Here is a 72,089-nt window from a genome sequence, read left to right as displayed (position 1 = left end):
ACAAGGCCTGTCTAGGATTCAAGCGTTTGGCCGACTCCAGATAAATCAGATTCTTGTGATCGGTGAGGACCACAAATTGATGTCTAGCTCCCTCCAACCAATGTATCCACTCCTCAAATGCCCATTTCATGGCCAACAATTCCCGATTCCCCACGTCATAGTTGTGTTCAGATGGGGAGAACTTTTGAGAAAAGAAGGCACAGGGATTGATCTTAGAAGTCACAGGTGCTTTTTGGGACAAAACAGTTCCTGCACCAATCTCAGAAGCGTCTACCTCCACTTGAAATGGAAGTGAGACATCAGGTTGCCGTAAAACTGGAGCTGAAGTAAACCTCCGCTTAAGCTCCTGAAATACTGAGACAGCCTCAGGAGACCAATTCAACACATCAGCTCCCTTCTTGGTCAGATCAGTCAGTGGTTTGACAATACTAGAAAAATTACCTATAAATTTACGATAGAAATTAGCAAAACCCAAAAACTTCTGAAGAGCCTTCAAAGAAGTAGGCTTAACCCAATCATAAATGGCCTGTACCTTGGCTGGGTCCATTTCAATAGTCGATGGAGATAAGATAAATCCCAAAAATGAAATCCTCTGTACACCAATGAGACATTTCGATCCCTTAACAAACAGGGAATTCTCCCTCAAAATACGAAACACAGTCAGGACATGTTCCACAAGGGAATCCCAATCACTAGAAAAGATCAAAATATCGTCGAGATAGATGATCAAAAACTTATCCACAAAGTCTCGGAAAATATCATTCAAAAAGGACTGGAAGACAGAAGGGGCATTGGAGAGCCCAAAAGGCATCACCAGGTACTCAAAATGTCCCTCCGGAGTATTAAACGCCATCTTCCATTCATCCCCATGCTTGATGCGAATAAGATTATACGCCCCCATGAGGTCAAGCTTAGTAAACCAGCAGGCACTCTTAACTCTGGAGAATAAATCAGACATCAGAGGTAACGGGTACTGATATTTAACCGTCATCTTGTTAAGGGAACGATAATCAATACACGGTCTTAATGAACCATCTTTCTTGGCCACAAAAAAACCCAGCACCTAAAGGTGACGAGGATAATCTAATATGACCCTTCTCCAACGACTCCTTAATATAGGATCGCATAGCATCATGTTCGGGTACAGATAAGTTAAAAAGCCGACCCTTGGGAAATTTACACCCAGGCATCAACTCAATTGCACAGTCACAACACATGAGGGGGCAAAGACGCAGACGTACTCTCACTAAATATATCAGAGAATTCAGCCAGGTAATCAGGAGTATCATGAGACTGAGGAGAGGTGGAGAAAACAGGAGCGTCCCTAAGAACACACTGACAACCCCAACTCACCACAGACACAGATTTCCAATCCAAAACTGGGTTATGAGTTTGCAACCAGGGGAACTCCAGAACAATAGTATCATGCAAATTATGCAGCACCAAAAATTTGCAATTTTCCTGGTGGTCTGGGGCAACTCGCATTATCACCTGGGTCCAAAACTGAGGTTTATTCTCTGCCGAAGGAGTGGCATCAATACCCCTCAAAGGAATAGGCGTCTGCAGAGGAGTCATGGACAAACCACAACGTTTAGCAAAGTCCAAATCCATCACATTCAGAGCTGCTCCTAAATCCACAAAAGCCTAAGTGGAAAATGTGGGCAAGGAGCAGATCAGAGTAATTGCCAAAAGGAACTTAGGTTGTATACTACCCACAGCAAATGTGTGTGCAAAACGTTTCTCTCACTTAGGGCAGACAGAAATAGTATGAGAGGCGTCTCCACAGAAAAAAAACAGCATATTACGCCTTCTAAACTCCCGACGTTGCGCCCTAGACAAAACCCCATCACATTGCATAGGTTCAGACATTTGTTGAAAAGGTGGCAGCACCTCCCGTGTAGTTTTACGTTCACGTAAACGCCGATCAACTTGAATGGCTAATGACATAGAGCCATCCAGACCAGAGGAAACAGGAAATCCCACCATAACATCTTTTACGGTCTCTGACAAACCTTTCCGAAAGAGAGCTGCCAATGCACTATCATTCTATGTAGTAAGGACCGCCCACTTTTGGAATTTTTGACAGTACAACGCTGCAGGATCTTGACCCTGGTTTAATGCCAACAGGGTTCTCTCAGCTTGATCAACGGCATTAGGTTCATCATACAACAACCCCAAGGCCTGAAAAAATGCATCCACATTAGTCAGAATAGCATGGAAAGCATGTATTTGGAAGTCGCCTTGCTACACTTGTAAGGAGAGCTTTAAACTAGAACAACATGGGAAGGGAAGCAAAAGACCAGAAAAAGCCATGCATCTGACAAATGCTATTGAGAACTCTGCTATTAGAAGTGGAAAGGAAGAACAAAGACGAAAGAATCTAATTAATAAAAATATTGGAGAAAGAGAAACCAATCACAAACTAAAATGTTTCTATACTAATGCACAAAGCATGGGCAACAAACAAGGAGAATTGGAACTACTAACACAGGAAAAGAAATATGATGTAATTGGAATCACTGAAACTTGGTGGGACAATACACATGATTGGAATACAAGACTAGAAGGATACAACTTATTTGCAAGAAACAGACTTGATAAACGAGGAGGGGGTGTCGCATTGTATGTTCGAAACGCGTATATCTGCACAGAGATTGAAGCTTCAGAGACTGGGAGTTCTGTGGAAACTGTTTGGGTAAGAATACAAGGACAGAACAATGGAAAGGACACCATTGTAGGCATTTACTACAGGCCGCCTGTGCAAGCCGAAGATATAGATGAACTCTTTATGCATCAGATGGCCAAGTTCTCCAAAAAATATGACATAGTTGTCATGGGAGATTTCAACTATCCAGACATTTGTTGGGAATCTCTCTCAGGCAAAACTAACAGGTCAAGGAAATTCTTATCCTCTCTTGCTGACAACTTTATCTTCCAAAAGGTAAGGGAGAAAACAAGGGGAACTGCTACCTTGGATCTAATCCTTATAAACAGGGAGGAAATGGTTGAGGAGGTAAAAGTGGCTGGGACCCTAGGAGGTAGCGACCATGCTATTTTAGAATTTTGGATAACTAGAGGTGGAAGACCTGTGAAGACTCAGACGTCAAGGTTAGATTTCAGAAAGGCAGATTTTAAGGGATTCAGAAAGAGAATTGGAGGGATCCAATGGCTGGATATCCTTAAAGACAAAAATGTCCAGGAAGGATGGGAAATCTTGAAAAATGAAATTCTCAAAGCACAGTTGTTAACAATTCCGAAAAGAGGGAAGAATAGGAAGCATTTAAGGAAACCAGGATGGATGAACACAGAACTTAAGCACATGCTAAAAAGGAAGAAAAAAATGTTTATAAAATGGAAAGAGGGAGGCATATCTAAAGAAGAATATAATGCTGTCTGCAGAACCTGCAGGGCACAAATCAGATTATCTAAAGCTGAAAATGAACTGAGGCTTGCAAGAGATGTCAAAAGCAATAATAAAGGATTTTGGGGATATGTCAAAAGTAAAAGAAAAGTCAAAGATGCTATAGGATTTTTACAGGATGAAAATGATGAAATGGTAAGACAGGATGTTGAGAAGGCTGAACTTTTAAATTCCTATTTTGCATCTGTTTTCTCTCAGAAAGGAAATGCAACATCAACTGTTATTCACTGTCCTATTAAGGGAATAGAAGAATCCAGGATATCTATAAACAGAAAGATAGTGAGGAAACACTTAGCTAACCTAAATGAATTCAAGTCTCCAGGTCCAGATGAATTACACCCCAGAGTACTGAAGGAGATAGCAGAAGAAATTTTTGAACCCCTCTCCATAATCTTTGAAAATTCTTGGAGAACAGGAGAAGTGCCAGAAGACTGGAGAAGAGCAAATGTTGTTCCTATCTTCAAAAAGGGGAAGAAGGTGGACCCAGGCAACTATAGGCCGGTGAGTCTGACTTCTATACCAGGAAAGATCTTTGAACAAATTATTAAACAACATGTATGTCGATACCTGGATAAGAATGAAGTGATTAAACAGAGTCAGCATGGGTTTCTAACTAATAAGTCATGTCAGACTAACTTAATTTCCTTCTATGACGGTATCACTGATTGGGTGGATCAAGGAAATGCTGTAGATATAGTATATCTTGACTTCAGCAAAGCATTTGACAAAGTCTCTCATACAATCCTTATTGAAAAAATGACTAAGTATGGAATGGACAAGGCAACTGTTAGGTGGATTCATAACTGGCTTAGTGATCGGACCCAAAGAGTGGTCGTAAATGGCTGCACATCCAGTTGGAAGAATGTCTCAAGTGGGGTACCACAGGGCTCTGTCCTGGGCCCTGTATTGTTCAACATCTTTATCAACGATTTAGATGAAGGAATTGAGGGTAAACTGATTAAATTTGCTGATGACACAAAGCTAGGAGGGATAGCTAATACTAGAGAAGAGAGAGAGAGGATTCAAAAAGATTTAAATAAACTGGAGAAGTGGGCAGCAACTAACAGAATGGTTTTTAACAGGGAGAAATGCAAAGTACTACATCTGGGCAATAAAAATGAAAAAAGCATATATAGAATGGGAGGAATAGGGCTAAGTGACAGCACATGTGAAAAAGACTTGGGTATACTAATAGATCACAGACTGAATATGAGTCAACAGTGTGATGCAGCAGCAAAAAAGGCAAATGCAATTCTAGGATGTATTAACAGAAGCATACAGTCTAGATCACGTGAAGTCATTATTTCCCTCTACTCCTCTTTGGTCAGACCTCATCTGGAATATTGTGTCCAGTTTTGGGCACCACATTTTAAAAAAGACATCAACAAACTGGAGCAAGTTCAGAAAAGAGCGACCAGAATGGTGACCGGTCTGCAAACCCTGTCTTATGAGGAAAGGTTGCAGGATTTGGGAATGTTTAGTTTGCAAAAGAGAAGACTGAGAGGAGACTTAATAGCTGTCTACAAATATCTAAAGGGCTGTCACTTTGTAGAAGGATCAACTTTATTCTCATTTGCACAAGGAAAGACTAGAAGCAATGGGATGAAACTGAATGGGAAGAGACACAGATTAGATATTAGAAAAAACTTTTTGACAGTTAGAGTGATCAATGAGTGGAACAGGCTGCCACGAGAAGTGGTGAGTTCTCCTTCAATGGAAGTCTTCAAACAGAGGCTGGACAGACATCTGACTGGGATGATTTAGCGAATCCTGCTTTGAGCAGGGGGTTGGACCAGATGGCCCAGGAGGTCCCTTCCAACTCTACGATTCTATGATTCTATGATTCTATGATAAAAATAGGATTTTCAGGTTTCAGAGAAAAAGCCCAATCTTGGGGATCACCGCGCAGCAAGCAGATGACAATTTTAACCTGCTGCACAGAGCTCCCCGATGAGTTAGGCTTCAAAGCAAGAAATAATTTACAATTATTCTGAAAATTCAGAAATGGTGTAGGCTGAGGCCTATTTGAAGCAAATTTAATATCTGATGTTGGGATGAATGTGGAGTGAACAGGAGATATTGCCGTACACACAGCAGGGGAGCAGTTGGCGTTACTGAACCCAACTAACACAGGAGCTAGTGTTTTTCCCTGTGCAGACGGCACTTCTGAGCAACAACTGGCGGTGTTGGAACACAGGGTCAATCATGGTGTAGGGTGAGGCCTATTTGGAGCAAGTTTTAAATCAGTTGTTGTGTGAATGTGGAGGGAGCAGGAGATATTGCCTGACACACAGCAGGGGAGCAGCTGGCGTTACTGAATCCCACTAACACAGGAGCTAGTGTTTTTCTCTGTGCAGATGGCACTTCTGAGCAGCAACTGGCGGTGTTGGAGCACAGGGTCAATCATGGAGTAGGCTGAGGCCTAATTGGAGCAAGTTTAATATCTGATGTTGGTATGAATGTGGAGGGAGCAGGAGCTGTTGCCGGACACACAGCAGGGGAGCAGCTTGCGTTACTGAACCCCACTAACACAGGAGCTAGTGTTTTTCTCTGTGCAGATGGCACTTCTGAGCAGCAACTGGTGGTGTTGGAGCACAGGGATAACAATTCAGGTGGTAGAAACATGAACACAACAGGAGACCTGGATACTGTTGCCAACCAATTATTTCATCTGGAAGAGGACTGGCAAATTCCGGTGAGATCCAGGCCTTGTTCAATTTCAGAAAAGTAAGCCGGTCAACGTTATCGGAGGATAGTCGCATGAAACGGTCTGTTAGTACACCACCTGCGGCACTAAAGACGCATTCCGATAATACACTAGCAGCAGGGCAAGCCAGCACCTCCAATGCATATTGGCTAAGCTCTGGCCATGTATCCAGCTTAGAGACCCAAAACTTGAAGGGGGAAGAGCTGTCTGGGAGTACACTGAGAGGGCAAGACATGTAGTCTGTCACCATTTGACGGAAACGTTGCCTCCTGCTGACTGGAGCCATCTGTGATGGTGTAGACATTTGTGGCGGGCACACAAAACTTTGCCACATTTGGGCCATACTTGTCTTGCCTTGTGCTGAGGCACTGCCTCTGCTCCCTCTTTGTGCAGAGCTTCCTCCACTGCCGCAACGCACAGAGCTGCTTTGTAAAGCACTAGCAGCACTGCTCTCGGGTGGAATGGAGAACATGATGGAATGCACCAGTGAGTCTTGGTACTCCCGCATTTTACGCTCCTGGTTCAACGGTGTTATGAGGCTTTGTAAGTTGTCCCGGTAGCGAGGATCTAGGAGGGTGTACACCCAAAAATCAGCCATGTTGAGAATGTGGGCGATGTGGCAGTCGTTTCTCAGGCACTGCAGCATGAAGTTAACCATGTGCTGCAGACTCCCAATAACCGCTGTCCCCTGCTTGAGGCGTGATCTCTGCCTGCTCTGCATCACCCCACCCTTGCTGTACATACTGACTAGAGCTTTGTGTACCTCCCTCCTCTGGAGAGATGTCTTCCTCCTCCATTGACTCCTCTTCATCCTCCTCACAAAGTGTCCCCTGCCTAGGCCTTTGTGAAGAACCATGTTGCGCAGACTGTCCAGAAGCAGATGGCATTTGTGACTCCTCATCCTGCACCTCTTCCAAAACCTCCTCCCTTAGTGCTTGCAGTGGTTTTTGAAGCAGGCAGACAAGGGGGACAGTCATGCTGACTAGTGCATCATCTGCACTCGCCATCAGTGTGGAATCATTGAAGGCACGCAAAACGTGGCAGATGTCCTTGATAGAGGCGCACTCAGTGGTGGTGAAGTGTGAACGGCGCGCAATGCGACTTGTTTGCGCCTTATGCAGCTGGTACTCCATTACTGCTGCCTGCTGCTCACACAACCGCTCCAACATATGTAACGTTGAGTTCCACCTGGTGGGTAGGTCACATGTGGTGTGATGTTCCGGAAAGCAGAATCGGCGCTGCAGAGCTGCAATGCGCGATCTTGCCATGCTGGAACGCCACAAGTGAGCGCACTCTATGCAGACCTTGTGCAACAGTGCATCAAGATCCTGATAGTCCCTCAAAAAACTCTGCATGACCAAGTTGAGCACAAGTGCCAGACATGGGATGTGAGTGAGGTTGCCTAGGCCCAGAGCTGCCACCAGATTTTGGCCATTGTCAAACACTACCAAGCCTGGCTGGAGATTCGCTGGCACAAACCACACGTCGCTCTCCTGCTTGATGGCATTCCAGAGCTCCTGCGCTGTGTGGCTTCGATTCCCCAAAGAAATTAATTTCAGTACGGCCTGTTGACGTTTGGCCATGGCTGGTCTCATATCGGTCGTAACAGGTAAGCGTTCACGGGTCCATGTGGAGGTAGACCGTGACGGCTCCTGCAGCGCTGATTCTGAGGAACTGGAGTATGAGGAGGAGTCAATGTGTACAGACTGGATTCTTGCAATCCTTGGAGTTGGCAGAACACGTACAGTGCCACTCTCAAGATCTATACCAAGCTCCACAACATTTACCCAATGGGCAGCAAGGGAAAGGTATCGTCCCTGTTCATGATTACTGGTCCACGCATCGGTGGTCAGGTGGACCTTGCTACTGACGGCGTTTAGTAGTGCATTTTTCCCTCCACATGCTTTTGCAGGGCAGGGACGGTTTGCCTGCTGAAATAAAAGTGGCTGGGCACATTGTATTGTGGGACTGCCAATACCATGAAGTTATGGAAGGTGTCAGTCTCCATCAGCCTGAATGAGAGCATTTCAAGGGCCAGTAGTTTTGCAATGCCAGCATTCAGAGCCTGTGCTCGGGGATGGTTTGCCGAGTATGGCCGCTTTTTCTCCCATGCCTGTGCTACCGATGGCTGTAGAGTGGTCTGGGAGTGTCAGGATGACAGGGAACATGGTGCTCTGGGTGGAATTACACTGGGTCTCTGAACAACAGTGCCAGAGGTTCTTCCATGGCGATCCTGTGAGGAAGCTGAACCCTACATCTCCTCCCTTGTTTCAGTATACCACCCTACCCGCGCCCTCCGTTCTGCTGATGACCTGAGGTTAGTATCCTCAATAGTCAGAACCTCCCACTCCCGTCTCCAAGACTTTACACGTGCCGCGCCAATTCTTTGGAATGCACTTCCCAGGTCAATACGATTAGTCCCCAATCCCCACAATTTTAAGCGTGTCCTGAAAACGCATTTATTCAGACTGGCCTATCGCCTCAACACATTAACCTAACCTATCCCTGTGTGGCAGAGCCAAAAGTTTTACCATAACCAGGTTCCCAGCATCATGTTCCCACATGCTTTATGCATCCATTAGCCCTCTGTGTCTGTACTGTTACACACTTAACATTATGGCTGGTCCATACAATCAGGGCAACTGTTACCACCCACCTTTCGTGTCTACCTCTTTCCTCATAGACTGTAAGCTTGCGAGCAGGGCCCTCACTCCTCTTGGTATTTGTTATAATCTACTGTATGTGATTATTGTTATGCTGTAATGTCTATTGTCTGTACAAATCCCCTCTGAAATGTAAAGTGCTGCGGAATATGTCGGCGCTATAAAAATAAAATTTATTATTATTATTATTATTACCTGATGTGTGTGAGCTGGAGGAAGAGGCTACAACACGAGCTGAAGAGGTGGTAGGTGATGCTGTAGGTTGGTCTACGTCTTCAGTGTGTCTTTGTAACTCCACCACGTGCTTGGTCCGCACATGTTTCCACATATTTGTGGTATTGAGGTTGCTGACACTTTTCCCTCTTTTGACTTTCTGATTACACAGCTTGCATTTGACAAAGCAAATGTCATCTGCAACTGTGTCAAAAAAGGACAACGCACTGCAAGTTCTGGGAGCGCCCGTTTTGGGTTTTGGAAGAGGAATGCTCCTAATGGGTGCCGAAGTGGAGGCTACAGGCAACCAAGTCTGCCCCCTCCCTCTCCCTCCTGTCTTGGCCATTTGGGAAATCTCTTCCTCAGAGCTGCTCCCACCACCTTCCTGTTCCTCACGCCATGATGGGTCAAGGACCTCAACATCTACACTACCCTCTTCAAACACCTGCTTCTCCTGGGTAGTCTCGCCAGCACAGTATGCACCAGAAAGTGGCACCTGAGTCTCATCATCAGATGCGTACTGAGGTGTGCTGACCATAGGCACTGGGCCACCCGCCTCTTCAGATATAGAGAGACAAAGCTGTTGCGCATCACTATCACTACTCCCTATTCTTCACATTCTAGAATGCTGCTTGGCTAGCCCCCTCTTTCCAAGCCAAGAGATTCAGAGAACAGAAGTAGAGAATGAGATGGCTCCTGTCCAGGGCTCTCTGACTGCCTGGGCAATTTGGCAGGTGGTGAAGAGACAGATGGTTGCTCTTCAGTGCTCTGGACCTGAGAGGATGTGGAAGTAATTGAAGTCGATGCGTTAGCTGCCATCCATCCGACAACGACTTCAACATGACCCTCTTCCCATTGGAAAAAATAAAATTGAATCCAAAATGGCCAGCTTCAAAATGGACGCCATAGTCACCACCCTTCTTGGAAAGTATTCCCCCTCCCATATACTAATAGGCCACAAACAGGAAGTTGATATCACCAACCATTCCCATTTTATTTAGGTTTATCCATATACATGGCACACCATTTACTATACTGACTGTTCCTCTTTAGGCTCGTTTTGCTGATGGCAGTACATCTGATGTTTCATATGCTTCATTGTCTTTCATGTCTATATCTACTTCATCAGATGATGAGTGCAACACCACCCATTCCTCTCTAGCACTTCTTTATTTTCTCTTTTTCTCAATTCTTTCCTTGTAATTTGCCTCTCTTTCATCAAAATTTCTTTGTTTTTTCTCAATCTCATCGTAAACACCTCACATTTTTCCATGGCATCCAGTTTGTCTCTGAGCTAGCAAAAACTTCTTGTCTACTAGTGTTCTTGACATATCCATAGCCCTAGCTCAATATCAAGCAAGTTGTCTAAACCTGTATTACATTCTTTCTCCTTCTTCTTCACACCCTCAGAACGTTTAGTTTTTATTCCTTTGTTTTTCTTCAGCTTGACGTATTCTTTGAAGAGATCGTCTACTTTTTCAACCACATGTTTTTTCAGTCACTTAGGGATGCCTGCCTTTGCCCCAACATCAAAAACATCATTAGCTGTTAAATGCATCAAAAACTGTCTTTTTAGCCATTTTCTTGTAGTAGTAGAACAATGACGTAATCTGTTTCTCATATGGCAGTTTAGTTGAAGATAAACTACTATCAGACATTTGTTCAATAAGCCACAAGTCTGTTTCGCCTCTGGTTGTTGGCTTTGACATACTGCAGTGCTAGCTGCAATGTTTGATGTTTAATTTTTGTAATTCCTGTAAAAGGAGTATGGTGTGCAGTAACTGATACAAAGAAAAGCGGACAAAGCTTCTCAGTAAGAGACATTAATGCTCTCTGTCAGCATAATAGGACAGGACTGATAGTCAGAGCAAGCTGGAGAAGGAGGGTGTTATTAATTTTCAGGCTATATTGAGCAAAATTCACAAATCAGTTTTTTTTAGTTGAGGTGCAGATGGGATTTGGCCATGGCAAAAATCCAGAAAGTTTGATAGTAGTTAGGGACTAGTAATGAGCGAGTATACTTGTTGCACGGGTCTCCCTGAGCATGCTTGGGTGATTTCCAAGTATTTTGGCGTGCTCGGAGATTTAGTGTTTGTCGACGCAGCTGCATTATTTGTGGCTGCTGGCCAGCCTGAATACATGTGTTGAATGCCTGTTTGTTAGGGAGTTCCCACATGTATTCAGCCTGTCTAGCAGCCGCAAATCATGCAGCTGTGTCAACAAACACTAAATTTCCGAGCACGCCAAAATACTCGGAAATCACCCGAGAAACAATGCTACTCGCTCATCACTAGTAGGGACCTCTAAATCTATGTGCATCTGGCTGAATTATTTTCTGCATTTTTAGTTTACATATAGAAACAGATTCAAGTGGTGCCTACTGAAGAAAACACATTTTTGAAAGTAGGGATCACTCTAGTGAACATTAGAAATATGTCGGTAAAAATCTGATGTTTTGTGTAATTTTTTTTACCGCATCTGTAGATTTGAATGAGTGAGTTTCATCAGATATAAACAAGAAAGTAGTACATGCTGCAATTTTTTGTTGTCATGGACAGTTGTTCATCTGATCAGACCTATTGAATAACATGGCTCAATGTACTGTCCTTGTGCTATCCAATTAAATATTGGACAGCAGATTTCTGATTTACTTGCTTGTCTTCATGAGCCTTTACACAGATTTCTTGTAGTACTACTTGTATTGCTACTACTGCTGCTATTACTGCTTATGATAATAATAATAATAATAATAATAATAATAATGTACTGTACTGTATGTTGCATTAATCCATGCAAAAATTCACAATTTTATATTTTGTCATATGTTTCACCGATATCTGTTTTGTAGGAAAATTTTTTATTAATGTTGATGATACACAATGGTTTAATGAAACAAGGTGGCGTTATTAGCTTGAGCATATTATTAAATAATAACAATATGCCTTCATTAAGCATTTTTCATTACATTTTAGCTGTGAAATTCTGCTTATATAATAACTGAATGCATAAATAATCTGTTCATGTTTTTAAAATAAGAAAGGCATTTGAAGTAACTGTAGAACCTGGGTGCAAACAGATTTTCAATGAAAAATGTTTGCAATTAAATACTAACACAAGAGACTCATTTTGCTTTTGGAATAAATGAAAATATGAAATGTAACACCTAGAATTTTTTAAGAGTGGAAAGTGTTATTAAGGACATAATTTTGTCATTAAAGTACTCCATTAAAGCATGTATATATCAATACCCACTAGTAAAGGAAATTTCAAATGGAGAACAAATGATAAAATATAGTACGGACTTAATTTTAAAATGTTTAATTCATGATTGAAAGCTGATTAATTAAAATGTTTAAATGTTCTGGTTCAGAATATAACATCTGTATTTAAATTTTGAGCAAGGCAGATTACTTATTTATAATTAAAAAATGACTGTTGAAACGTTATTATCCCATTTGTTTTTAGACTGTGTGTAGAAAGAGATCATTGGAATGTAGAAGTTATATGCAATATCATTCAACCCAAATTTTAACACTACCAAGTAAGAAGACAATGAATCTGACTGATGTATTTCCCTTATTGCTAATTAATATTTTATTAATGTTGCCTCTTTGACGGCTCAAATACTTACAAACACAAAGGACTTTTAAATCTCTAAGGGCATAGTCAGTCGGCCTTATATCATGGATGAGGATCGCATGGATGTGCATCGACTGGCCTTTGACTCTCCTCATCCAAATGCGACAGCTGCAAAGAAATACATGCTGTCACCCTTGAGTCAGGAGACCCAATGGCCATACTGAGCATTGTGATGCAACCAGGTTTAATTCCAAAGATGACTTTTTTCCACAGCGCTCTTTCAATGTAAAAAAAAAAGAACACCTCACAGTCCCAACAAAATGAATAGGATTTATAGAAATCTCATGACCACTGTGCATTTGTTTTATGCAATGTAAACTGACCTCATGTACGTTTTTGAAATCTGCAACATATCAATCCCTCTTGCAGTATATATGTGTCTTATTTGCAAAATTTTCCGTTGACTTTAATGAAATGTGGAGAATACACAAGTAAAAAATGCATTTGTGTTTTTAGTGCATTTCCTGAGTGAAAAACTCTAAAAAATGCATGAAATATGCACATAACTTTATCAATAAAATTTTAACAAATATGTAAAAAAAATACAATAAAAAATAAATACATATAAAAATGCACTAAAAATGCACTGAAAAAAGCAAGTAACCTAATTTAGCAAATGCAGAATTGCTGCAATTACTTACCAATTACTTATGGTGGGAATAAGAATAAGTCTATCTTGATATGATCAAGAAAGTACTTTCCATTTTCATAACCTTTTCTACTGAAAGTGTACCTACTGTTTTTTTAACCCTTTTATTTCCAAGGTGGTTTACACGTTAATGACCAGGCCAATTTCTACAATTCTGACTAGTGTCACTTTTTGAGGTAATAATTCTAGAAAACTTAAATGAATCCCACTGATTCTGAGATGTTTTTTTTCGTGACATATTTTACTTCCTGATAGTGGTAACATTTCTTCAATGTGACTTGTTTATTTGTGGGAAAAAAAACAGAAATTTGTCAAAAATGTTAAAACTTTTAATTCTTATGCCCTTAAATCTCAGAGACATGTCACACAAAATAGTTAATAAATAACAGTTCTCATATGTATACTTTACGTCAGCACAAATTTTGAAGCAATTTTTTTTCTTAGGAATTTATAAGGGTTAAAATTTGACCAGAGATTTCTAATATTTCCAACAAAATTTACAAGTTTTTTTAGGGATCACATTACAATAGAACAGACTTTGAGTGGGCTATATGACAGAAAATACCCAAAAGTGACACCATTCAAAAAACTGCACCGCTCAACATTGCTAAAATTACATTCAAGAAGTTTAATAACCCTTCAGGTGCTACACTGGATTTTTGTAATCTGGAAACAAAAAAATGAACATTTGACTTTTTTCTCAAAAAAAATTTAAATTTGGACCCAATTTTTTTATTTTTTTCAAGGGTAACAGGAAAAAAAATGGATTGCAAACTTTGTTGTGCAATTTCTCCTGAGCATGCTGATACCCTATATGTGGGGGAAAACCACTGTTTGTGCAGATGGCATAACTCGGGACTGAAGGAGCGCCATTTGAGGTTTTGAATGCAAAATTTGCTGGAACAATTAGCAAACGCCATGTCGTGTTTGGAGAGCCCCTGATGTGCTTAACAGTAAAAATCCACCACATGTGACAGCATTTTGGAAATATGAAAATAAAAAAATCGCATTTTTTTCTCAAAAATGTTATATTTTCCCCATAAAAAATGTTTTTTATTCCCAAATTTTGCATTTTCATAAGGGTAGAAGGAGAAATTGCACCATATAATTTGTAGTGCTATTTCTCCTGAGAATGGTGGCACCCCATACATTGGAGAAAACTTCCATTTGGACGCATGGCCAGGAAGGAGCGTCATTTACTTTTTGAATGTAAAATTTGCTGGAATCATTAGTGGATGCCATGACCCATTTAGAGAGCCCCTGATGTGCTTAAACAGTGTTAACCCTCCATAAGTGACTCCACTTTGGAAACTAGACCCCTCCAGGAATGTGTGGTGAGTGCTTTGAAACTCCAGGTGCATCACAGAATTTATAACATTTGTTAGGCACCAGGATTCTCCTGCTGCACGGGATGGACCTCAAGCCTTGTCTGGTGCTGTGGTTTCCCATTCAGGCTCAGCCGCTGGGATGATTGCTCCGCACAGATTTCGGTCCCAGCACCTTGCCCAGGCTCATGCTGCATGTGTAGTTACTGATGTCTCTCCTGCTAAGCCTATGGTGACTACTAGTTTACACGTGCAGCGCTGTGCTCAGGAGCCTAAGTCCAGATTTCACCCTACTGAGCATGTCCATAATATGTTGCCTTCCCATTGGTGCTCGGAAGTCAGGTGCTCTGGTGATGTGGCAGCTTCAGATTGGTCCACAGGAAAGGTCTTACTTGTCTGGACTTGAGGAAGGTATAAAAAGCTCTCAATGGCTCATGCCTGTGCACTAGCATCATGTGTGTTTTGTGTGTTGGTGGCTACCTTACCACGCCGTGTGCATGTGTGCCACTAATAGCACTGCGAGTGTTGGTCTAGACAGGCAGTGTAGTGTGGGAACTTCCGCTTGAGCTTCCTTAGTTATAGGGACCCCAATTTGTATTTTTCTATATGCCTGTGCAGTCTAACAGGGTATAGTCCTTTTTGCTTTGCTTCATAGTACTGCTCTGTGGTGCAACAGAGCTTGTTAGTTTGCACTCTGTGCATACTGAGCAACGTTTAACTCAGCGTGCTTTAAGTGTTTTCTTGCAGCCTTGTTCCGCCATAGTGCTAGCTGCGGTTTCTCCATCACCGCATGGTGGACCCCGGGTTGCGAACGCACCTTATCATAGTTTCTTATTTGGTGCGTTCCACCAATCCTAAAAATGCTGAGCTGTGAAAATAAAAAAATCACCTTTTTTTTCACAAAAATGTTATATTAGACCCAAATTTTTTATTTTCGTAAGGGTAACAGAAGACGTTGCACCATACAGTTTGTTGTACAATTTATCTTCAAAATACTGATACCCCATATTTGAGGAAAACTACTTTTGAGGCACAGTGAAAAGCTCAGAAGGGAAGAAGCGCCATATTACTCCATTACTAAAGAAACCCACTCTCGATACATCCTGCACAAACAACTACAGACCAGTCTCCAATCTCCCCTTCTTCTCCAAACTTTTGGAGCACCTAGTTTACTCCCGCCTTACTCACTACCTCTCCACTCACTCCCTCCTAGACCCTTCACAGTCTGGCTTCCACCCCCTACATTTGACTGAAACTGCACTCATCAAAGTGACCAATGACCTTCTGACAGCAAAGCGCAACGGTGACCACTCTCTGCTCATTCTTCTTGACCTATCTGCAGCTTTCGACACTGTTGACCACCATCTCCTACTCTCTAGGCTCCAGTCACTAGGCATTAAGGACACTGCTCTCTCCTGGTTCTCTTCCTATCTTTCTGACTGCTCCTTCAGTGTTTTGTTCTCTGGCTCCACGTCATCTCCTCTTCCTCTCGCTGTCGGGGTACCTCAGGGCTCAGTCCTTGGTCCCCTTCTCTTCTCTCTCTACACAGCCCCAATTGGACAGACTATAAGCAGATTTGGCTTTCAGTACCATCTTTATGCTGATGACACACAACTATATACCCGACCTTACCCCCGCTGTACTACAGAACGCCAGTGACTGTCTGTCCGCAGTCTCCAACAACATGTCCGCTCTCTATCTGAAACTCAACCTCTCCAAAACTGAGCTTCTTCTGCTCCTCCCTAAATCTGACATTTCCCTCTCTGTGGGTGGCAATATAATAACACCCCGGCAGCAGGCGCGCTGACTGGGTGTTATGTTTGACACCAATCTCTCCTTCACATCCCATATACAATCTCTTGCCCGTTCTTGCCGCCTACACCTAAAGAACATCTCTAGAATCCACCCTTTTCTCACCATGGAAACAACAAAAACCCTCACTGTCGCATTGATCCACTCCCGCCTGGATTACTGCAATGCTCTATTAATTGGCATCCCCGTTACTCGACTATCCGCTCTCCAGTCAATACTTAATGCAGCAGCCAGGGTCATATATCTGGCTAATCGGTACTCGGACGCATCTGCTCTTCGCCAGTTCTTACATTGGCTGCCCATTCAGTATAGGATCCAATTCAAAGTACTTGTTCTCACCCACAAAGCTCTCCACAGTGCAGAACCCCCTACATCTCCTCCCTCATTTCTGTCTATCAGCCTAACCGACCGCTGCGCTCTGAAAACGATTTTCGACTAACCTCTGCACTAATCTGTACCTCCCACTTCTGACTCCAAGACTTCTCCCGCACTGCGCCAATCCTCTGGAATGCTCTACCCCAAGAAATTAGGACTATCCACAATTTGCATAGTTTTAGGCGCTCCCTCAAAACACATTTGTTCAGACCGGCCTATCACGTTCATTAATTAAAATCATTCTATGTGTAAGTGTACATGAGTAGACCATTCACTATCTCCATCCATCCCTCACTCCCTCAAGATGGCTGGACCATCATTGCAAATACATCACTGTAAATACACACCAGTACTTTGTATCTCCCCCACCTCATTGTATATTGTAAGCTCTCATGAGCAGGGTCATCTTATTTTGCTTTAGTTATTGTATTTTTAACGTTGTGTGAATAAGATCCTGGGAAAGAGAGGAAGAGGGGAAAAAAGCGGGAGAGCACCATCTAAGCGTAGTGGATGAGTCAATTCAGTTTGGTGAGAAGAATAATACAACTTCAAACTTGCTCACCTTGTGTGATTGTGCAAAGATGCACAACACTGGGAAAAGTTTGCAAACAAGGGTGATCCTTCCACCGGTGTGCTGCCCATCTGTAATAGCATGGAGATAATTTTCCTTTCCCAGAAAGAAATTTTCCTCCACGTGATATTGCGAATAAAGAAGTTTCAGGGCGCTTCCTTCAGAGGATCTTTAACCCAATTTGGAGCAAGAAGGTTATAAAGCCAAATAACTGAGTATCTCTGATGTTAAATCAGATATTTTATTGGCTAAGTAAAATGCAAAATTTTTTATAAAACAATAAAAACATTAAAACATTTTTTGTTATAAAAAAACACAATGCGTTTCGGCCATGTAGGTCTTCATCAGGTGTATAAAAAATGATTTTGTTGTAAGCTATTTATTCCCCATTTTCCTTGCTAATGGGTGTGGTTACAATAACTGAGGAACCAATCACTAATTATCAAACTCTTTAGCAGTTAAAGTACATATATTGTAACTTCATCCCCAATAAAAGAATGTTGTGCACGCATATTAAATAACATCATCCCTCCTTCAGGGTTAAAACAGTATATCTGTAAATTATAGGGAATCAGATATGTCGCTGTATATGTTCCACAAAAAAAAAAAAACCTGTTCATATGCCTGATTAAACACCTTACTTCTCTTGGTGCAAGCGGTCAGATGGTAAACTAGAAGCACTGCAGGTACTAAAGATCATAAATAAATAGCAAAAAAATATATTTAAAAAAAATCATCAAAAAAAGTTTAAAAAAAAAAGTTTAAAAGTTTTTTTTTTCCCCACCCTTCCAAAGAAATTAATAAAAGGAAAAACAAGACAAAAGGGGAATCTATTGATTGATCTATACGAGATCAGAGTTCTCATTCAGTCCATCAGGGTACAGACTGCCAAGTCTGTATATCCAATAGGACTCTTTGGCATTAAGAGCTGATTTTCTGTTTCTCATTGCTGCAGGTATTTGTTCTATTGGCGTGACCTTTATACATTCAAAGTTTTTGTTATGTATAAGGCCGGCGTCACACTAAAGAGGAATACGGACGAGTGAGAGGAGTTAAAAAAACGCATTGCACACGGACACGGATTCTCTATGGGGTAGCTCCCATCAGCCGTATTTTTCTCACGTATTTTCTACGGTCTGTGCCAATCGCAGCATGCTGAGATTGTCAGCATATTACGAACGTAGTACGCCAATGCAAGTCTGTGGGTACGCAAAAAGAAAGAATTACACACGGACCACCCGTGTGACTTGCGAGAAATACGCAAGACTTCTCCTGGTGACAGGAAATAGGCCAATCCATCATCAGGAAGCTTAGACATGCAAATTAGCTCAAAAAGTGTTCCAGACATCCAGGAAGTTCGCCTCCACGGAGTACAGCATCATGGCACCCTAGCAGAATCTGAATGTGGAACTGCTAATTGTTCTTGTGCAGGATTGCCTGGAATTATGGGACCAACGGGATGCACATTATGCCAACCGGGCAAGAAAGGAGGCTGCATGGAGGCGCATATGTCGCAAAATGTTCCCTGATTTTGGTGATTGGCCACGTGAGGAGCAGCAGCACATAAGTACGTGCACATAAATTATGTATGTCAAATTACCTGCCATCAAAAAAATATTTTACAAGTAGGCCCCCACATCCTGTGCTTGTGATATTGGGCTCTTATGGCTTGTAAATTATTTTTGGACCCACTGTTTGACCCTGAGAGAATGTTACCCTGTCCCCAAGCTCCTCATAATGCCTATCAAAAACAGTTTAAAGAGTTGCTAATTGCCACATGAGCTACTGTGACCCTGTGCATCTGGCCTGGCTGCACCAATGCTATATGCCACCCTGGTTAGACCTCACACCCTAGTAGGCCACATGACTTTGATACTAGTTCAAAAACTTGTTTTAGGCAAATTGTAATTTTTCATTCTTTTATGTCACATTGCAGTCGAAGATGTGATGAGACGCTGGCGCAGCATCCGTGACCAGTATCGCCGTGAGCTCCAGCAGTGGGCAAGAAGTGGTTCTGCCGCCCACACAAAGCAGAAATATGTTTATTTCGACCGCCTCTCATTCCTTGCTCCAATTATGGATCTCAGACCATAAATATACCAAAAACACCACATGACACAAATGCTTTATTCTACATTTTATATTTGATCACAGAACTCAGTCTAACATTTCTGAAAGGGAGACAGGGTCTGATTTAGAGGCCATCATCGATCCTGTAGGTGGAGGGATTGAGGTGTCTGGCACATCTTGTGACCTTCCACGGAGCCAGGCCCAAGTGACTTCTCCTGCTCGACCTGATCCTGCCCTAGAACCTGGCCCACCACCAGAAACACCACCACCAGGAGCAGAGCCGCTACAAGGACCGTCAGCTGCATCACCACCCGACATCCAGGATGAACATGGCAACAGCAGCAGCCCAACTGTTCGGCTAGAGGGCTCCCCCTAGCCTGCTGTGCCATCCAGGCGACGTAGACAAAGGTGCCATATCCCTGCCACTGATACCAAGACCAATGTGGATACAGGGGACCAAAATTCTCTTACCAGAGTTGCCACTGATGATGGGGAGGAGGAGAACTCATGCAGCCTTCCCCTTATCTTCGCTCCCTTCCCCGTGAGGTTCGGCTATGTGTGCGGGGATCCATTCAGATCCTAATTGACACAACCACACCCCCCAATACCCCTTATGAGGTGTTTGAGTTTCTGGAGAGGTGGCAGCTGTCACCCAGGAATCTCATGCGTCTTAACTAGTGTTGAGCATTCCGATACCGCAAGTATCGGGTATCGGCCGATACTTGCTGTATCGGAATTCCGATACCGACTTCCGATATTTTTTCAATATCGGAATTCGGCATCGGAATCGGAAGTTCAAAGTTGATTGACAGCCTGACGTCATCATGATGCGCGGTGTGTGCGCATCATGATGCGCCGTCATTTCGGGCCTTCCGGGGGTCTCTGCCGGCCTGCCGGGGGGCTGTGCCGGCCTGCCGGGGGGCTGTACCGGCCTGCCGGGGGGCTGTGCCGGCCTGCCGGGGGTCTGTACCGGCCTGCCGGGGGGCTGTGCCGGCCTGCCGGGGGGCTGTGCTGATGTCCGGGGGTCTGTGCAAGCATCGTCCGATGGGACTACAAGTCCCATCTGGCGATGCCTGCTACCATGACAGTGATTGACACATTAGCCAATGATGGGACAGTAGTAGTCCCATCATCCGGCTAATGTGTTAAATGTTAAAAAAAAAAAAAAAATACTACATACATACTACATGCATGCTACATACATACTACATGCTACATACATACTACATATATACTACATACATACTACATACATGCTACATACATACTACATGCATGCTACATACATACTACATACATACTACATACATACTGCATGCTACATACATACTACATACATACTACATACATACTACATGCATGCTACATACATACTACATATATACTACATGCATGCTACATACATACTACATACTACATACATACTACATATATACTACATACATACTACATACTACATACATACTACATACATGCTACATACATACTACATGCATGCTACATACATACTACATGCTACATACATACTACATATATACTACATGCATGCTACATACATACTACATGCTACATACATACTACATATATACTACATGCATGCTACATACTACATGCTACATACATACTACATATATACTACATGCATGCTACATACATACTACATGCTACATACATACCACATACATACTACATATATACTACATGCATGCTACATACATACTACATATATACTACATGCATGCTACATGCATACTACATGCATGCTACATACATACCACATACATGCTACATATATACTACATGCATGCTACATACATACTACATATATACTACATGCATGCTACATACATACTGCATGCTACATGCATGCTACATGCATACTACATACATACTACATGCTACATACATACCACATATATACTACATACATACAATACATTCATACAATACATACATAGACATACAGTACATATAACATAGAGTAACATACTTACCAATACTTGTCACATTGTTCCCCGAAGCCATTGTCGTCTACGGAATAAATATTAACATAACAAACCACAAAAATACTCACCCACGATCCGAAGCAGTCCACGAGTGTGTCCCACGACGATCTTGGGTAGAGAACTGCAGCATCAGATGATGCTGCCGTTCTCTACGGGCTGCAGGAATCCAATGACGGAAGGTAGGTATCCTTCCGCACTGTATTCCTCCGCCACTTAAAAAAAAAAAAGTCCCTAGTCTCACTTTATGCCATTGCTGCGTGGGAATTTCCCACACAGCAATGGCATAAAGTGAGACTAGGGACTTTTTTTTTTTAAGTGGCGGAGGAATACAGTGCGGAAGGATACCTACCTTCCGTCATTGGATTCCTGCAGCCCGTAGAGAACGGCAGCAACAGCTGATGCTGCAGTTCTCTACCCAAGATCGTCGTGGGACACACTCGTGGACTGCTTCGGATCGTGGGTGAGTATTTTTGTGGTTTGTTATGTTAATATTTATTCCGTAGACGACAATGGCTTCGGGGAACAATGTGACAAGTATTGGTAAGTATGTTACTCTATGTTATATGTACTGTATGTCTATGTATGTATTGTATGAATGTATTGTATGTATGTAGTATATATGTGGTATGTATGTAGCATGTAGTATGTATGTAGTATGTATGTAGCATGCATGTAGCATGCAGTATGTATGTAGCATGCATGTAGTATGTATGTAGTATGTATGTAGCATGCATGTAGTATATATGTAGCATGTATGTAGCATGTAGTATGTATGTAGCATGCATGTAGTATGTATGTAGCATGCATGTAGTATATATGTAGTATGTATGTAGCATGCATGTAGTATATATGTAGTATGTATGTGGTATGTATGTAGCATGTAGTATGTATGTAGCATGCATGTAGTATATATGTAGTATGTATGTAGCATGTAGTATGTAGCATGCATGTAGTATATATGTAGTATGTATGTAGCATGTAGTATGTATGTAGCATGCATGTAGTATATATGTAGTATGTATGTAGCATGTAGTATGTATGTAGCATGCATGTAGTATGTATGTAGCATGTAATTTTTTTTTTTTTTTTTTTTTTTTTTTTTACATTTAACACATTAGCCGGATGATGGGACTACTACTGTCCCATCATTGGCTAATGTGTCAATCACTGTCATGGTAGCAGGCATCGCCCGATGGGACTTGTAATCCCATCGGACGATGCCTGCACAGACCACCGGCAGGCCGGCACAGCCCACCGGCAGGCCGGCACAGCCCCCCGGAGCCTGCACAGCCCCCCGGCAGGCCGGCACAGCCCCCCGGCAGGCCGGCACAGCCCCCCGGAGCCTGCACAGACCACCGGCAGGCCGGCACAGCCCCCCGGCAGGCCGGCACAGACCACCGGAGCCTGCACAGACCCCCTGGCAGGCCGGCACAGCCCCCCGAAAGGCCCGTACAGACCCCAGAGAGGCTGTACAAGGGCAGGAAAGGGTTTTTCTTATTCCGATACCGGAAGTCCCATAGACTTGAATGGGACTTCCGGTATCGGAATCGGCGATACCGATACTTTTTTTAAAGATCGGCCGATACCATCCGATACGATACTTTGAAGTATCGGACGGTATCGCTCAACTCTAGTCTTAACCCAAACCCCAAAGTGCTTGCTCAATCAGGGCCTGAGGATCCTCCTACACGTGGGCCTACACCTCACACCCTTCCCCCCTACCCAACATTGGCAACATCATTCCCAAATGTCAGGGTATAACCCAGCACACCAACATGGCCACTTGTTCCCAGCCAATGTTGGAGGCTGGTCCCAATCTGGTTGGTGACGACATGGCCATTTTGGTGGTTTAGACTCACAGCCCTACCAGCCCCAACAGGAGAGTCATCTCCAATATCATAGTGCCCAGTATCCACCTCAAGCCCATGAGCCGGCCCACTACCTCCATCATGGGCAAGAGTATGCCCCCACACAGGCCGAGGGCCAAGTTGGCCAAACTAGCCATCAGGCAACACAGGCTGGACTGCCGCCTTCTCCCCCCCTACATACTACAATTTATAAGTTTGTGTGTTTTTTGTGGTTAATGCTGTATTGTAACAATTTAACAATTTTTTTGGGTTCTAAGGCCAATTATGGCCATTTTGCTAAATAACATATGGCTTCACAAGGCCTTTAAAAAAAGGATACATAAAAAGTTTTAACTTTCAATTGTTGCTGTCTTTATCAATGATGCACTTACATCACAACATGCTGCCATATGCTTACACATTGATTTAGAAACAGAGAAAAGACATAAGGGGTTGTAATATATATAGTTTCCCAAAGGCCAAAAAGAAAAATTGACAACATAGACACAGCATGCACTTGCCAAGAAGTTTCCCCCTCAGGTGACATAAAGTAATTTGTGAAAATATCACGCACTTTGAGCCCAGATAGCGGTCTACATTGAGGGTTGATAGGTGGTCTCGCCCTACGTACATTGTCTGATCCATGCACAACACCAGCAGAGGTGGAACAATCATGTATCCTCGTGAAGTTATGGTGAATGCCACATGCTTTAATTACTTCATTTACATTTTGTTCACTCAGCTGAATGGCAGACTGTAGGACCTGCCATTTGGCCCAATGAATGCCAAAGGAACGCTGCACCAGTCGCTGAGCACGTGACAGGCGCAAGCTACAAATTCAGCGCCGGTGGTCCAGGTTGCGCTGGGGATATGGCCTCATGACATTGCGTGTTAACTGAAAAGCCTCATCTGCCACAAGGGCTAAAGGGACTGATTCTTGAGTGGATCCTGGTAGCTGGCATCGTGGTGGTAGATCCAGCTGATGTTATTTAACCCCTTAAGCCCCAAGGGTGGTTTGCAAGTTCATGACCGGGCCAATTTTTACAATTCTGACCACTGTCTCTTTATGAGGTTATAACTCTGGAACGCTTCCATGGATCCCGGTGATTCTGACAAAGTTGTCTCGTGACATATTGTACTTCATGTTAGTGGTAAAATTTCATTCATATAACTTGTGTTTATTTGTGAAAACAATGGAAATTTGGCAAAAATTTTGAAAATTTCGCAATTTTCCAAATTTGAATTTTTATGCCCTTAAATCACAGAGATACGGCACACAAAAAACTTAATAAATAACATTTCCCACATGTTTACTTTACATCAGCACAATTATGGAACCAAAATTTTTTTTTGTTAGGAAGTTATAAGGGTTAAAAATTGACCAGCGATTTCTCATTTTTGCAAAACCATTTTATTTTTATGGACCACATCACATTTGAAGCCACTTTGAGGGGTCTATAGGATAGAAAATACCCAAAAGTGACACCATTCTAAAAACTGCACCCCTTAAGGTGCTCAAAACCACATTCAAGAAGTTTATTAACCCTTTAGGTGCGTCACAGGAATTTTTTGAATATTTAAAAAAAAATGAACATTTAGCTTTTTTTCACAAAAAAAATACTTCAGGTTCAATTTTTTTTATTTTACCAAGGGTACCAGGAGAAAATAGACTGCAAAAGTTATTGTGCAATTTGTCTTGAGTATGCTGATATCTGATATGTGGGGGGAACCACTGTTTCGGCGTATGGCAGACCTCAGAAGGGAAGGAGCGCCGTTTGACTTTTTCAATGCAAAATTGGCTGGAATTTAGATCAGACGCCATGTCGCGTTTGGAGAGCCCCTGATGTACCTAAACAGTGGAAACCCCCCACAATTGACCCCATTTTGGAAACTAGACCCCCCAAGGAACTTATCTAGACATGTGGTGAGAACTTTGAACCCACAAGGGCTTCACAGAAGTTTATAACGTACAGCGGTACAATTAAAAAATCATATTTTTTCCAAAAAATGATCTTTTCACCCCCAATTTTTATTTTCCCAAGGGTAACAGGACCCTAAAAGTTATTGTGCAATTTGTCCTGAGTACGCTTATACCCCACATGTGGGTGTAAATGACTATTTGGGCGCATGGCAGATCTCGGAAGGGAAGCTGCGCCATTTGACGTTTTTGGCTGGAATTGAGATCGGACACCATGTTGCGATTGGAAAACCCCTGATGTACCAAAACAGTGGAAACCCCCCACAAATGACAATATTTTGGAAACTAGACCCACCAAGAAACTTATCTAGATGTGTGGTGAGAACTTTGAACCCCCAAGGGCTTCACAGAAGTTTATAACATACAGCCGTACAATTAAAAAATCATATTTTTTCCAAAAAAATGATCTTTTCACCCTCAATCCTTATTTTTCCAAGGCTAACAGGACCATAAAAGATATTGTGCAATTTGTCCTGAGTGCGCTGATATCCTACATGTGGGGGTAGACCACTAATTGGGCGCATGGCAGAGCTCGGAAGGGAAGCAGCGCCATTTGACGTTTTTGGCTGGAATTGAGATCAGACACCATGTCGCGTTTGGAAAGCCCCTGATGTACCAAAACAGTAGAAACCCCCCAAAAATGACACCATTTTGGAAACTAGACCCCCCAAGGAACTTATCTAGACGTGTGGTGAGCACTTTGAACCCCCCAGTGCTTCACAGAAGTTTATAACGCCCGGGCGTGAAAATAAAAAAATCATATTTTTTCCACAAACATGATCTTTTAGTCACCAATTTTTTTATTTTCGCAAGGGTACAAGGAGAAATTGGACCCCAAAAGTTGTTGTCCAATTTGTCCTGAGTACGCTTATACCTCACATGTGGGAGAAAACTACTGTATGGGCACACGTCGGGGCTCGGAAGGGAAGTAGTGACGTTTTGGAATGCAGACTTTGATGGAATGGTCTGCGGGTATCATGTTGCTTTTGGAGAGCCCCTGATGTACCTAAACAGTGGAAACCCCCCACAAGTGACCCCATTTTGGAAACTAGACCCCCTAAGGAACTTATCTAGATGTGTGGTGAGCACTTTGAACCCTCCAGTGCTTCACAAAAGTTTATAACGACCGGGCGTGAAAATAAAAATATCGTATTTTTTCAACAAACATCATCTTTTAGTCACCATTTTTTTATTTTCCCAAGGGTAACAGGAGAAATTGGACCCCAAAAGTTGTTGTACAATTTGTCCTGAATATGCTGACACCCCATATGTGGGAGAAAACTACTGTATGGGCACACGTCGGGGCTCGGAAGGGAAGTAGTGACGTTTTGGAATGCAGACTTTAATGGAATGGTCTGCAGGTGTCATGTTGCCTTTGGAGAGCCCCTAATGTACCTAAACAGTGGAAACCCCCCACAAATGACCCCATTTTGGAAACTACACCCCCTAAGGAACTTATCTAGATGTGTGGTGAGCACTTTGAACCCCCAAGGGCTTCACAGAAGTTTATAATGTCCAGGCATGAAAATAAAAAAATTGTATTTTTTACACAAACATAATCAATTAGTCTCCGATTTTTTATTTTCCCAAGGGTAACAGGAGAAATTGGACGCCAAAAGTTGTTGTCCAATTTGTCCTGAGTTCCCTGATACCTCATATGTGGGAGAAAACTACTGTATGGGGACACGTTGGGGCTCGGAAGGGAAGTAGTGATGTTTTGGAATGCAGACTTTGATGGATTGGTCTATGGGTGTCATCTGCGTTTGGAGAGCCCCTGATGTACCTAAACTATTGAAACTCCCCACAAGTGACCGCATTTTGGAAACTAGACCCCCCACAGAACTTATCTAGATGTGTGGTGAGCACTTTGAACCACCAAGTGCTTCACAGAAGTTTATAACGCCTGGGCGTGAAAATAAAAAAATCATTTTTTTCCACAAAAATGATATTTTTGCCCCTCAATTTTTTATTTTCCTAAGGGTAACAGGAGAAACTGGACGCCAAAATTTGTTTTGCAATTTGTCCTGAGTATGCTGATACCCTATATGTGGGGGTAAAACACTGTTTGGGCGCATGGCAGAGCTTGGAATGGAAGGAGCACCATTTGACTTTTTCAACGCAGAATTGGCTGGAATTGAGATCAGACGCCATGTTGCATTTGGAGAGCCCCTGATGTGCCCAAACAGTGGAAACCCCCCAATTATAACTCCAACCCTAACCCCAACACACCCCTAACCCTAACCCTAGCCCTAACCCTAGCCCTAACCCTAACCCTAGCCCTAACCCTAGCCCTAGCCCTAACCCTAACCCTAGCCTTAACCCTAACCCTAATGGGAAAATGGAAATAAATACATTTTTTTTATTTTATTATTTTTCCCTAACTAAGGGGGTGATAACGGGGGGTTTGATTTACTATTTATGGCGGTTTTTATGTTTGGCAGCTGTCACACTCTAAAAGACGCTTTTCATTGTAAAAATAGTTTTTGCATCACCACATATTGAGAGCTATAATTTTTCCGTATTTTGACTCACCAAGTCATGTGAGGTCTTATTCTTTGCGGGACGAGTTGACATTTTTATTGGTACCATTTTCGGGCACATGACATTTTTTGATCGCTTTTTATTCCGTTTTTTGGGACGCAGAATGAACAAAAACCAGCGTTTCATGAATTTCTTTTGGGGGGGTGCGTTTACACCGTTCCGCTTGCGGTAAAATTGATAAGGCAGTTTTATTCTTCAGGTCAGTATGGTTACAGCGATACCTCACTTAGGTTTTTTTTATGTTTTGGCGATTTTATGCAATGAAAACTATTTTATATAAAAAATAATTATTTTTGCATCGCTTTATTCTGCGAGCTATAACTTTTTTATTTTTTTGCGGATGATGCTGTTTGGTGGCTCATTTTTTGTGGGAAAAGCTGATGTTTTCAGCGGTACCATGGATATTTATATGCGTCTTTTTGATTGCATGTTATTGCACTTTTTGTTCGGTGGTATGATAATAAATCGTTATTTTTTGCTTCGTTTTTTATTTTTATTTTTTAAGGGGTTTGCTAAAGGGGTTAACTAATGGGACATTTTTATAGGGCGGGTCATTACAGACGCGGTGATACCAAATATGTGTACTTTTATTGTTTTTTTTTATTTTCAAAAAATGAATTTATTGGGGAATTTTTTTTTTTTTTTACTAATTTATTTAGCGATTTTTTAAAATTATTTTTACACTTTTTTTTTTAACTTTATTACATTGTCCCAGGTGGGACATCACTGTCCTGTGACAGATCGCTGATCTGTCACATCACAGATCACTTTGACAGATCAGCGATCTGTCACAGGCACTGCTGCAGACTTCCTCTTGCCTGCGCTTTGCAGGCAGTGAGGAAGTCAGCTCCCTACAGGCCCCCGAAGGTCCCCGTCGCCATCTTGGATCCAGGGGCCTGTAGGGAAAGAACCCCCCGCAGCAGCGCTGCACATTGCGCTGCCGTAGGGGGCTCAGGGAAGCATGGAGGGAGCCCCCTCCCTGCCGATGCTTCCCTTTAACCCCCTGGTACACCGCGATCGTGTTTGATCGTGGTGTACAAGGGGTTAACATGTCGGGGCAGTCCGTGACCGCCCCTGACACATTGTGCCGGGTGTCAGCTGTGATAATCAGCTGACACCCGGCCGCGATCAGTGGCGCTCACCACGTGGGCGCAGCTGATCGCTATAACGTACTATCCCATCCCTGGGAATTAAGTCCCAGGGCACATGGATGGGATAGTACGTCTCATGGCAGAAAGTGGTTAATATGCGTGCCCAACATTCTTTTATTGGGGATGAAGTTACAATATATGTACTTTAACTGCTAAAGAGTTTGATAATTAGTGATTGGTTCCTCAGTTATTGTAACCACACCCATTAGCTAGGAAAATGGGATATAAATAAATTACAACAAAATCATTTTTTATACACCTGATGAAGGCCTACACGGCCGAAACGCATTGTGTTTTTTTTATAACAAAAAATGTTTTAATGTTTTTATTGTTTTTTAAAAAATTTTGCATTTTACTTAGCCAATAAAATATCATCTGATTTAACATCAGAGATACTCAGTTATTTGGCTTTATAACCTTCTTGCTCCAAATTGGGTTAAAGATCCTCTGAAGGAACCGCCCTGAAACTTCTTTATTCGTATTGTTAACGTTGTTATGTATGACTTGTGTTTCGAAACTGTTAAACTGTAAAGCACTGCGGAATATGTTGGTACTATATAAATAAAGATTATTATTTATTATTATTATTATTATTTTGGAGTTCAGATTTTGCTGGAATGGTTGGAGGGTGCCAAGTTACATTGGCAAAGCCCCTGAGGTGCGTGAATAACAGAAACCTCCCATATGTCAACTTATTTTACAAACTAAACCCCCAATGAATTAATCTAGGGGTGTAATGATTATTTTGACACCACATGTACATCACAAATTTTTATACCATTGAGTAGTGAAGAAAGAATAAATTACAATTTTACCACTAATATGTTGTTTTAGCCCCAAGTTATTCATTTTTATGAGGGCTAATAGGAGAAATTTTTACAACTAACTGAGGTCCATTTTTTCCTGAGTGCATCAATACCCTACATGTAATTGGGAAATACTTTTCAGGCAGAGTGCAAAGCTCAGAATGGCTGCATATTTTACTGTTATAGTTTGCTTGACCAACTGGGAGAGCCCCAGAGGTGTCAGAACAGCAGAACCTCCAATATGTTACCCCATTTTACAAACGACACCTCTCAATGAATTCATCTACAGATACAGCGATCATATTGACACCTTGTATGTGTCACAGAATTTTATACCATTGTGCAGTGAAGAAAAAATATTTTTCACCACCAAAATTTTGTTTTATTTCCAGGTTTTACATTTTCACATAAGAAGAGGGTAAAAATGTCACCATAATTTGTCCCACAATTTGTACTGAACGTGGCCACATATCGAGAATCAGCATGAACAGAGTGCTATTTGCATCTGCCTCCTGGAGTCCAGATTTTCTTAGAATAGTTTGCGAACTCCAAGCCTCTAAGTGCTCGAAAAACAGAATCCCTCTCTCAAGTGACCCCATTTTGGAAATTATTCCCCTTTTCAAATTTATCTATAGGTGTAGTGATGATTTTGACTCCATGTTTTCCAGAAACAAGCAGCAGTGGATGTTGCTAAGGGAAAATTGCAAACTGCCTTTGTAGCGACCTGTACCTTATAGTAACCAGTACGTTATGACCAGCTCATGCTTCTGGATACATGCACCTGTAAATAACACGGGCTCTCACCACTACAGAAATGTCAAACATGTGGACACTATATGTGGTTTAGGTACACTGTGGGTCTCAGAAGTGATATTTTACATAAAGTTTGGGATCACATTTATCCTTCGGTCTATGTTGAACATTTACATTGGCGTTTCCAGTGAAATCTCGGATTGACATGAATCAGATGAAACCTCAGAGGGATCCATTCACTATAATGAGGCAGCCGAGTCACTCTGGTTTCAGTCTGGCCTCTGTTCAGTGGTGTCCTTCTTTTCAGAAGTGCAGAAAACTGTGGCTGACTGCACTTTCATGCACGCCTGAAAAGATCGACTCCACCGAATCATAGGCCAGACGTTGTCCACAGTGTCTCCATCTGCCTCACTATAGGGAATCTTCCATTGGGGGTTCCATCTGAATCGTATATTTCAGAGATTCACATGGAAACCCCGGGTGAAAGCTCAGCGTAGAGCGCAGGATTATTGTGCACCAAGCATTATTGCGATCTTTGTGAGGCAGAGCGAACAAATCAACAGCAGGTGAAGAATTGGTTTGATCTATTTTTTATGCTGTTGCTCATTTGGTATAATTGATTAGGCGACTCTATGCTTTGGGTGGGTGTGATTACAGCAATACCAGATTTATATATGTTTTTATGTTTAGCTGCTGTCACACACTAAAAGATGTTTTTTCTTTGCGCATTGCCATATTTTGGGAGCTATAATTTTTCCTTATTTCAGCTGAAAGTCATATGAAGACTTGTTTCTTGCTCTTTTTATTGGTACCATTTTCGGGTTCATGACATTTTTTGATTGCTTTTATTCCCATTTTTAGGAGCAGAATGAACAAAAACCATCAGTTCATGGAAACGCTTTTTGTTTTTTTTATGTCGTGTGGTAAAATCGATAGGGCAGCTTTATTCTTTGGGTCAGTAAGATAACAGCGATACCACATTTAAATAGTTTTTTATGTTTTGATGCTTTTGCACAATAAAAACTATTTTATAGAAAAAAAATTATGTTTGCATCACTTTATTGTGAGAGCTATAAATTTTTTTATTTTCCAGCTGGTGCAGCTGTTTGACAGTTTTTTTTTTTCAGGGCAGGATAAAATTTTTAGCGGTATTTAAATTCGCTTTTTTATCACATTTTATTCCACTTATTATTCAGCCTTATGATAAAGCATTGTTTTTTGCCTTGGTTTTTTATTTTTTTTTTTTTTTACAGTGTTCACTAGAGGGGATAACTAGTGTGATAGTTTTATAAGTCGAGTTGTTCCGGACGCATAATACCAAATATGTGTCCTTTTATTATTGTTGTTGTTGTTATTATTATTATTACTATTATTATTATTATTAAAGCACCATTTATTCCATAGTGCTTTAAATGTGAGGAGGGGTATACATAAAAACAGGTACAGTCATCTTAAGCAATACAAGTCACTACTGGAACAGACGGAGAGAGGACTCTGCCCATGAAGGCTCACAATCTACGAGGGATGGGTGAGTATACAGTAGGTGAGGGTAAAGCTGGTTGTGATATTTGTTTTTCATAAAAATATTTATTTATGGGTAGAATTTCTATATACTTTTTAAATTTTTTATTTTTTTCTAAACTTTTTTTTAACTTTTTTACTTTGTCCCGCAATGGGAATTTCATTTTTTGCAGGCTGATCACTTGTATAGCATAGGGATGCTATATGGACACTGCACTGGCAGGCAAACATGCTTCATCCTGCTCTGAGCATGATTAAGCAATTTTGCTAGCTATGTGACCCAGAAGTCATCATAACGACATGGAGTCACCATCATTGTGGGACAGTATGGATTACAGCAGATAGGTAACAGATATGGTGGTTTATTATTTTTTCTCTTCCAGGTGACATGGGCATCGGGCATTAGGCATTAGAGGAGTATATATATTTTTTTCATTTTTTATGTCTTACAGAAGACAAGGGCTTCAAGGATTAGGTATAAAGTGAGTATACACTGTGTTTTTTATTTTTATTTCAATATTTATTTTTACTTTTTTTTCTTTACTTTGTGCATAGATGCTGGCTGATGACTACGCCCATCAGCTGCTGCCTGCTTCAGCTGTTGTCAGCTACAGCAGGTGTAGTGTGATGGGAGTAGTAGTCTCTCATCAACTTATGACTGTTTACTGGCGGTAAGCTTTATACCGTGGGTCACAGTAACAGCTCCGGGGTCACACTGACATCTGACAGCATGACCCTGTAAGTGCTCTGACCAACAGTAAAGAGCTTACCAGTGGTAACATTACCACTGACCAGAAAGGCTATGCACACACAGCCTTAATGGAAACTTGACCATTTAACGAACTTTGGCCGAATTTGGTCAATTTTGAGGAAAATGCTGGGGAATCGAAACACGAATCCGAATATGCAACGTTCGTGCTGACTTTGAGATTGGTAATCGTTTTCCGAACAAGTTCGCTCATCTCTATTCAACGGTGCTGCTAGTGCTGGCTCACCTGGTCTGTAATGTGTATGCACTACTGCAAAATGTCATATTAATCATTTTTTGCAATAAACATTTCCATCTCTACTTGAGGAACATACAATAAATGTGATCAGTTGTACATCTATAGAGCCATAAAAATATACATATTTTTAATTAGGATTGCAGTGGATTTATTTAAACAGATGCACATTGCCTGCCATGTGAACATTGTCTGTGTGTTTGTTTGCACATGTTTATTTTGTTTTTTGTTTTTAATAAAAAAAAAATCATTGTTCAGCTTTTAACTTTCATTACCTTTTAATTTATTGTTAGCATAGTGAGTAGGGATAAATTTCGGTGTACTTGTGCATGTGTTTTTGTGCCCTTATGACTAACTATTGTTTCTGCCTTTTGAATGTGCTTAATGAATGGCAAACATAAGCTTCATGATTTAAAGTGAAGCTGTCTGGCTAAATTTGTACTTTCATAATATATATAAACATCATTACAGCATGTTGGGCCTGATCATAACAACCTTGCTGCTGCAAGCAAACAAAACATAGTATCCCCTGTTAGTGTTGATGATATGTTGTGGTGGAACCAGCACTGTTTACCTCTTCACTCATTGTATATCTGTATAGCCTGTCCTTTATTAGCCATACTCCAGCAAATATCTTCCACTGGTGCTAGTGTTAAAGATGCCTCCTAGTCATTGTCAAGGCTGTGTAAACTTACTTTGCTCTCCACACACAAATATGTTAATGAAAGCTTGCTGCTAACAACTATAGCACTGCATACGTTATGGTGCTGGGTACAATTACAAATTTGCATGGATGACAAGAGGTATCTAAGTAGGCTGACACTAAGTAGGAATCACACCATGAATATCTAAAGCAGTGTTCCCCAACTCCGGTCCTCAAGAGCCATCAACAGGTCAGGTTTTCAGGATTTCCTTAGTATTGCCAAGCTAATAACTGGAGTACCTGCACAGACAATAATTCCGTCACCTGGGTAAAACTAAGGAAACACTGAAAACAAGATCTGTTGGTTGTGTAGGAGGTTGAGTTCCCACTGTGTAACCGGACCAGAACCAAGGGGACTGTCACCAAGGTTCCTGGCGAAACTGTTTCCGGGGGACATAAGTAGAGGACGGACCAGAGACAGTTCTAGAAGGAGTGGGGGCAGAGCAGGTATTAAAAGAACTGAATACGCCAGCAGGGGGCACTCGACAGAGCGGAAGAGAAGGAGCAGGAAGCCTAGGTGGCGCCAGAGAGCCAGAGACAGGAGGAGTGAGGGACGACCAAAAAGATTGGAGGGGGACTCACCACGGTCAGAGAGGAGACAGCTCCGAGCAGCCTAGCAGAGGGGCGCCGACTGAACGACCGTGCTCCCGCTCCCATCACTTAGACCCACGGTTGCGGCCTGCCTGCCACCACCAGCAGCCGCCACTCCCCGACTCCAGCCCATGGTTGCGGCCTGCCTGCCGCCACCCGCAGCCGTCACTGCCCGACTTCAGCCCGCAGCCGTCACTGCCCGACTTCATCCCACAGCCGCCTCTGACCGACTCCAGCTCGCCGTTGCGGCCTGCTCGCTGCCACCCACGGCCGCCGCTGCCCGACTCCAGCCCATGGATGTGGCCTGCCCGTTGCTGCCGGCGGCCGCCGCTGCCCAACTTCAGCCTGTGGTAGCAGCCTGCCTGCCACCACCCACAGCAGCCGCTGCCTGACTCCAGCCTGTGGCTGCGGCCTACATGTCCATTCCCCTGGCCACCGCCATCCCACCTCCACTGGGAGGCACAGTGCTGAGGAACTCTTCAGGGGCCTGTTGTGCCCTCGCTCCACCTGGGTGTAGGAACGCCAGAGGCTTACATCAACTCCTCGTCGGCTGGGCCAAGTGGCTGAGATGCCGAATAGACACCGACCACCACTCTGCCGGATATCAGAGAAGGATAAGTGACACATCATAGTTGATCAATCATAGTTTTTGGACCTGTAGTCGGCCATACCGCCTCCTCATAGTTACCGGTTCCGACCGGGTAGTTAATATCATGTTACCTGTGTATTATTGTTTGCAACCCTGTGAGGATAACTGTTGTAAGCTTGCTAGTTACTCAAGATAGCCCCTATATAAAGGTTGCATTTTAAACTCACACCGGCTCCCGGCTCGTTACTGCATCCCGCGTACTTGCAATCACTACATTTGGCGTAGTCAGCAGGATGCAGTCTCTGAGCGCGAGTGGAGATGCTGCGGACCAAAGGGGCAGAGGCGGCCCCCGATCCAGTTTATCTTTGGGGGCTATGCTGAGTAACCTGCCCAGGTTCTCCAGCAGCAATACTATGCTGTGGAGCTGGACTGAACGCATGCGAGGGCTATTTTGGATGCATCCGATGACCCCTTACCTAGAGGCTGAGGTAGCCCTAATGGCGTTGGATGGGGAGGCCCGGGATTCCGTGAGGTTAAGGCCCCCGGGACAGCAAAACACCTTTATCAGGGTATTACAGATCTTAGAGGAGACTCATGGAGACTCAACAGACATGGGAGCACTGAGAACCCAGCTATTCAGCGATATGCAAGGGGAAGGGGAGATGGTCACCCAATACATGAATGTCCTTCAAGAGCTATACACAGCCATTGAGCGAAAGGACGGTGTAGGCGTAGGACCCATTGACATAACCCTATGTGACCTCTTAGTGACCGGGCTCCGGGACCCCCTGGCTAAACAATCATTGGGGAGCAGGTCCAGGTAAACCCACATTTGGCTTTCTCTGAGGTAGGGAGTCAAGCGCGTGCCTGAGAACAGGAGCAAGGGCTGACAATACCAGTGGAGAATGTCTGGAGCACTGAAGTCTTCATGAACGCCATTGGAGAGCCCCAAAGGATGGAAGAAATGAAACAGGAGCTGAAGAGTATTAGGGGTGAATTGGCCGAGGTGAAGAGAAGGGCCGAGACCACAAGTGGTCAGCCTGGGCCGGGCCCGGCACCCTGGGGCCCTCGTAATCCCAGGGGCGGTCAGTCCCAATGGCCTCGGGAGTGCTTTGAATGTGGTGAACTGGGCCACTTTGCCTGGGAGTGCCCGCGGTGTGGGAGATACCCACCCCGGTGGCCATTAAAATAAAGGGCTCTGAGCTGGGGGGACGCTGCTAGAAGCCAGAACCCACAATGCAGGGTGGTGGAAGTCCCGAAGATCTGATTGCAAAGTGTCTGCTGATATGGGCAGAGTTTAAGGATGTGAAGTGCGCTGTCTGGTGGATAAAGGGTCGCAAGTTACAACCATGCCAGAAACCTATTTCCGACAGCACTTTCCTGAGGCTATAAGGCCCCAGTTGGGGTCCATGATAAAGCTACTAGCCACCAACCAGCTACCAGTCCCTGTAGTCAGAGTAGCTTGGGTTTAAATATCATTGTGCAGCAAACAACTCGGCCGACGAGGTGTTGTCCTGACCCAGGGAGATGCAAGCAAAAGACATACTATCACCCTAGGCATGAACATATTGAGGGAGTTTGACAGTATACTCTTTAGCGAGCCATCGCAAGAGGCCTTGAAACAATGGGGCTCACGCACTCCCAAAGGCAGGTCTTCGAACAGCTGGTGCGGGGGGCGCGGTTCCTACAGGACTGCCAAGAGGGAGAGGTGCTGGGAAGAGTGGTCGTGCCTGCGGCCCCTCAGCTTGTGCTGCCGCCAGGGCAGATGGTGGTAGCCCTGTCTGTCTGGGCCCATGTACCTCTGGAGGGAGTAGAGGTGCAGGTGGAGCCGTGCTTCTCGAAGAGCCTACCCCCTGAAATCCTTGTGGCCCACGCCTTGGCTACCATGAGGAAGGGGACAGCCCTCGTGCTCTGTGTCAACTTAGAAGATCGAGACGTTATCCTAAAACCACGCGCCGAAATGGCAAAACTGGTGAAACCTCTGGAGAAAGTGCTCCCGACCCCGGCATTACAGTTAAAAGTGAATGCAGGGGACCCATGGGCAGTAACTATACGTTCCATCCAAACTGCCGGGTCCTCACCTGAAGAGAAGGGCTGAGCCATCTTAGAGAAAATGCGAGCAGAACTCTCTGGCCTAACCCCGGCCCAAATACACCAAGTAGAAGCACTCCTGGGCCAGTACCGAGAAGTATTCGCCAGTCATGAAAACGACTTCGTGTGTACCACAGCAATCATGCACGGCATTCCCACGGAAGGAACGGCCCCTATCAGAGAGCAATACCGGCAGATTCACCCGCAACTATACCAAGAGGTAAAAACACTACTGGGCCAAATGCTGCGGAAAGGGGTTATCTGGGAAAACCAGAGCCCTTGGGCAGCCCCCATTATGCTGGTCCGAAAGAAAGACAGCACCTTGCAGTTCTGTGTGGATTACCAAAAGTTGACCGCCTATACCATCAAAGACTCATACTCGCTGCCCCGTATAGAGGAGTCTCTATCAGCCCTGGGAAAGGCGACATACTTTTCTACCCTGGATCTGGCCAGCGGGTACTGGCAGGTGCCAATGTCAGAAGAAGACCGTGCCAAGACCAAGTTCATCTTGCCCATGGGACTGTTCGAATTTAATTTTTGCCGTTCGGGGTAGCCAACGCCCCCGGGACCTTCCAACGGCTAATGGTGCGATGTATGGGAGATCTCAACTTTGAAGCCACTTTGATATACCTGGACAACATCATAATTTACGCTGCCATGTTTGAGGACCACTTGCAGCTGTTGGGGCAGGTGCTCGGTCGGCTGCAAAAGTAAGGGTTGAAGGTAAAATCCCAGAAATGCCACCTGTTCCGTACGCAGATCGATTACCTAGGGCATATCGTCTCCACCGAGGGTGTTAGACCATCTATGGAGAAGGCTTTCTGTCAATATACAACGCACACAGAAGACTGCTAATCAGTGGTGTGGGCTGGTTTACACAGGACTCAACATTTTAAACTTTGCTAGATATGCAGCAGATAAAACAGTTACTAAGGTAAGCATCACTGGAATCATGCTGCTGTCAGGTTATGTAGCAAAAATCTGCTGATGAATCCATTGAAATGGAGAAGGATATTTTGATGATGGACAATCCACAGACCTTTCAAGAGAAAGAATAGGAAATACTACACTACTATTATTTATCAAATCTAATAGTGGAAAGTTAAAGCATATCTTCTGGCCTGGGTGCTTCATTAGTCAGAAACCAGGACTTTGCTATTAAATAGTAACATTTACACTTCGGGCAATAGATTATTAGTAAAAATTGCATGGAGAATTATCAACACATCTATGGGCTCCTTTAGCTTACTTCCATTATAAAATGTCATTTTTTTCATTTTGATTAATTTATATGCAAATATTGTTTCCAAGCAACATCAGAGTGAATGTCATAATTTTATGCTGATCACAGATTGTTATTTGTGTTATCATATACTATGCTAAGTAATTAATAAAGTTATTTTTCATATTAAGCAGCCCTCAAAAATATATTCCTGAACATTTATTACAGTATTATCTTTTTTTCTTTTAATTTTACAATTCAATCGTCCAATTAAGCTAACATTCTAAATGCTTCAGCTAGGTAAAATTATTACTACTTTCAAAATTAATAAAAATGCGGTCTAAAACCGTGTTACAAAGATATGAAGCTCATTCATTAATGGGTCCTGTGATAATATAGCACTGAAAATGTTGCATGAAGGGCAGACTTTGATAGGATTATGATCAGTGTAATGGCAAGACATTGAAATTACAATTTCCATAAATGATATGTCTTGTGAACTGAATGCTATGAAGATAATCATGCTAACATTAGTAATAATAATAATAATAATAATAATAATAATAATAAATAACAAGAATAACATTATTCACATAGGATACTTTTTGCACTACAATTATGAGACATAAAAGGATGTCAATTATTATTGATGTTTGCACTTAGAAATATACAGAAAATTACTGTAGACAGAGAAATAGACACATTTATGACAATGCTCTAAAATATTTTGATTTTGTGAAAAGTACCAGTTTGTAGTGCAGAAACACAGTACCAAACTCTGCTAAGATAGTTTACAGCACAAAATACACATTGGGGAACATTGATCAATACTGTCTAATTGTTAGACTGTAAACTAAGCAATAAAAATACTGCAGAGGGCTCCACTATATCAAAAGGTATCAATCTGACTTATGTAGTGGTAACATAACAGTATATGTACCTATTCTCTCTTCATATACCTATTCCAAATAAAGAGGTTGACTTATGTCAGACATGCGCATGCGCATAAGCTCAGGGCTGCTAGAGAAACTGTGTAAAACCCTCCTGAAAACCCTTTCAGCTGACATGCGCACTTGCATGACTTAATTGATTGTCTCATCTGTCTGCGTGCACTTTACTCTATGCATCGCCTCTTTTTTGTACTCTATGCACAGGCGCAGCAGCTATATATTCATTGTGCATGAGCAGTCACTCAGACTGTGTGAGCTTACTACATGCATTGATTCTGTGTGTACTCTGTGCACAGGCTCAGTAGTCACATAATCTATGCACACGCGCGGTCATTTAGACTGCGCAATCTGATAACTCTTATTTAATTTGTGTACTGTTTAGATCTTGAACCTCCAGTTAGTCCAAAAGCTGTGTCTCATAATTAAATTTTACTTTCTTATTTAAACTACATCATACACATACTGTATGTCTCATAGGACCCTGAGAAAGTCACACTGGGTGGTGACAAGCATTGGAATCAAAAGGTGCAGAAAATGTGGTAGTATTGTTTTAAGTTAAAGTCGGAATTAACAGTGTGAGACATGTAGCTAACACAGGACAGGAGAAATGAAATTTGTCTTTTTGCAGACTTTTTTTGTAGAACTCTGAGCTCTGCTGTATTGCAACAATATTGCAAATCTGTCTGCTTGTGATATGGAAGCTGAAGATGAGAGGAACCAGCAGATGTGTCAGTTATAATCACACACAGCTCTGCAGTGAGATCAAAAGAGCAGACAGTGGCCATTAATAGGGATGGGCGAACCTGAACTGTAAAGTTCGGGACGTACCGAACACATAGTATTCGGTCACATGGTCCCAAACACAAGTTTCCATGGGAAACCCGTGTTACATTTCGGGTCCAGTCCGGATTCGGGTCCAGGGCCATTCTTATTATACTTACCTGTCCAGTGACACTTCCTCCCATCCAGTGACGCGTCCTCCTATCCCGCTGTCTCCCAACCGCATCTGCTTCAGGGGCCACTCATTAACTGCCGGCAGCATTCACTGCACTCGATAGTCTTCCGCTTTTTCCAGCAGTGTTCGTGCAGTGACGTTTTATCTACAACAAGGCATCTGATACAATAGGTTACCACAAATGTGGTCAGGTTCCATGTAAGACTTGCTCCCTTTCATCTAAAACTTTGTTTTTTTCTAACTCTGTTAATAACACAAGTAATAAAATTAAAGAGTTTTTAAGCTGCAACTCAAATTATGCTGTGTATGTAATAGAGTGCAAACAGTGCAACTTAAAATATATAAGTTCTACTATTTGAAAATTAAAAGATAGAAAACAGAAACATTTGTATGATATAACACAACCTACTACTCAACGTATTTCTAATGTATCTAGACATTTTATCACTGCCCATAATAGGGATACCACAATGCAATGTATATGCAATAGAATGAGTTAAAATACATGCGTGTGGTTGAAATAGGGAACAATATTTACATGGTAGGGAATCATTCTGGATCTACCTCTTAGACACATGTGTACCAACAGGGTTAAATCTTAGAAGGGAGTTCATGTTACCCTATTAAATGTTTTTTCCAAGATTCATTATATTATGTTCAATTTAATTGTGAATATGATGTATTCACTGTATATTCATTATTATGAGAACAAAAAAGAAATCCAGCAAGGACTCAGCAAACCAGGATTGGAGTAAAATAATACTTTTTTTTATTTCTTCAAAAAGGTTAAAAAGAAGACCCACAAGGGTCAGGAACCAGAGTGCGTGGCAGAAATAAACGCAAATGGGACTACGCGTTTCGGCGACCTAATCCGCCTTCTTCACGGTCCAAACCTAATTCATTATTATGATGTATATTTTGTTTAGTTTCTTTTTCAGTTTTTATTCAGTTTTTTAATTAACATCACCTGTTTGCTTGAAAACCTGTTCTGTTGCACTTTGAGGTCAATCTGAGTCTAAGAACACATGGTGTTCGAAACACGTCCAAGTCCTCCTTGGGCAATTTCCTTTCGGCAATCCTGGCCGGGTATACCATTATGGTGAACATAGCAGTCATGTTACTATTTTTATTGGATTAAAATAAAGCTTTTTGGATTTTATTATCGAAGCTGGATGTCCTTACTCTAAAGTGCTCTGGCGGAGATGCGGTCCCTGCTCGAGTTTTCTACACTCCACTGAGAACGTTAAGGGGTGAGCTTTATTATTCTCCTTGTTTGTAGTGATAATGGGCATAACTTGGTGACCGCAAGCTCACACGCGTACTATGCTTGGCACAAGTGATCAAATTGGCACTTCAACGGTTTCTGAAAACATACCCAGATATGCAAGAGCTTCTAATCAAAGTACGCTGCTTCAGAGCCCATTTTTCCAACTCAGCTCCAGTGTCTCCATGACTCTATGGTTAGGTTTCCCGGGACCAGGGGCTCCCCGGTAAATGTGCCCTAGCTCATCCTGTTCCCTGGATTACTTCTGATGGTGAAGATCCCAGGCCACGTACCTTGCCTTAGCTCCTAAATCCGTCTTCAGTCTGTATTCTTCCCTCACCTAGGGAAGGAGGGAGTAGTAGTTTACCGTAATACACCAACCAGACTAAAAAGGTAATACAAACAGGGATAAAGGAAAATACTAATCATACAAATATATTTACAGAAACAATAGAGGTAAACACTGGGGACTGGAGGATAGGGTAAAACCAAAGTGGAAGAAGGAAGAAAATCAGCACATACCCAAACTCTAGCTACATTTTCAGATAAGTCCACCAAATGCCTTCTCAAACAACAACCACAAACCACCATCTCCTAACCATGCACTGTAATCTAGCTCTGATAATGAGTTCTAGCCAGAGCCCAGAATATATAGGAGAGGGGAGTGGCCAACAGTGAACAACTGAGAGCCTTAATGCTGGAAAGCTTCCAAGTCCTCTCCACTGAGCAGATTAACCCCTTCACTGCAAAAAGAAACCTGCACCATTAAATATGAATGTGATGTCCTTCTATACAGTGCAGGAGTAGGAAAAATCAGATGCTATGGTCTTCTGGCTCTTATCTGTAACAGTAAACCCATGACATCAAGCTACTGCTGCTCTTGTGGTGCAAGTGTGCATGCAAATGCGAGCTCACCAACTGGTGTGCAACCCAAAGGAACTCCACATTGCACATGCTTGCAAGGCTTTGTGAGCAGCAGAGGCAAGTTGTTAAGTACCAGCTCTAACATGCCCATTGGTATTCTGGTCAGCCTCCGCACATAACAACTGAAGAGTGGGCATGGATATTTGACACTTGGCAGTACTCCAAGACTTGAGGAGTCCATAAAAATGGTGAGTGGTGATGACTAATGTTGAGCATTCCGATACCGCAAGTATCGGGTATCGGCCGATATTCGCTGTATTGGAATTCCGATACTTAGTTCCGATACTTTTTTCATATCGAATACCGGAATCGGAAGTTCCCATAATGCTAGGAGCCCACTCGATTTGATTCAGCCAATGGGGATCCTCAGAAGTGTGGGCACATCCTGTTAGGCATGTAGGCATGTTAACTACTGGCATGGCTGTGATTGGCTGCTGAAATGATGTCATGATGCACTATAAAAACCGCAGCAGCCGCCATTTCGGGTTCACTCTACTGTGAATTCAGTTAGGGACAGGCTGCTGTTGAAGACTGTGAGGGACAGTTAGAAATAGCGATCATCAAACATATCTATTGCTCTACCCAGGCTACATAATCCACCACTGTAGCATTTTTGTAGCCTAGCAGCGCTGTTTTAATAGCTGTCTGCAAGGGCTGTGTGAGTGCAGACCCACGCTGTGTAGTGTGTCCTGCAGGCACGTCTGCTTGTAGGCCGCCCAGCGTGTGTCTCTGCCTCATACACATTTTTCTTTTATTGCTGCTTTTTTTTTCTCTTGTATAGTGTGCTTCCATACGTATCCATATACGTTGGTTGCAAACACTAAAGGAGTGGACAGCGGAGCCTTTCAGCAGCCTTTCAGTGCTATAGCCCATTTCTCTGCACTGTTTTTGGCTGTCTGATAGGTCTCTCTGTGTGTGAGTGCAGCTCACGTTGCAGTGTGTTCTACAGCCACCGCTGGTTGTAGTCTGCTCAGCGTGCGTCACTGCCTCATACATAGTCCTTTTTTTCCAGCTAATTTGTCCAGATTTTTGCTCCTATATTAGTGTGCTTCCATCCGCATCCATTGTCATTGGTTGGTTGCAAACACCAATGACAATGACAATGACAATGTCTCTTCACCACCTGCCAAATTGCCCAGGCAGTTTGAGAGCCCTGGACAGGAGCCATCTCAAACTTTACTTCTGTTCTCAGAATCTGTTGGCTTGGAAAGAGGTGGCCAGCCAAGCAGCATTCTAGAGCGTGAAGAAGAGGGAGTATGCAGTGATGCGCAACTGCATTGTCCCTCTGAATCTGAAGAGGCGGGTGGGCCAGTGCTTATTGTCAGCACACCTCAGTACTTATCTGATGATGATGAGGCTCAGTTGCCAATTTCTGGTGCGTACAGTGCTGGCGAGACAACACAGGACCAGCCGGTGCTTGAAGAGGGGAGTGGAGATGATGAGGTCCTTGACCCATCATGGCGTCAGCCACAGGAAGGTGGTGGGAGCAGCTCTGAGGAAGAGATTCCCCGAACGGCCAAAAGAGGAGGGAGAAGGCGGGGGCAGACTTGGTTGCCTGTAGCCTCCACTTTGGCACCCGCGAGGAGCAATCCTCTTCCAGAACAGAAAACGGGCGCTCCCAGGACTTGCAGTGCGTGGTCTTTTTTTGACACAGTTGCAGATGACATTTGCTTTGTCAAATGCAAGCTGTGTCATCAGAAATTTAAACGAGGGAAAAATGTGAGCAACCTCAATACCACAAATATGTGGAAACATGTGCGTACCAAGCACGAGGTGGAGTTACACAGACACACTGAAGATGTAGGCCAACCTTCAGCAGCACCTACCACCTCTTCAGCTCGTGTTGGGGCCTCTTCCTCCAGCTCACACACTGCTGGTTTGGCTTCCTCACTGGAACGCCATGGAAGAACCTCTGCCACTGTTGCCCAGAGACCCAGTGAAATTCCACCCACTGAACCACGTTCTCAGTCATCAGCACACTCCCAGGCCACTCACTAGCAATCGGTAGCACAGGCATGGGAGAAAAAGCGGCCATACTCAGCAAACCATCCCCGAGCACTGGGTCTGAATGCCGGCATTGCCAAACTACTGGCCCTTGAGATGCTGTCATTCAGGCTGGTGGAGACTGACACCTTCCGGAACTTGATGTCATTGGCAGTTCCACAATACAATGTGCCCAGCTGCTTTTATTTCAGCAGGCAAGCCGTCCCTGCCCTGCAAAAGCATGTGAAGGTAAAAATTAAAAATGCGCTACTAAACGCCGTCAGTAGCAAGGTCCACCTGACCACCGATGCGTGGACCAGTAGCCATGGACAGGGACGATACCTTTCCCTCACTGCCCATTGGGTCAATGTTGTGGAGCCGGGTACAGATCTGGAGAGTGGCTCTGTACGTATTCTGCCAACTCCAAGGATTGCAGGAATGCAGTCTGTACATATTGAGTCCTCCTCCTACTCTAGTTCCTCGGAATCAGCACTGCATGAGCCTGTTAGGCCAGATATGAGCACAGGTGTGGCCAAACGTCAACAGGCCATCCTTAAATTAATTTCTTTGGGGAATCGGAGCCACACAGCACAGGAGCTCTGGAATGCCATCAAGCAGGAGAGCGATGTGTGGTTTGTGCCAGCGAATCTCAAGCCAGGTTTCGGTAGCCGAAATTTAGTGGCAGCTCTGGGCCTAGACAACCTCACTCACATACCATGTCTGGCACTGGTGCTCAATTTGGTCGTGCAGAGCTTTCTGAGGGACTATCCGGATCTTGATGCACTGCTGCACAAGGTTCGCCTAGAGTGTGCTCACTTGCGGCGTTCCAGCATGGCAAGATCGCGCATTGCATCTCGGCAACGCTGATTCCGCCTGCCAGAACATCGCATCATATGTGACCTCCCCACCAGGTGGAATTCAACTTTACATATGTTGGAGCGGTTGTGTGAGCAGCAGGCAGCAGTAATGGAGTACCAGCTGCATCAGGCGCAAACAAGTCGCACTGTGCGCCGGACACACTTCACCACCACTGAGTGGGCCACTATGAGGGACATCTGCCAAGTTTTGCGTGCCTTCGATGACTCCACGCGGATGGCCAGTGCAGATGATGCACTAGTCAGCATGACTGTTCCCCTTATCTGTCTGCTTCAAAAAACCTTACAAGCACTAAGTGAGGAGGTTTTTGAAGAGGTCGAGGATGAGGAGTCAGAAATGCCATCTGCTTCTGGCAAGTCTGCGCAACGTGCTTCCACACAAAGGCCCAGGCAGGGGACACTTAGTGAGGAGGATGACGAGGAGTCAATGGAGGAGGAGGAACACATCTCTCCAGAGGAGGGAGGTACACAAGGATCTTTTAGTCAGTGTGTACAGCGAGGGTGGGGTGATGCTGAGCAGGCTGAGATGCTGCCTCAAGCTGGGGACAGCGTTTCCGATCCAGTTGGCAGTCTGCAGCACATGGTTGATTTCATGCTGCAGTGCTTGTTAAATGACCGCCGCATCGCCAACATTCTCCACACGGCTGGTTATTGGGTGTACACCCTCCTAGATCCTCGCTACCGGGACAACTTACAAAGCCTCATACCACAGTTGAACCGGGAGCGTAAAATGCGGGAGTACCAAGAAACACTTGTGCAGGCCATCATGTTCTCCATTCCCCCCGCAAGTGTTGATGGTAGTGCTTTTCAAAGCAGCCATGTGGGTAGAGGCAGTGGAGGAAGCTCTGCACAAAGAGGTAGCAGAGGCAGTGCCGCAGGACAAGGCAAGGCCAGTATGGCCCAAATGTGGAAAAGTTTTGTGGGACCGCCACAAACGGCTACACCATCACAGACGGCTCCAGTCAGCAGGAGGCAACTTTTCCGTCAGATAGTGACAGACTACTTGTCTTGCCCTGTTAGTGTACTCCCAGACGACTCTTCCCCGTTTAAGTATTGGGTCTCTAAGCTGGATACATGGCCAGAGCTTAGCCAGTATGCATTGGAGGTGCTGGCTTGCCCTGCTGCCAGTGTATTATCGGAACGTGTCTTTAGTGCTGCAGGTGTTGTGGTAACAGACCGTCGCACGTGACTATCCGCCGATAATGTTGACCGGCTTACTTTTCTGAAAATGAACAAGGCCTGGATCTCACCTGAATTTGCCAGTCCTCTTCCAGAATAAATAATTGGCTGGCAACAGGATCCAGGTCTCCTGTTGTGTTCATGTTTCTATGACCTGAACTTTATTTCCTGGGCTACAGCAACGCCCGTTGTTGCTCAGAAGTGCTGTCCACACGGACAAAACACTCGCTCATGTGTAAGTGGGGTTTGGTAACGTCAGCTGATCCCCAGCTGTGTGTACGGCTAACTCTCCTGCTGCCTACAACTTCTGACTACCTCTGATTTAATATGTTCTCTGATTTGCCCTCTGTCTCCACTCTGTTTTGAGTATTTCCTCCGGCCTACAACACCGCCTGTTTCTGCTCTCAAGTGCCGTCTGCACAATCAACACTTCTTCCTGTGTTACCTGGGTCCTGTAACATCTGCTCATCTCCAGAGGTGAGTCCGGCAATGTCTCCTGCTTTGTCTACATTCCCACTGCTTGTAGTGGAAAAGTGGACAGAGCAGGAGACATTGCCTGACTCACCTCTAGGGAGAAGCTGCTGTTACAGAACCCCAGTAACACAGGAACAAGTGTGGGTTGTGAAGACGGCATTTCAGAGCAGCAACTGGCGTGGTTGGAAGCCAGAGGAAATACTCGAAACAGAGTGAAGACAGAGGCCTAATTGGAGTACGTTGACAGTTAGTAGTAGACTAGAAACAATCGAAAACTTCCACCAAGTAGGCCTCAGCCTACTACCTGATTTTCCCTGGGATCTGACACCGCCAGTTGGTGCTCAGAAGTGCTGTCCACACAGACAAAACACTCGCTCATGTGTAAGTGGGGTTCGGTAACGTCAGCTGATCCCCTGCTGTGTGTATGGCAAAGTGTCCTGCTCCCTCCACAGTCAAACAACCTCAGATTTACACCTGGCTCTAGAGCTGAGCGACTTTTGTTTTTTTAGGGTAGCGTTTCGTTTCATGAAACCTGACTTTTCCAAAAGTTGGGTCGAGCAAGATCGTCCAATTATAGGGAAAAGTCGGGGTCGTCCCGAAACACGAAACCCAATGTAAGTCAATGGGGAATAAAAGTCGGCAGTGAGAGGAGGACAGGAAACACACCAACAGTGCCCATTTGAATGCCAAAAGCATCAATTCTTCTTACTTAAACTTGTCAACCTTAATTAACTTCATAATACAAGTTACGCACTGAAAAATGCGGGTTATTTGGCTACAGTTGTGGGGGGGAGGGCTGGCTCCAGGTTTTCATGTGCCCTGGGCGAAAGAGCGCCCCTTTAACACATACCACAACTCATCATGCTCCGATACGGCAGAGAAATAGCGGTATAGTACAATGAAAAATACTTCACTTTTTACATCTCATGACGAGGCCCATCTATTTCTCCATACAGAATCATTGGTCCCATATAATGTTTGAAACAGTATATGATGAGCTCCACATAATGTTACAGTATATGTTGGTCCCCATGGATGAAGCTCCACTGTCTTATGGGCCCAAATAATGCTCCAAACATAATGGGCCCCATTTCTACTGCTCTAGTGTATAATGGGCCCTGTAAATGCTGCTCCAGTGTCTGATGTCCACCTTTGGAATGTTCCAGTGTATGGTGGGCACCATCTATCATTCTCCAGAGTATAGTGCTCCCCAAAAATTGCTGTCCCAACATTGGAAACAATCAAATAAGCCTACGGTTAAATTCGACTCCACCTGGGAAACCTCAACCATGCCAGCTACAGAACAGATGCACACATTGCAAGCTTAATTCCGTTAACAAACGAGACTCCGTCATTCCCCGCGGTCCGAGTCCGGCTTACTAGAGGGACACGTGAGGCTCTGGCACATGAGATTGGCCAATAACTGGTGTGTCATGCCCTTACATGTCCGTGGCTGCATGTGCGCTACACTGAAAAGGCCAGCGTTTGTCGCTTACAGGTGCAGATAACCCGCTGAACAACATTAGTGATGGGGATCACTGATTACAATTATTACCCGCGAACAATGATTTCGCAGTAAGTGCAGGTCAACCGCAGTTCCGGAATTAGGCCTAACGGTCATTCCTGAAAAAATGAAAAACTTACGTGTGCAAACCACAGGTGCTGTAGCTTGCTTAACAGCTCGCCAGCCATTCTCACGCCCAGTATGGATTACACGTGATTGCACAAAGGTGAGAAAGGGTACCGTATCCCCAGATAACATGTATGGATAGTGTACACATTCAAAATATATGTCTATACATCAGGAGGCAGGCTCAGACGGTGTTAGGCCCAATATGGATTGCACGTGATTGCACAAAGGTGAGAAAGGGTACCGTATCCCCAGATAACATGTATGGATAGTGTACACATTCAAAATATATGCCTATACATCAGGAGGCAGGCTCAGACGGTGTTAGGCCCAGTATGGATTGCACGTGATTGCACAAAGGTGAGAAAGGGTACCGTATCCCCAGATAACATGTATGGATAGCGTACACATTCAAAATATATGTCTATATATCAGGAGGCAGGCTCAAACGGTGTCAGGCACAGTATGGATTTGACGGCCCAGACTACACAGCGGAGGAGCAGGGAGAGGTAAAGATTGCAAATGCTGGGGCCCTGCCCAAGCAAGGGGGGCCCACTTGTGGGCGTCGGTACAGGTACTGGGCCCCTCATAGTACGGCGGTGTGTCTGACGGCGGGTGTGCACCACCACCGTCAGAGACACTTGATTGCACTATGAGGGACCATGTGCCAGTGCCCGCGCCCAAGAGTCGGCCTACCCACCTGTCCAGGGCAACGGCACTCGCACGGTGTCATGCGCTAGTTGGTGACCCCGGCCATGGGGGGGGAGGCAGCACAGTTAGGGAGTTTTAGAAAGTGGCATATGTTGATGTTGGACATTCAGCTGATGCAAAAGGTGAAATAGGTCAAGTCCCAGGAAGAGGTGGACCAAAGCAAGCCATTTTTCTGTCACCCTATGTGTCATCAGGGGAAGGTGGGACAAAATCCTTGGAAACCCATGCATGGTTCATTTTAATGAAGGTTAGATCATCCACATTTTGTGTTGACAGACGGGTCCTTTTTTCTGTCAGGATTGATCCAGCTGCACTGAAGACTCTTTCCGATAGCACACTTGCAGCTGGGCAAGCGAGCTCCTGTAAGGCATATTGTGCCACTTCAGGCCAGGTGTCCAGTTTAGCGGCCCAATAGTCAAAGGGGAATGACCTGTGTGGGAGAACATCGATATGGGAGGAAAAGTAGTTTGTAACCATAGTTGACAACTGCTGTCTCCTGTCACTTTCCATCGATGCAGTATTACCAGTTGTGTGAGCGGTACTTGAAAAATCAGTCCACAACATTGTCATGAAACCCCTGTCTCCAACGCCACTTCTGCTGTGTGCACCACGAACACCTCTGCCAAGCTGACCCCGGCCCGTACGGCTCGTGTGAGAACCATCACCGCTGCTGTGTGCTGGGAATGCCTCAAGCAACCGATTTACCAGAGTTGCTTGTTTATTAGCCAATATTAGGTCAAGGTTCTCCTGTGGCATGATGTTTTGTAATTTGCCTTTATAGCGTGGATCCAGGATGCTGGCCAACCAGTAGTCGTCATCGTTCATCATTTTGGCAATGCGGGGGTCCCTTTTTAGGATCTGCAAGGCATAATCTGACACGTGGGCCAATGTTCCCGGTGTCAATGATGCACTGCGAGTGCTGGTTGGAGGAGCACTTTCTGGCAAATCCACATTCCTCCAGTCACGCACAAACTCTGTACCAGACCTTGCCACGCCAACATTTTCACTTGCCCCACGAGATGCATCCTCCTCCCCTAAGTAATCATCCCCATCATCCTCCTCCTCCTCCTCTTCTTCCTCCACCTCGTCCAGGAGAGGTCCCTGAGCAGACAATGGCTGAATGTCATCAAGGATTCCCTCCTCCTCTTCCTCCTCATCAACATTGGCTGCAGAAGCCTGCTCCTTAAGGTACGTCAAAGTTTGCATGAGCAGACGCATAAGTGGGATGCTCATGCTTAGGATGGCGTTGTCTGCGCTTACCAGCCGTGTGCATTCCTCAAAACACTGAAGGACTTTACAGAGGTCTTTCAGCTTCGACCACTGCACACCTGTCAACTCCATGTCTGCTCTCAAAGTGCCTGGCCGTGTATCCTCCCACAAATGCATTATGGCCTGCCTCTGCTCGCACAGCCACTCACCATGTGCAGGTTGGAGTTCCACCTTGTTGCAATGTCGATAATGAGGCCGTGGTTGGGAAGGTGGAGCAATCGCTGCAGCTTCTGCATACGAACGGAGTGTACAGGCGACCGGCGGATGTGCACGCACAGTCTTCGCAACTTATGGAGCAGGGCTGTTAACTCTGGATAATTTTTGAGGAAGCATTGCACCACCAGGTTCAAGGTGTGAGCCAAGCAAGGTATGTGGCTGAGTTTTGAAAGGGCTATGGCTGCCACAAAATTACGGCCGTTATCACTAACTACCTTGCCTGCCTCAAGATGTACACTGCCCAGCCATGACTCAGTTTGTCGCTTCAAGTACTCGGCCAGCACTTCGGCGGTGTGTCTGTCGCCCAAACACATCATCTGCAACATAGCCTGCTGACGCTTTCCACTAGCTGCTCGATAGGGGGACACCTCGTGTGCAACAGTGGCAGCTGCATATGGAGTGCTCGTACGACTGCGCTCTGTGGACGAGCTTTCGCTTCTGGAGGAGGAGGAGGAGGGTCGAACGCCTACAGCCAACTGTTTCCTATACCGTGGGCTAGGCAGCACTGTCCCACCACCGCTGTCCCCTGTGGACCCTGCATCCACCACATTAACCCAGTGCGCAGTGATGGACACGTAACGGCCCTGGCCATGCCGACTGGACCATGCATCAGTTGTGAGGTGCACCTTTCCGCTCACTGACTGCTTGAGTGCATGGACAATGCGGTCTTTCACATGATGGTGGAGGGCTGGGATGGCTTTGCGAGAGAAGAAGTGGCGACTGGGTAGGTCATAGCGTGGTACTGCATAGGCCATGAGTTCGCGGAAAGCTGCGCTTTCCACCAACCGAAAGGGCATCATCTCAAACGAGATTAGTTTGGCAATGTGGGCGTTCAAACCCAGTGTACGCGGATGAGAGACTGAGTACTTTCTTGACCTACTCATAGTGTCTGGGAGGGTGAGCTGGACTTGAGAGCTGCATATGGTGGAAGTAGCGGTGGACAGGGCGGACTGAGAGAGGGTTGATGATGGTGATGGAGTTGGTGTTCTTTCTGATGGCCTAGAATCAGTCTTTCGTTGATATAACAGTGGGATTCCCTGACTGCTGTGGCCTTGCAACGACACCTCAACATTTGCTGCTGTGCTAACCGGTGGGCTTACAGTGGGGGAAACAATGTAGCGTTGCTGACTACCTTCGTTGTGATCAGTTGCACATGTGGCACTTGAGGTTTGGTGTTGTGTCCACGCTTGCAAGTGCATGGTGTTTAAATGTCTAAGCATGCAACTGGTATTCAAATTTTTCAGATTTTTCCCTCGGCTAAAGGTCTTTGCGCACTTCTTACAGATAACCTTGGCCTGATCATGAGGATTTTGTTCAAAAAAGTGCCACACTCCACTCTTCCTACTTTGGCAGACATTTTGCGGCCTAGCACGCTGTGATCTTTTGACCCTCTGGACAAGCTGTCCAGCAACTCTTTTGATTTTTGGAACCTGTCTTTGGAGTGCTCCGGGCCTGCCAGATAACAGCTGTTGCGATGTCGATGTCTGCTGTGGATGCTCCTCATCTGAGCTATTGGAAGCAGCACCCTCTTCCCCCAATGGATGCCAATCTGGGTCAACAACTGGGTCATCCATCACCTCCTCTTCAATGTCATGTGCACCTTCCTCTGTGTCACCGTGTATGGTGGTATAGTGTGCGGGAAGGGGCACATGAGTCTCATCAGGGTCAGAATCTGGCTCTGTACACTGCGAGGACAATATAGTGCTCTGAGTGAATGTGCCAGCAGAATCATCCATCAGCGGCTGTGCATCAGTGCACTCTATGTCAGATTCATCTTGGCCTGGGTAATTCACCATTTGACTTGATAATCCAGGCATGGTATGTGAAAACAGCTCCATGGAGTAATCAGTAGTATGGCCTGCGTCATCCTTCAATCTTGGTTGGGGTGAAGGACACAAGGAAAGGTGTGGTTCATGAACATGAGCCTCCAATGACGACTCAGTGATTTTACTTTTTACAACTGAAGAAGAGGAGGCGATAGAGCTGGAGGCTGAGTCAGCAATGTAAGACAAAACTTTTTCCTGATGCTCTGGCTTTAAAAGCGGTTTGCCAACTCCTAGAAAACTAAGCCTTCGAAGCCTTATGGAGCCAGACGATGACGCAGACTCAACACCTCCTGCATTCGGTCCTATTTTGCTCTTGTCACTACCATCAGATCCACCACCAACACCATCATTACCAGCTGCCAACCCCCACCCAATTCCATGGCCTCTTCCACCAGCCTTCCTCATTTTTGGTAGAAATGTAGACAAAATCCAACAAACTATATAGTAATGTAAAACAAGGTACAAGGTGTCTATAGGACAGGGGAGATTTTGAATTTCTGCTCACACTAGTGGACACTGGACACTTTTGGATTGTGTGAGGCCCACTGAATATCTGAGCGCTATGTCACAGGCTCGATGGCACAGCTGTGACCAAAGTGACTAGAGGATAAGTGAGATTTTGAATTTCTGCACACACTAGTGGACACTGGACACTTTTGGATTGTGTGAGGCCCACTGAATATCTGAGCGCTATGTCACAGGCTCGATGGCACAGCTGTGACCAAAGTGACTAGAGGATAAGTGAGATTTTGAATTTCTGCACACACTAGTGGACACTGGACACTTTTGGATTGTGTGAGGCCCACTGAATATCTGAGCGCTATGTCACAGGCTCGATGGCACAGCTGTGACCAAAGTGACTAGAGGATAAGTGAGATTTTGAATTTCTGCTCACACTAGTGGACACTGGACACTTTTGGATTGTGTGAGGCCCACTGAATATCTGAGCGCTATGTCACAGGCTCGATGGCACAGCTGTGACCCTGTGACCAAAGTGACTAGAGGATAAGTGAGATTTTGAATTTCTGCAGACACTTGTGGACACTGGACACTTTTGGATTGTGTGAGGCCCACTGAATATCTGAGCGCTATGTCACAGGCTCGATGGCACAGCTGTGACCAAAGTGACTAGAGGATAAGTGAGATTTTGAATTTCTGCTCACACTAGTGGACACTGGACACTTTTGGATTGTGTGAGGCCCACTGAATATCTGAGCGCTATGTCACAGGCTCGATGGCACAGCTGTGACCAAAGTGACTAGAGGATAAGGGAGATTTTGAAATTCTGCATACACTAGTGGACACTGGACACTTTTGGATTGTGTGAGGCCCACTGAATATCTGAGCGCTATGTCACAGGCTCGATGGCACAGCTGTGACCAAAGTGACTAGAGGATAAGGGAGATTTAGAATTTCTGCACACACTAGTGGACACTGGACACTTTTGGATTGTGTGAGGCCCACTGAATATCTGAGCGCTATGTCACAGGCTCGATGGCACAGCTGTGACCAAAGTGACTAGAGGATAAGTGAGATTTTGAATTTCTGCAGACACTTGTGGACACTGGACACTTTTGGATTGTGTGAGGCCCACTGAATTTCTGAGCGCTATGTCACAGGCTCGATGGCACAGCTGTGACCAAAGTGACTAGAGGATAAATGAGATTTTGATTTTCTGCAGACACTTGTGGACACTGGACACTTTTGGATTGTGTGAGGCCCACTGAATATCTGAACGCTATGTCACAGGCTCGATGGCACAGCTGTGACCAAAGTGACTAGAGGATAAGTGAGATTTTGAATTTCTGCTCACACTAGTGGACACTGGACACTTTTGGATTGTGTGAGGCCCACTGAATATCTGAGCGCTATGTCACAGGCTCGATGGCACAGCTGTGACCAAAGTGACTAGAGGATAAGGGAGATTTTGAATTTCTGCAGACACTTGTGGACACTGGACACTTTTGGATTGTGTGAGACCCACTGAATATCTGAGCGCTATGTCACAGGCTCGATGGCACAGCTGTGACCAAAGTGACTAGAGGATAAGTGAGATTTTGAATTTCTGCAGACACTTGTGGACACTGGACACTTTTGGATTGTGTGAGGCCCACTGAATTTCTGAGCGCTATGTCACAGGCTCGATGGCACAGCTGTGACCAAAGTGACTAGAGGATAAATGAGATTTTGAATTTCTGCAGACACGTGAGGACACTGGACACTTTTGGATTGTGTGAGGCCCACTGAATATCTGAGCGCTCTGTCACAGGCTCGATGGCACAGCTGTGACCAAAGTGACTAGAGGATAAGTGAGATTTTGAATTTCTGCTCACACTAGTGGACACTGGACACTTTTGGATTGTGTGAGGCCCACTGAATATCTGAGCGCTATGTCACAGGCTCGATGGCACAGCTGTGACCAAAGTGACTAGAGGATAAGGGAGATTTTGAATTTCTGCAGACACTTGTGGACACTGGACACTTTTGGATTGTGTGAGACCCACTGAATATCTGAGCGCTATGTCACAGGCTCGATGGCACAGCTGTGACCAAAGTGACTAGAGGATAAGTGAGATTTTGAATTTCTGCAGACACTTGTGGACACTGGACACTTTTGGATTGTGTGAGGCCCACTGAATATCTGAGCGCTATGTCACAGGCTCGATGGCACAGCTGTGACCAAAGTGACTAGAGGATAAATGAGATTTTGAATTTCTGCAGACACGTGAGGACACTGGACACTTTTGGATTGTGTGAGGCCCACTGAATATCTGAGCACTCTGTCACAGGCTCGATGGCACAGCTGTGACCAAAGTGACTAGAGGATAAGTGAGATTTTGAATTTCTGCTCACACTAGTGGACACTGGACACTTTTGGATTGTGTGAGGCCCACTGAATATCTGAGCGCTATGTCACAGGCTCGATGGCACAGCTGTGACCAAAGTGACTAGAGGATAAGGGAGATTTTGAATTTCTGCAGACACTTGTGGACACTGGACACTTTTGGATTGTGTGAGACCCACTGAATATCTGAGCGCTATGTCACAGGCTCGATGGCACAGCTGTGACCAAAGTGACTAGAGGATAAGTGAGATTTTGAATTTCTGCAGACACTTGTGGACACTGGACACTTTTGGATTGTGTGAGGCCCACTGAATATCTGAGCGCTATGTCACAGGCTCGATGGCACAGCTGTGACCAAAGTGACTAGAGGATAAGGGAGATTTAGAATTTCTGCACACACTAGTGGACACTGGACACTTTTGGATTGTGTGAGGCCCACTGAATATCTGAGCGCTATGTCACAGGCTCGATGGCACAGCTGTGACCAAAGTGACTAGAGGATAAGTGAGATTTTGAATTTCTGCAGACACTTGTGGACACTGGACACTTTTGGATTGTGTGAGGCCCACTGAATTTCTGAGCGCTATGTAACAGGCTCGATGGCACAGCTGTGACCAAAGTGACTAGAGGATAAATGAGATTTTGATTTTCTGCAGACACTTGTGGACACTGGACACTTTTGGATTGTGTGAGGCCCACTGAATATCTGAGCGCTATGTCACAGGCTCGATGGCACAGCTGTGACGAAAGTGACTAGAGGATAAGTGAGATTTTGAATTTCTGCTCACACTAGTGGACACTGGACGCTTTTGGATTGTGTGAGGCCCACTGAATATCTGAGCGCTATGTCACAGGCTCGATGGCACAGCTGTGACCAAAGTGACTAGAGGATAAGGGAGATTTTGAATTTCTGCAGACACTTGTGGACACTGGACACTTTTGGATTGTGTGAGACCCACTGAATATCTGAGCGCTATGTCACAGGCTCGATGGCACAGCTGTGACCAAAGTGACTAGAGGATAAGTGAGATTTTGAATTTCTGCAGACACTTGTGGACACTGGACACTTTTGGATTGTGTGAGGCCCACTGAATATCTGAGCGCTATGTCACAGGCTCGATGGCACAGCTGTGACCAAAGTGACTAGAGGATAAATGAGATTTTGAATTTCTGCAGACACGTGAGGACACTGGACACTTTTGGATTGTGTGAGGCCCACTGAATATCTGAGCGCTCTGTCACAGGCTCGATGGCACAGCTGTGACCAAAGTGACTAGAGGATAAGTGAGATTTTGAATTTCTGCTCACACTAGTGGACACTGGACACTTTTGGATTGTGTGAGGCCCACTGAATATCTGAGCGCTATGTCACAGGCTCGATGGCACAGCTGTGACCAAAGTGACTAGAGGATAAGGGAGATTTTGAATTTCTGCAGACACTTGTGGACACTGGACACTTTTGGATTGTGTGAGACCCACTGAATATCTGAGCGCTATGTCACAGGCTCGATGGCACAGCTGTGACCAAAGTGACTAGAGGATAAGTGAGATTTTGAATTTCTGCAGACACTTGTGGACACTGGACACTTTTGGATTGTGTGAGGCCCACTGAATATCTGAGCGCTATGTCACAGGCTCGATGGCACAGCTGTGACCAAAGTGACTAGAGGATAAGGGAGATTTTGAATTTCTGCAGACACTTGTGGACACTGGACACTTTTGGATTGTGTGAGACCCACTGAATATCTGAGCGCTATGTCACAGGCTCGATGGCACAGCTGTGACCAAAGTGACTGGAGGATAAGTGAGATTTTGAATTTCTGCAGACACTTGTGGACACTGGACACTTTTGGATTGTGTGAGGCCCACTGAATATCTGAGCGCTATGTCACAGGCTCGATGGCACAGCTGTGACCAAAGTGACTAGAGGATAAATGAGATTTTGAATTTCTGCAGACACGTGAGGACACTGGACACTTTTGGATTGTGTGAGGCCCACTGAATATCTGAGCACTCTGTCACAGGCTCGATGGCACAGCTGTGACCAAAGTGACTAGAGGATAAGTGAGATTTTGAATTTCTGCTCACACTAGTGGACACTGGACACTTTTGGATTGTGTGAGGCCCACTGAATATCTGAGCGCTATGTCACAGGCTCGATGGCACAGCTGTGACCAAAGTGACTAGAGAATAAGGGAGATTTTGAATTTCTGCAGACACTTGTGGACACTGGACACTTTTGGATTGTGTGAGACCCACTGAATATCTGAGCGCTATGTCACAGGCTCGATGGCACAGCTGTGACCAAAGTGACTAGAGGATAAGTGAGATTTTGAATTTCTGCAGACACTTGTGGACACTGGACACTTTTGGATTGTGTGAGGCCCACTGAATATCTGAGCGCTATGTCACAGGCTCGATGGCACAGCTGTGACCAAAGTGACTAGAGGATAAGGGAGATTTTGAATTTCTGCAGACACTTGTGGACACTGGACACTTTTGGATTGTGTGAGACCCACTGAATATCTGAGCGCTATGTCACAGGCTCGATGGCACAGCTGTGACCAAAGTGACTAGAGGATAAGTGAGATTTTGAATTTCTGCAGACACTTGTGGACACTGGACACTTTTGGATTGTGTGAGGCCCACTGAATATCTGAGCGCTATGTCACAGGCTCGATGGCACAGCTGTGACCAAAGTGACTAGAGGATAAGGGAGATTTTGAATTTCTGCAGACACCTGTGGACACTGGACACTTTTGGATTGTGTGAGACCCACTGAATATCTGAGCGCTATGTCACAGGCTCGATGGCACAGCTGTGACCAAAGTGACTAGAGGATAAGTGAGATTTTGAATTTCTGCAGACACTTGTGGACACTGGACACTTTTGGATTGTGTGAGGCCCACTGAATATCTGAGCGCTATGTCACAGGCTCGATGGCACAGCTGTGACCAAAGTGACTAGAGGATAAATGAGATTTTGAATTTCTGCAGACACGTGAGGACACTGGACACTTTTGGATTGTGTGAGGCCCACTGAATATCTGAGCACTCTGTCACAGGCTCGATGGCACAGCTGTGACCAAAGTGACTAGAGGATAAGTGAGATTTTGAATTTCTGCTCACACTAGTGGACACTGGACACTTTTGGATTGTGTGAGGCCCACTGAATATCTGAGCGCTATGTCACAGGCTCGATGGCACAGCTGTGACCAAAGTGACTAGAGAATAAGGGAGATTTTGAATTTCTGCAGACACTTGTGGACACTGGACACTTTTGGATTGTGTGAGACCCACTGAATATCTGAGCGCTATGTCACAGGCTCGATGGCACAGCTGTGACCAAAGTGACTAGAGGATAAGTGAGATTTTGAATTTCTGCAGACACGTGTGGACACTGGACACTTTTGGATTGTGTGAGGCCCACTGAATATCTGAGCGCTATGTCACAGGCTCGATGGCACAGCTGTGACCAAAGTGACTAGAGGATAAGGGAGATTTAGAATTTCTGCACACACTAGTGGACACTGGACACTTTTGGATTGTGTGAGGCCCACTGAATATCTGAGCGCTATGTCACAGGCTCGATGGCACAGCTGTGACCAAAGTGACTAGAGGATAAGGGAGATTTTGAATTTCTGCAGACACTTGTGGACACTGGACACTTTTGGATTGTGTGAGGCCCACTGAATTTCTGAGCGCTATGTCACAGGCTCGATGGCACAGCTGTGACCAAAGTGACTAGAGGATAAATGAGATTTTGATTTTCTGCAGACACTTGTGGACACTGGACACTTTTGGATTGTGTGAGGCCCACTGAATATCTGAGCGCTATGTCACAGGCTCGATGGCACAGCTGTGACCAAAGTGACTAGAGGATAAGTGAGATTTTGAATTTCTGCTCACACTAGTGGACACTGGACACTTTTGGATTGTGTGAGGCCCACTGAATATCTGAGCGCTATGTCACAGGCTCGATGGCACAGCTGTGACCAAAGTGACTAGAGGATAAGGGAGATTTTGAATTTCTGCAGACACTTGTGGACACTGGACACTTTTGGATTGTGTGAGACCCACTGAATATCTGAGCGCTATGTCACAGGCTCGATGGCACAGCTGTGACCAAAGTGACTAGAGGATAAGTGAGATTTTGAATTTCTGCAGACACTTGTGGACACTGGACACTTTTGGATTGTGTGAGGCCCACTGAATATCTGAGCGCTATGTCACAGGCTCGATGGCACAGCTGTGACCAAAGTGACTAGAGGATAAATGAGATTTTGAATTTCTGCAGACACGTGAGGACACTGGACACTTTTGGATTGTGTGAGGCCCACTGAATATCTGAGCGCTCTGTCACAGGCTCGATGGCACAGCTGTGACCAAAGTGACTAGAGGATAAGTGAGATTTTGAATTTCTGCTCACACTAGTGGACACTGGACACTTTTGGATTGTGTGAGGCCCACTGAATATCTGAGCGCTATGTCACAGGCTCGATGGCACAGCTGTGACCAAAGTGACTAGAGGATAAGGGAGATTTTGAATTTCTGCAGACACTTGTGGACACTGGACACTTTTGGATTGTGTGAGAAACACTGAATATCTGAGCGCTATGTCACAGGCTCGATGGCACAGCTGTGACCAAAGTGACTAGAGGATAAGTGAGATTTTGAATTTCTGCAGACACTTGTGGACACTGGACACTTTTTGATTGTGTGAGGCCCACTGAATATCTGAGCGCTATGTCACAGGCTCGATGGCACAGCTGTGACCAAAGTGACTAGAGGATAAGGGAGATTTTGAATTTCTGCAGACACTTGTGGACACTGGACACTTTTGGATTGTGTGAGACCCACTGAATATCTGAGCGCTATGTCACAGGCTCGATGGCACAGCTGTGACCAAAGTGACTAGAGGGTAAGTGAGATTTTGAATTTCTGCAGACACTTGTGGACACTGGACACTTTTGGATTGTGTGAGGCCCACTGAATATCTGAGCGCTATGTCACAGGCTCGATGGCACAGCTGTGACCAAAGTGACTAGAGGATAAATGAGATTTTGAATTTCTGCACACACGTGAGGACACTGGACACTTTTGGATTGTGTGAGGCCCACTGAATATCTGAGCACTCTGTCACAGGCTCGATGGCACAGCTGTGACCAAAGTGACTAGAGGATAAGTGAGATTTTGAATTTCTGCTCACACTAGTGGACACTGGACACTTTTGGATTGTGTGAGGCCCACTGAATATCTGAGCGCTATGTCACAGGCTCGATGGCACAGCTGTGACCAAAGTGACTAGAGGATAAGGGAGATTTTGAATTTCTGCAGACACTAGTGGACACTGGACACTTTTGGATTGTGTGAGACCCACTGAATATCTGAGCGCTATGTCACAGGCTCGATGGCACAGCTGTGACCAAAGTGACTAGAGGATAAGTGAGATTTTGAATTTCTGCAGACACTTGTGGACACTGGACACTTTTGGATTGTGTGAGGCCCACTGAATATCTGAGCGCTATGTCACAGGCTCGATGGCACAGCTGTGACCAAAGTGACTAGAGGATAAGTGAGATTTTGAATTTCTGCTCACACTAGTGGACACTGGACACTTTTGGATTGTGTGAGGCCCACTGAATATCTGAGCGCTATGTCACAGGCTCGATGGCACAGCTGTGACCAAAGTGACTAGAGGATAAGTGAGATTTTGAATTTCTGCAGACACTTGTGGACACTGGACACTTTTGGATTGTGTGAGACCCACTGAATATCTGAGCGCTATGTCACAGGCTCGATGGCACAGCTGTGACCAAACTGACTAGAGGATAAGTGAGATTTTGAATTTCTGCAGACACTTTTGGACACTGGACACTTTTGGATTGTGTGAGGCCCACTGAATATCTGAGCGCTATGTCACAGGCTCGATGGCACAGCTGTGACCAAAGTGACTAGAGGATAAATGAGATTTTGAATTTCTGCATACACTAGTGGACACTGGACACTTTTGGATTGTGTGAGGCCCACTGCATATCTGAGCGCTATGTCACAGGCTCGATGGCACAGCTGTGACCAAAGTGACTAGAGGATGAGTGAGATTTTGAATTTCTGCTCACACTAGTGGACACTGGACACTTTTGGATTGTGTGAGGCCCACTGAATATCTGAGCGCTATGTCACAGGCTCGATGGCACAGCTGTGACCAAAGTGACTAGAGGATAAGGGAGATTTTGAATTTCTGCAGACACTTGTGGACACTGGACACTTTTGGATTGTGTGAGACCCACTGAATATCTGAGCGCTATGTTACAGGCTCGATGGCACAGCTGTGACCAAAGTGACTAGAGGATAAGTGAGATTTTGAATTTCTGCAGACACTTGTGGACACTGGACACTTTTGGATTGTGTGAGGCCCACTGAATATCTGAGCGCTATGTCACAGGCTCGATGGCACAGCTGTGACCAAAGTGACTAGAGGACAAGGGAGATTTTGAATTTCTGCATACACTAGTGGACACTGGACACTTTTGGATTGTGTGAGGCCCACTGAATATCTGAGCGCTATGTCACAGGCTCGATGGCACAGCTGTGACCAAAGTGACTAGAGGATAAGGGAGATTTAGAATTTCTGCACACACTAGTGGACACTGGACACTTTTGGATTGTGTGAGGCCCACTGAATATCTGAGCGCTATGTCACAGGCTCGATGGCACAGCTGTGACCAAAGTGACTAGAGGATAAGTGAGATTTTGAATTTCTGCAGACACTTGTGGACACTGGACACTTTTGGATTGTGTGAGGCCCACTGAATTTCTGAGCGCTATGTCACAGGCTCGATGGCACAGCTGTGACCAAAGTGACTAGAGGATAAATGAGATTTTGATTTTCTGCAGACACTTGTGGACACTGGACACTTTTGGATTGTGTGAGGCCCACTGAATATCTGAGCGCTATGTCACAGGCTCGATGGCACAGCTGTGACCAAAGTGACTAGAGGATAAGGGAGATTTTGAATTTCTGCTCACACTAGTGGACACTGGACACTTTTGGATTGTGTGAGGCCCACTGAATATCTGAGCGCTATGTCACAGGCTCGATGGCACAGCTGTGACCAAAGTGACTAGAGGATAAGGGAGATTTTGAATTTCTGCAGACACTTGTGGACACTGGACACTTTTGGATTGTGTGAGACCCACTGAATATCTGAGCGCTATGTCACAGGCTCGATGGCACAGCTGTGACCAAAGTGACTAGAGGATAAGTGAGATTTTGAATTTCTGCAGACACTTGTGGACACTGGACACTTTTGGATTGTGTGAGGCCCACTGAATATCTGAGCGCTATGTCACAGGCTCGATGGCACAGCTGTGACCAAAGTGACTAGAGGATAAATGAGATTTTGAATTTCTGCAGACACGTGAGGACACTGGACACTTTTGGATTGTGTGAGGCCCACTGAATATCTGAGCGCTCTGTCACAGGCTCGATGGCACAGCTGTGACCAAAGTGACTAGAGGATAAGTGAGATTTTGAATTTCTGCTCACACTAGTGGACACTGGACACTTTTGGATTGTGTGAGGCCCACTGAATATCTGAGCGCTATGTCACAGGCTCGATGGCACAGCTGTGACCAAAGTGACTAGAGGATAAGGGAGATTTTGAATTTCTGCAGACACTTGTGGACACTGGACACTTTTGGATTGTGTGAGACCCACTGAATATCTGAGCGCTATGTCACAGGCTCGATGGCACAGCTGTGACCAAAGTGACTAGAGGATAAGTGAGATTTTGAATTTCTGCAGACACTTGTGGACACTGGACACTTTTGGATTGTGTGAGGCCCACTGAATATCTGAGCGCTATGTCACAGGCTCGATGGCACAGCTGTGACCAAAGTGACTAGAGGATAAGGGAGATTTTGAATTTCTGCAGACACTTGTGGACACTGGACACTTTTGGATTGTGTGAGACCCACTGAATATCTGAGCGCTATGTCACAGGCTCGATGGCACAGCTGTGACCAAAGTGACTAGAGGATAAGTGAGATTTTGAATTTCTGCAGACACTTGTGGACACTGGACACTTTTGGATTGTGTGAGGCCCACTGAATATCTGAGCGCTATGTCACAGGCTCGATGGCACAGCTGTGACCAAAGTGACTAGAGGATAAATGAGATTTTGAATTTCTGCAGACACGTGAGGACACTGTACACTTTTGGATTGTGTGAGGCCCACTGAATATCTGAGCACTCTGTCACAGGCTCGATGGCACAGCTGTGACCAAAGTGACTAGAGGATAAGTGAGATTTTGAATTTCTGCTCACACTAGTGGACACTGGACACTTTTGGATTGTGTGAGGCCCACTGAATATCTGAGCGCTATGTCACAGGCTCGATGGCACAGCTGTGACCAAAGTGACTAGAGGATAAGGGAGATTTTGAATTTCTGCAGACACTTGTGGACACTGGACACTTTTGGATTGTGTGAGACCCACTGAATATCTGAGCGCTATGTCACAGGCTCGATGGCACAGCTGTGACCAAAGTGACTAGAGGATAAGTGAGATTTTGAATTTCTGCAGACACTTGTGGACACTGGACACTTTTGGATTGTGTGAGGCCCACTGAATATCTGAGCGCTATGTCACAGGCTCGATGGCACAGCTGTGACCAAAGTGACTAGAGGATAAGTGAGATTTTGAATTTCTGCTCACACTAGTGGACACTGGACACTTTTGGATTGTGTGAGGCCCACTGAATATCTGAGCGCTATGTCACAGGCTCGATGGCACAGCTGTGACCAAAGTGACTAGAGGATAAGTGAGATTTTGAATTTCTGCAGACACTTGTGGACACTGGACACTTTTGGATTGTGTGAGACCCACTGAATATCTTAGCGCTATGTCACAGGCTCGATGGCACAGCTGTGACCAAAGTGACTAGAGGATAAGTGAGATTTTGAATTTCTGCAGACACTTGTGGACACTGGACACTTTTGGATTGTGTGAGGCCCACTGAATATCTGAGCGCTATGTCACAGGCTCGATGGCACAGCTGTGACCAAAGTGACTAGAGGATAAATGAGATTTTGAATTTCTGCATACACTAGTGGACACTGGACACTTTTGGATTGTGTGAGGCCCACTGAATATCTGAGCGCTATGTCACAGGCTCGATGGCACAGCTGTGACCAAAGTGACTAGAGGATGAGTGAGATTTTGAATTTCTGCTCACACTAGTGGACACTGGACACTTTTGGATTGTGTGAGGCCCACTGAATATCTGAGCGCTATGTCACAGGCTCGATGGCACAGCTGTGACCAAAGTGACTAGAGGATAAGGGAGATTTTGAATTTCTGCAGACACTTGTGGACACTGGACACTTTTGGATTGTGTGAGACCCACTGAATATCTGAGCGCTATGTTACAGGCTCGATGGCACAGCTGTGACCAAAGTGACTAGAGGATAAGTGAGATTTTGAATTTCTGCAGACACTTGTGGACACTGGACACTTTTGGATTGTGTGAGGCCCACTGAATATCTGAGCGCTATGTCACAGGCTCGATGGCACAGCTGTGACCAAAGTGACTAGAGGATAAGTGAGATTTTGAATTTCTGCTCACACTAGTGGACACTGGACACTTTTGGATTGTGTGAGGCCCACTGAATATCTGAGCGCTATGTCACAGGCTCGATGGCACAGCTGTGACCAAAGTGACTAGAGGATAAATGAGATTTTGAATTTCTGCAGACACGTGAGGACGCTGGACACTTTTGGATTGTGTGAGGCCCACTGAATATCTGAGCGCTATGTCACAGGCTCGATGGCACAGCTGTGACCAAAGTGACTAGAGGATAAGTGATATTTTGAATTTCTGCAGACACTTGTGGACACTGGACACTTTTGGATTGTGTGAGGCCCATTGAATATCTGAGCGCTATGTCACAGGCTCGATGGCACAGCTGTGACCAAAGTGACTAAAGGATAAATGAGATTTTGAATTTCTGCAGACACGTGAGGACACTGGACACTTTTGGATTGTGTGAGGCCCACTGAATATCTGAGCGCTATGTCACAGGCTCGATGGCACAGCTGTGACCAAAGTGACTAGAGGATAAGGGAGATTTTGAATTTCTGCAGACACTTGTGGACACTGGACACTTTTGGATTGTGTGAGACCCACTGAATATCTGAGCGCTATGTCACAGGCTCGATGGCACAGCTGTGACCAAAGTGACTAGAGGATAAGTGAGATTTTGAATTTCTGCAGACACTTGTGGACACTGGACACTTTTGGATTGTGTGAGGCCCACTGAATATCTGAGCGCTATGTCACAGGCTCGATGGCACAGCTGTGACCAAAGTGACTAGAGGATAAGTGAGATTTTGAATTTCTGTAGACACTTGTGGACACTGGACACTTTTGGATTGTGTGAGGCCCACTGAATATCTGAGCGCTATGTCACAGGCTCGATGGCACAGCTGTGACCAAAGTGACTAGAGGATAAGTGAGATTTTGAATTTCTGCTCACACTAGTGGACACTGGACACTTTTGGATTTTGTGAGGCCCACTGAATATCTGAGCGCTATGTCACAGGCTCGATGGCACAGCTGTGACCAAAGTGACTAGAGGATAAGTGAGATTTTGAATTTCTGCAGACACGTGAGGACACTGGACACTTTTGGATTGTGTGAGGCCCACTGAATATCTGTGCGCTATGTCACAGGCTCGATGGCACAGCTGTGACCAAAGTGACTAGAGGATAAGGGAGATTTTGAATTTCTGCAGACACTTGTGGACACTGGACACTTTTGGATTGTGTGAGGCCCACTGAATATCACAGCGCTATGTCACAGGCAGAAATTGGCTAGTGTATCACAAACTACAAGGTGTATGTAGAATTGGGCAGAGTAGGAATCTCCCTAGAGTGCAGGTCTGTAAGAACGGAACATGTCCTCAACTTATTCTCACAGAGTGACACAGATAGCTTCACTGTGGCTGTGATAACAGCCGTTACACGGTACTGTGTGAGGAGCGTACACCGCTGTATGGTGTGAAAAAATGCACGCTCAGTACCTCAGCAGGACAAAAAAAAAAATTGGGATTGCTTTTAAAAAAGCAGTTTGCAGCTCAGTACCTCAGCAGGACAAAAAAAAAAAATTGGGATTGCTTTTAAAAAAGCAGTTTGCAGTGCAGTGGGTAAACAGCAATGCAGCTGTCAGGAAGCCTTAGAAGGCAGCCCAACAACCAACACCACTGATACACCACAATATAGCCTCCCCTTGCACTGCACACACAGTGACTGGTGTGTTGTACAGGCACAATCGCTAGCAGCAGAAGCAGTTTTTTTTCTTCTTCCCTGCCTAACACTCTCCCTACAGAATCAGCAGCAACCTCTCCCTATACTAAGATCGGCAGAAGTAAGATGGCGGTCGGCGTGCACGCCCTTTTATACCCCCTGTGACGCCCACCAAAGCAAGCCAATCACTTGCATGCCCTTCTGAAAGATGGTGGTGAACCGTGCCTATGTCATCACGTTGCCCACAGTGTCCGTGGATCCTGATTGGCTGAAAAAGAGCGCAAAACAAACTTTTGAAACGCGACTTTGGCACGTAAGTCGCCGACCTCATGGCCGACCTCATCCTAGGGTCGGGTTTCGTTTCATGAAACCTGACTTTGCCAAAAGTCGGCGACTTTTGAAATTTTTCGACCCGTTTCGCTCAACTCTACCTGGCTCCAAGTAGGCCTCGGCCTACTACCTGATTTTCCCTGGGTTCCGACACCGCCATTTGGTGCTCAGAAGTGCTGTACGCACAGACAAAACACTCCCTCATGTGTAAGTGGGGTTCGGTAACGTCAGCTGTGTGTACGGCAAACTCTCCTGCTGCCTACAACTTCTGACTACCTCTGATTTAATATGTTCTCTTATTTGCCCTCTGTCTCCACTCTGTTTTGAGTATTTCCTCCGGCCTACAACACCGCCTGTTTCTGCTCTCAAGTGCCGCCTGCACAATCAACACTTGTTCCTGTGTTACCTGGGTCATGTAACATCTGCTCATCTCCAGAGGTGAGTCTGGCAATGTCTCCTGCTTTGTCTACATTCCCACTACTTGTAGTGGAAAAGTGGACAGAGCAGGAGACATTGCCTGACTCACCTCTAGGGAGAAGCTGCTGTTACAGAACCCCAGTAACACAGGAACAAGTGTGGGTTGTGCAGACGGCATTTCAGAGCAGCAACTGGCGTGGTTGGAAACCAGAGGAAATACACGAAACAGAGGCCTAATTGGAGTACGTTGACAGTTAGTAGTAGTCTAGAAACAATCGAAAACTGCCACCAAGTAGGCCTCAGCCTACTACCTGATTTTCCCTGGGCTCCGACACCGCCAGTTGGTGCTCAGAAGTGCTGTCCGCACAGACAAAACACTCGCTCATGTGAAAGTGGGGGTCAGTAACGTCAGCTGATCCCCTGCTGTGTGGAGGGCAAACTGCTGCTGCCTCCAAATTGTAACTACTTCAGATTTAAACATTCTCTGATTTGGCCTCTGTCTCCACTCTGTCTCTAGTATTTCCCCTAACTTCCACAACCCCAGTTCCTGCTCACAGTTGCCGTCCACGCATTCCACACTTGTTCCTGTGTTCCTGGTGTTCTGTTACGTGAGCAGATCCCCCAATGTGTGTCCGGCACTGTCTCCTGCGCTGTCCACCTTCCCACTGCAAGTGGTGGGAATGTGGACAGAGCAGGAGACAGTGGCAGACACACATCAGGGGATCTGCTGACATTACAGAACCCCAGTAACACAGGAACACGTGTGGATTGGGCAGACGGCTGCTGTACGCATAAACTGGCGGTGTTGGTGGTCACGTGAAATCCTGGAAACAGAGTGGAGACAGATGCCTAATTGGAGCACGTTGACAGTCTGTTGTAGCCTACAAACAATCTTAAACTACCACCAAGTAGGCCTCGGCCTTCACCTTGATTGTCCCTGGGTTCCAACAACGCCAGATGGTGCTCAGCAGTGTCTTTGGCACGGGTACTCCCTGTTGCCGAGCCTGGTTCCAGCACGCCAGCTGTTTCCGGGTAGTGTCAAGGTCACTATGCCACCAATCTGTTGTCCTGTCGTCTTGCGGCCGGGTTAGCCGACTCTACGGTGTCTGCAGTTTAGGTGACTCCTATGTGGGCTGCGGGAACTGGCACTGAAGGCTGGATCCGTAGTGCCAATGGGACATGGACCCCCTGTAGGACTGTGGGTTTTGGTAACTGCGGCCGGCTTGCGGCCTGGCTACTTTGCTTTGGATGGGTACCTTCTGCTACCCACCCGGGTTCCAGCACTGTCAGCTGGTTCTCGCCAGAGCCTTTGGCCTAGGTGCCTCCATCTCGGTATCCGAAGGTCCAGCACCGTCAGCTGGTCCTTGGTAGTACTTTCTAGCACAGGTACCTCCTGCCTAGTAACCGTGGTCCAGCAACGTCAGCTGTTCCTCGGTAGTGCCATTGGCTCTTGTAGCTTTTGCTACTCATCTGGGTTCCAGCACCGTCAGCTGGTTCTCGGCAGTGTCTTTGGCACGGGTACTCCCTGTTGCCCAGCCTGGTTCCAGCACGCCAGCTGTTTCCGGGTAGTGTCAAGGTCACTATGCCACCAATCCGTTGTCCTGTCGTCTTGCGGCCGGGTTAGCCGACTCTACGATGTCTGCAGTTTAGGTGACTCCTATGTGGGTTGCGGGTACTGGCACTGAAGGCTGGATCCGTAGTGCCAATGGGACATGGACCCCCTGTAGGACTGTGGGTTTCGGTAACTGTGGCCGGCTTGCGGCCTGGCTACTTTGCTTTGGATGGGTACCTTCTGCTACCCACCCGGGTTCCAGCACTGTCAGCTGGTTCTCGCCAGAGCCTTTGGCCTAGCTGCCTCCATCTCGGTATCCGAGGTCCAGCACCATCAGCTGGTCCTTGGTAGTGCTTTTTAACACAGGTACCTTCTGCTTAGTAACCGTGGTCCAGCACCGTCAGTTGGTCCTCGGTAGTGCCATTGGCTCTTGTTCCTTCTGCTACCCATCCGGGTGCCAGCACTGTCAGCTGGTTCTCGCCAGAGCCTTTGGCCTAGGTGCCTCCATCTCGGTATCCGAGGTCCAGCACCGTCAGCTGGTCCTTGGTAGTGCTTTTTAGCACAGGTAACTTCTGCTTAGTAACCGTGGTCCAGCACTGTCAGTTGGTCCTCAGTAGTGCCATTGGCTCTTGTTCCTTCTGCTACCCATCCGGGTTCCAGCACTGTCTGCTGGTTCTCGCCAGAGCCTTTGGCCTAGGTGCCTCCATCTCGGTATCCGAGGTCCAGCAACGTCAGCTGGTCCTTGGTAGTGGTTTCTAGCACAGGTACCTCCTGCATAGTAACTGGGGTCCAGCACCGTCAGCTGTTCCTCAGTAGTGCCATTGGCTATTGTTCCTTCTGCTGCCACTAGGGGTTCCAGTACTGTCAGCTGGTTCTCGCCAGTTTCTCAGCCTTCTTGTACCTTCTGCTACATTTCCAAGATCAAGCTTTTTGAAATTGTCTTTGGTAATCCTTATTGATCTCCATGACGAAGACCCTGATGACAACGACCCTGAAGACCACACCAAAGAAGACCAGAAATATGACCCTAAATAATAAGACCAAGAGGACAAAGAACATGAAGACAACCACCAAGATACGGAACAAAAGACAGAAGAACAAGAAGCAGAAGAAGCAAAAGCAGAAGAACAGAAAGCAGAAGAACATTAAGTATAAGACTAAAAATCAGCATAGAAGAAATCAAAATTATAAGCAGAAGAAGACTAAGCAGTAAATGGGGGTGAGTCCGTTCCTCCTCGTGGTGCCCCTGGAAAATGCCTGCTGCTGCAGGCCAAACTGAACGCGGACAAATCCTGTTGTAAATCTTTTGTGACAGGCAGAACATAAGGTGTAATCTTATAACTTTTATAGATAAGTACTACAGGAATGCCTGTCACCATAAGAAAATGAAGAAAAAGAAGAATAGGAAGAAGATGAAGAAATAGCATATGAAAATTAATAATAGCTGAATAAGAAGAATACGAAGAATGGAAAAAAAAAATTAATGGGAAGAAGGTGAAGAAGATGAATAAGGTGGATGAAAAAAATGCTACTGCTGCGGATCATGAAGGAGAAAGTGTGGGAGAAGTACAAAAGAAGGTGAAGAGCATGGAAATTGTGAAACATACATATCTGACAAAATATAAAAAAGTTAACATAGTCAATATCTTTTTAACTCTGAACATCTTGAAAAAAAAATTGGAATTAATGCTATGCCATGTGATTTGAATAAACCACTTTGCCTTTAATGTCTCCTCCACCTCCCACAATACATTCTACATGACTCTTATTTGTTTTCAATTACGTAGAATTAGCCAACAAGGAAATAAAGGGCTTTTTTTAATTCCGATACCGGAAGTCCCATTGACTTGAATGGGACTTCCGGTATCGAATCTGCGATACCCGATATTTTTTTCGTATCTGGCGATACCATCCGATACGATATTTTTGGGTATCGAACGGTATCGCTCAACACTAGTGATGACGCCATAGTAAGCATGACGATCCCACTTATTTGTCAACTTAAACAGACGCTGCTCACATTCAAGCTATGCATCCACACCACATGGAGATGGAGGAAGACAAGAGACAGGGATATACTACCCAGCTCAGCCTTATCTCATCTGCTCACTGTGGATTGGGTAACAATGAGGAGGTGTAGGTTGAGGAGGATAAGGAGGAACAGAATTTGGTGGCAAGTGCAGAGGAGGTTAAAACCCATACAAACTTCTCCTCCTTGGATGGGCTGAGGAGGGGAATGAGGAGAAAGAGAGCAAAGAGGAAATGTAGAATCTTCATCATGGTGGAGACAGGGAAGTGTTGTCTATAGGGAGCTAAGCACATATGGTCGACTTTAGGACCCTTGCGCTTTATCTTGGCCAAAAAAAGTACAGGTTGTCCACCCTGCTAGACCCATACTACAAGGCGAGCTTCACATATCTTTTTCCTGAGGTGGAGAGGTCTTCTAAAATGGTACAATGCCAGAAGGACATTGTTTAAAATATGGAAGAAACATATTTTTAAAAACTGCAATTTTTATTAATGACAAACAGGCACATATGTAAGGAACAAGACAAATATAATAGTGAGGCTGTGTGCCCATATTGCATTTTTTAAGCGTTTCCACAGCGTTTGTGCCAGCTCAGATGCTGCAGAAATGCTTAAAAGAAGCTTCACATTAAATTGCATGCGTTTTTGGCATTTTGTGCCAATGCATGCGTTTTTAAACGCTCAGGAATCGCTTAGCGGCTAAAAACGCAGCATGCTCATTAATTTCCGCATTGCTGAGCGTTTTTAGCCTTTTCCAATGTTCCCAGAAAACGCGTGGAAAAAAAGCGTCAAAAACGAGCGTCTTTTGTGCAAAAAAAAGCGCAAGAAACGCGTAAAAATAAAACGCGCGTTTTCAGGAAAGGGGATCAGTTTCCTGAGCGTTTAAAAACGCTAATGTGGGCACATAGCCTGAAATTGACAATAAGTAAAAAGCCCGGAGCCAGATGGAAAAACAAACCAGCAACCAAATGGTTAATGTAGGACCACTCAGGACAAATACAGGAGCAATGGAAATGCAAGTGAGTTTTATGTAGGATTCTCTGCTGAGGATGATCAGTCCTATTAAATATTGCACTTAGCCCGAATAATATAAAACAATGGTGCTA

The sequence above is a fragment of the Dendrobates tinctorius genome, unplaced genomic scaffold (assembly GCF_039654945.1).
Source record: "Dendrobates tinctorius isolate UK_male_01 unplaced genomic scaffold, ASM3965494v1 ptg000035l, whole genome shotgun sequence".
In the NCBI taxonomy this organism is placed as follows: Eukaryota; Metazoa; Chordata; class Amphibia; order Anura; family Dendrobatidae; genus Dendrobates; species Dendrobates tinctorius.
The sequence above is the reverse complement of the archived record's forward strand: the minus strand, read 5'-3'. Positions refer to the sequence as shown.